General features: G+C 35.8%; 2 protein-coding genes across 4 annotated transcripts; both read left to right on the top strand.

Moving 5' to 3' along the window:
• Nucleotides 1–15935: 15935 nt before the first annotated feature.
• Nucleotides 15936–20298, top strand: LOC104098279 (nucleolar protein 56-like). The gene is made up of 8 exons (XM_009605003.4): nucleotides 15936–16275; nucleotides 17006–17220; nucleotides 17353–17510; nucleotides 17874–18061; nucleotides 18135–18387; nucleotides 18593–18741; nucleotides 18838–18972; nucleotides 19717–20298. Exons 1-8 carry the CDS (start codon nucleotides 16071–16073, stop codon nucleotides 20079–20081), a joined length of 1668 nt encoding a protein of 555 aa, XP_009603298.1. The 5' UTR covers nucleotides 15936–16070; the 3' UTR covers nucleotides 20082–20298.
• A 24510-nt stretch (nucleotides 20299–44808) lies between these two features.
• On the top strand, nucleotides 44809–54743 carry LOC104105353 (uncharacterized). Of its 3 annotated transcripts, none has more exons than XM_009613616.4 (12): nucleotides 44809–44978; nucleotides 47397–47465; nucleotides 48019–48216; nucleotides 48326–48450; nucleotides 48538–48659; nucleotides 48744–48826; nucleotides 49404–49550; nucleotides 52678–52791; nucleotides 53604–53786; nucleotides 53913–54007; nucleotides 54096–54193; nucleotides 54508–54743. In XM_009613616.4, the coding sequence occupies exons 1-12, from the start codon at nucleotides 44937–44939 to the stop codon at nucleotides 54597–54599; spliced, it is 1368 nt and encodes a 455-aa protein (XP_009611911.1). In that variant the 5' UTR covers nucleotides 44809–44936; the 3' UTR covers nucleotides 54600–54743. The 3 variants fall into 3 exon arrangements, with proteins under 3 accessions (XP_009611911.1, XP_009611910.1, XP_009611909.1); XM_009613615.4 differs by having other exon boundaries at nucleotides 44810–44978; nucleotides 47376–47465; XM_009613614.4 differs by having other exon boundaries at nucleotides 44810–44978; nucleotides 47367–47465.
• The last annotated feature ends 17346 nt before the right edge of the window (nucleotides 54744–72089 follow it).

Raw genomic sequence — 72089 nt, 5'->3', positions numbered from 1 at the left:
AATCGGATAAAAGTCACAAAATACGGACACTCATTCAACTACGAGTTCACTCGTACCAAAGTTATCCAAATTCGATATCAAAATCCGAATCAAAACTCAAAAACTTATTTGAAGAACTTTCCAACTTTTCCCCCAAATTTCTCAACCAAATTCCTTAATTAGATTATGAAATCAATTATAGATTAATGGAATATAACCATAAATGAGTTTAGAATCATTACCCCAAAGTTCTCTCTAAAAAATTCTTGAATTATCGCCTTAATCCGAGCTCTCAAAGTCCCAAAATTGAAAATGGGATAAAACCCTCGAACTTGGCCCATTTCTGCCCAACGATTTCGCACCTGGGGGCTCATAGTCGCACTTGCGAAAAAACCATCGCAGGTGCAGATTCCACTTATGGCCAGGGTTTCCACTTCTACAGACCAGGGATCGCACCTGCGATCTCGCTTCTGCAGAGAGCATTCCACTCCTGCGATCCCAAGCCTCTCCGCTTCTGCGTTCAAGCTTCCGCAGAAGCGACTCCGCTCATGCGGCCTTCATGTCGCACCTGCGACCACAGGCCAAACTCCTCCAGGCGCATCTGCGATCCTCCTCTCCGCACCTGCGGTCACCCCTCTGCACCGCATGTGCGATTACACTAGAAGCTTGAAAGCTTCAGCAACTCACACAAGTCCAATTTCGATCCGTTAAGCATATGAAACTCACCCGAGGCCCCCGGAACCTCAATCAAATATACTAACAAGTCCTAAAACACCATATGAACTTAGTCGAAACCTCAAAAAAACATCAAACAACAACTAAACCATGAATCACCCTCCAATCCAAACTTAATGAACTTTGAAACTTCAAACTTCTACAACTGATGCCGAAACCAATCAACCCACGTCCGATTGACCTCAAATTTTGCACACAAGTCATAATTGACATTTCAAACCTACTCCAACTTCTGGAATCGGAATCTGACCCCGATATCAAAAAGTCCACTTCCGGTCAAACTTCCCAAAAATTCAACTTTCGCCATTTCAAGCCTAATTCAGCTACAGACCTCCAATTCACAATCCGGACACGCTCCTAAGTTCAAAATCACCCAACGAAGGTAACGAAACTGACAAAACTCCATTCTGGAGTCGTCTTCCCATAGTTTCGACTACGGTCAAAATCCTAGAACTTAAGCTTCAGTTTTAGGGACTAAGAGTCCCTAATCACTCCGAAACCACAAACAAAACCTCATGGCTAGTCACATAAGCAGGAAAGGATATGGGGAAAGCAGTAAATATAGGATCTGGGCTATTGCTCTCAAAACAACTGGCCGGGTCATTACAAATTTTGCAATCAACCTTTTATTAAGTTGATCAACATATTCATTTCTGCTAGCTAAGATATCTTTTTAATTCTATCATGTGATTTGCACAAATTGCATTTTAATCTAATGATAAAAATATTTCTTTTATTAAATGCACTACTATTACCTTTGGGATTGATAACCAAGTGTCCAGGAAGAACTAAATCATCTTTTATTGGATGCTCTTCTTAATTCTGACACGAAACAAGAAGACACTGAATACTGGATTTGTTCTTACTTTATATTTCTTGTCAGTTGAATCTTTTTCTTTCGAGGCCAGAAGTATAACTTTAGCAAGCTAGCTTTTACAGTCTTTGCTTTTGTCGATTTTGGATCTACTGGTAGTACTTGACAGAAATCACCTCCCAAACCATTAATGTTTCACCAAAGGGTTCATTGATATCCAATATATCTCTAGAGCTCCGGATAATTATTTCGATCATTTGACACTGAGCCATAGGTGCTTCATCCCATATTATCAATTTTGCTTTCATTATAAATTTAGCATCATTGCTCTACTTTGATATATTTGTGATAGTTATTTAAGTTATTTGAAAAGGTATATAAAATAAAAAATGGGTGGTCTCACAATAAAATCGTTGTTGGTACACCACTTGCTATTATTGCTAACAGTGTCATGCCTCTTGATATGATATTTGCAAGTAAGACATGACATAGAAATATTATTTCGATTCCGTCGGAGGCATCTACAAAGACTAATCTCGTTATACCATAGTAGACTCTATATAATATAGTCTTGAAAGCTTGTTCTTGTTTAAGATTTAGCTTTGATTGTGCTTTCTCATACACTTGTATAACATTTTGATTCTTAATAATATACTAACCTTTTTACTTTGTGTTCTAATGCTTTTTTTATGGAATTAGTTTATATACCCTAAGATTTGTTTTTACTTGAATAAGAATTTTACTCATATGATAAATTTTAAAAATAATTGAATTGAATTCTCTTGCTAAATAATTAATTAAAAGATTTATTTTTTAAAATTATTTGGTTTTAACATAAAAAATAATTTATTCTATGTTGATTCAGATCTTAATATTAGTTCATCTCTTATTTTGAATATTTAATTGACTCTTACCAACCACTTTTTCTCTCTTTCTCACACATTTATATTCTTAAATATTTTCTTAGTTTTTGTTTAATAATTAGGTATTTTACAATATTACACGAAAAATTGATTAAAAAGTATTATTTGAGTAGAAAAATAGTTCAAATATAATATAAAAATATATTATCGTGGGAGTATTTTTTTCTCAATTTTAACTCTTTATGCAGTCTATTTAATATTACTTTTATTGTTTCTTCGTATTGGACATTATGTAATGGTAATGTATTGCCAATACGGAGGATTTTTATGAAATTAATTTTATTAAACCTTCCTACATATTTTTAATGAGAATCTAATAGACAAAACTTTATTAATTTTAAAATCTTAAATATTAAAAATTAGCATAGAAGATATTGTGGTCCAAAAAATAGGTTATTGTAGTTATGTCCTTTCCCTATGAGTTCTTCCGTTTAATATTTTAGGGCTATTTTGATATATTAATATTGTATTTATGATTTTATAATAATATAGGCTCTCAGTTTTCTAAATGAATTTGTACAATATAATACATTCTCAAATAAATTAGTAATAGGACATTATAATACGTTTTCAAATTAAATTAGTAATAGGAATTTTTAAGAAGTATATCCTAAAAGTAATATGATTACATGACTAAAGATATTTACTTGTTCAATTTTATATGAATTAGACATCCCGAAATTAATTATCTAATAGGATTCCTAAAGGTAATCATGTAGGATTCCTAATGTATAGTATTATATCATAAAATTAATAGGATTATAAGGCTAATATGTAGAATTTCGGATATGTCCTTTTATTATGAGTTATTATGCTTAATATTATAAGGTTATTTTGGTAAATCAATATTGTATTCATACTTTTATAATAATATAAATATAGATAAACGCATGTTTGCATTTAAGCATAGAATAAATATCAGATTGCGATCCATAAAAAACATTTGCTAGGATATAAATAATAAATTAGTAAATTACTACTTGTTTCTTAGAGGAAATTATTTACCCTCAAAATCGGATAATAATTAAATTTGTAAGCGGTTTTAAGGATATGCGGATTAATTTGATACAAAATAATAAATTGGATTAAAACGAACGAATAGAAATACAGTAAATTCAAACCAAGAGGGGAAGATGTCTTCAGTCTTAGTGAACTATTTGCCCTTGATCCGGGCTCACAATGGTCAATATTGATGAATGAAAGAAAAGCATAGAATAACGGTGAAATAATAGTATATTGCATTGGAATGCATATTACAACGTGCTTAATAAATCATCAGACCCCATTTATATAGTAGGAGAATTATACTCAAAGTATAACTCTATAAAAGGTAAAAAATATCTTTTGTTTAACTGATTGTTGGTTCTTCATCGATACGTGCCGAGATCCATGCCGTGACATCCGGCCAGTCACGAATATTACGGCGTCCTGTTGGCCGTGCTTGATTGCCCGACGACACTCTTCGAAGTCCTTCAGGTTTTAGGTCGATCTCGAATCATGACCCTGATATTATCGAGGGTCGATAGTCGGTCCCCGTACTTTGACTCGAGGATATCCTTGTTTCGATTTCGATCTTTCGCAATCATATCTCGAGCTCGTTTTACCATGTTGGAGATTGGAGTATATCATTAGCCCGATTTGTACCCGTACACAGATAGTCCCCTAGTTTCTCGAAAATTAAGCTGATGAGAAATGACACGAGTGTCCCGATTCCTTCTTCGATACACCGTGACATAAACGATAAAAAACTCGAAACATCTCGTCAGTCATGTCATAATGGTATTAAATGTATGTCAGCCGCCGGTCGGTTGTCCCTGGAGACGAAGCATCACGATACCACTATAAATAACCTTTTTTTTGTTCATTTATTACTTTACATTAAACCGTCTACCCTCGTACCCTTAGGATTGCACTAATCTCTTTCACAATCTAGCATTTTTACCTCCGATATTCGATATTCCTTTGAAATCTTTATTCAACATCCACTTTCAACTTTCTTTTTATCTCCTTCAAACTTTCCCTTATAACAATGGCAAAAACCTCAAAATTTGTTCCCTAAAAAGTTGCTTCTACCTTCCAAACGGCTGGCAGAACCAACGAAACTACTTCCGATATGGTCGACCTTGGGAGATCCGTTGCTAACATGGTCATCGATGAACCGGCTCCTGAACCTCCCTTGAAGATGTTCATTCCCGGGGGTTATTCGGTTGATGATGACTTCAAGGTCGAGAAACCCTCATCGGTGTAGGGTAGGTGTGAGGAGGCATCGGGATTTATTTGCTCGATCACCGAAGACGATATTCCCTTAGTCCGAAAGCACTGTAACTGGACCGATAAATACATAGTGGTCCCCTACTCTGAGGAGGCCATTACTACACACGTTGAAGGATACCTAAGTGTCTAGACTTATTCTTTTACGCTGGGCCCGGTGGATCCGGTCATCATAAACTTCTGCAAGAGGGACGAGGTATGTCTCGGCCAAATTCACACTTCATTATGGAGGATCGTGATCCTCCTACGATTTTTTGTAAATAAAATCGATTCGTGTACCTTCACCATCGATCATCTGCTCCGTTTATACAGTCCCCGAATTTTTCGGGGGGGTGACTGATAAAGCTTGTTTGCAGGGCCAGCAAAGCCCCATTTTCGAGTATTGACAAGGACCGAAACCGAGGCTGGTAGGGTCATTTTTTCAAGGTGCAGACCTCGAATTTGATCCCGGTCGAATCCATGCCATTCCCCCAGAAGTGGAATACATCACATAAGTAAAACGTTCCCTTGAACATTGATTTCATATTCATCTCTGTTTTTCTCATTGGTATTCGTGGTGGTGCAGTTGTTGCCCGAGTTCTAAATGTCGTTCCTAGACTCAAGGAGTGGGTCGAAGATATTGTCTCACAAATTCCCTACTCCGAGCGCTCGTGGCACAAACTCTCGAAGGGCCGCTGGGAGGCCCATTCCCATGGTAAGATTCCTTTCCTGAGTAGGTTGTGTTAGGCTTTTCCCCTCAGTATTACGTTCTTATTTCCTTTATTTCCCTTGTGCAGGCTTGCCTAATACCGTCGATCTTAGGCCCTTGGTTGGGGACGAGAACTTACCTCCCGGTTCTTCCGCTTCGGTTCAGCCCAAAGCTACAACATGGGAGAAGAAAAGAAAAAGGGCCCCGAATTCTCCAAGCTCAGAAAAAAGAAAACAAGAAGGAGACTGGTTCGTAAGCCAAAGGGAACTTCCAGCTCCCGAGTGCTTGACTCGGAACCACTCCTCCGGCTTAGAGCGAGCCAGAGGACGATGACATCTTCATGGCCCATGTGCCATCTGCCCTCGAGGAATGGGTGGCAGCTAATGGGGAAACGTCTGAGGCTAATCCCCCTCAAGTTCGTGAGGATGCTGCCGAGGTAAGAGTCGAGGACTCGCGAGATGTCGGTCCTACCCCGCCCGACATGATAGATATTTCGGGATCGCCTTCGTTCACAGAATCGATGTTCGATGAAGCCCAAATGACGAAGGAGCGGTCCCATGAAGAGGCCCATGGAACTTATGATCCTCTCTGAGGCTTCTTTGAAGGTATAGACTCATCTACCCCGGAGGATTTTACCGATTTGTGTGACTTAGAGGTACCGAAGAAACGTCCATCTTTGGAGGCTGGTGGGTTCCTCGAGCTCGAAATTAACCAACTAGTTCCCCGCTCCGAGCACGGATCCTGGTCAGAAGTAGACTGTTATTATCACCATTCCGTAGGATGCCCGTATCCTTTCCGACCCATAGGGATAGCCAGTTATATCCGGTGGTGACTGAAGAAGACTAGACCAAAATGAACGTGGTAAATGCGTCATGCCTGTTCAACAAAGCACAACATGCGTTGAACCATGTAACTCTTGATGATTCCAATATCTCTTATGATATTTGAACTAATATTTTAATAATTCTAATATCTTTTATCGTATTTGCAGACCTCGGTGCTCCACCACGAGACCTTCCTCCGGTACCGGGATGAGCTGAGCCAACTCGAGGTAGAAGTCAAAGAGCTTGCTGAGAAAAGAGGCATGTATAAACTTCTCAGCGAGCAACATGAGGGTGAAATTAAGAGCCTCCGAGCCGAGTTGAATGCGGCTCAAAAAGAACATGCCGACTTGTTGGAACATGTAAAAATCTTTGAAGTTACTGATGATGAGCTAGACACGGTGTCTAATGATCAGAATCAACAAGTCCAGCAGAAGATTGTTCGAGTCGACCAGCTCCGGGCTGAGATGGACGGAGTCAAAGCCATGGCCGAGGAGTGAAAAGGCAAGATGGACCGATTGGCTTTAGAAAAGGAGACTGCCCAAGAGCAGTTGGCCTCGGCGGAGCCCCAACTTTGGTCAGCGAAGAAAAAGGTTGAGATCCGGTCCCGAGAAATCAAAAACCTCCAGTCTCAATTGGGCTCGGGCATTGCCACCCAGGATACCTTTGTCAAGGAGCTCGAAGCATCTAAGTCAGAGGCGAAAATGACTAGTGCCGACGCTGAAGAGATAGTAGCCCAGTACAAAGCTGATGCTGAGGCAGCTCAGGAATGCCTAAAGGCCATAGTCGAATATGTGAAGAGACAATCCTGAAGGGATGCTCTCGATGTGGTTCATGCCCGTGGGTTCGATTTATCGGTCGAGCTTGAAAATTTTAAGAGTCTCGAGGCTAAGAAGCTGGTGTACCCCGAGGATGAGGAAGATTCTGAGGGTTCAGATGGATCTGAGGGCGAGGAAGATTCTGATGGCCCCGGTATGAGGCGGGCTCCGGTGAGGATCAGGCTTCTTAGGTGCCTTGTAATTTTTGCTTGTGTACTTTTGCATTTTGTTGAGGCCGTTTGGCCTTTTGTAAAAATTTGCATATATATATATATATATATATATAAAGCTTTTTCCCTTCGGCAAATTTAAAGCTTGTTTCTTTTTGATTTTTTCTTTATGATTGCAAAGATTTCGGATGCCTTAGATCGTAATAATTAGGTCTTATTCGGAGGTTCGAACAATGTTCATTTTCGATTTTATTTTGTTTAAGACTCGTGGGAGCTTGGTATGACAGGAAACTTTCCCCGAAGTGTTTACTTAGAATTTTTTATAAATTTTCCGAGGGTAGCCTCGAACCGGATTAGAAAATTTGAAGCCCTTATGTTTCTGATATGAATCTCGGACGTCTCCGAGCCATTCTAGGATGACCATAGCCTTTTAAGTTCGGGTGTTTCCCAATAGTCTTATTACCCCCAGGCTTCGTAGCCCGAACTATTCGGACTTACCCATGACGATAGTCCCCGAGTGGGGGTAATCTCTTGGATTCGGATGGAGGTGGCCCTTGGGCCCGATGTCCTTAAGGTATAAATTCAGTAGTTCTTAAGAGACAAAATATGTATCTGCATGGTAGAAACTTTCTTTTATTTTTGTGCAACATATAAGATTGTGAATGTGTACAAGTTCCATGTTGTGGATTAAGTAGTCTATGTGGGCACGGTTCTTTGGCCCTTATAACAAATCCTATCCACCAAGCCCAAACTCGTTTGAGCATGAAGTTTCATTCCTTGCTAAAATCATTACCAGAGGGTGATAGCCCCCAATATTCGAGTCCGGTCATCGAGAGGGCTCGAATACTGTTGATGTGAACCTTGACCCCGATTCATAGTCAGTCTTCAATTTTAAGTTAGCACGATCCATTGTTGCTTCGTTAAAAACCTTGTTGTAAAACCCATTTGGGACAAAACAGGTTCAAAGGAAAAAGAGTGTAACGCGTGCTTTCAGGCCTAATAGTTGCATCATTCCTTGGTCGTCACTTGCAAGTGTTAGTCTAATCCGCAATATATTTAAAGAAAGGTAATGAATGGGGTCGTACCTTAGCAGTAGTATCATTTTAAGTGGGTTATGTTTCAGTTGTTCGGTAACCGCTCACCGTTTGTCGTTTCGAGTTTGTACGATCCTTTGTCGGTGATCTCAATAATTCGATATGGGCCTTCCCAATTCGGTCCCAGATTCCCTTCGTTTGGGTACCAGGTGTTCAGTGTCACCTTTCTTAACACTAAGTCCCCGACATTGAAATGTTGAAGGTTGGCTCTCCGATTGTAATATCTTTCGATTCTTTTCTTTTGAGCGGCCAACCGGATGAGGGCGGCCTCGAGCCTTTCATCTAACAGTTCCAGGTTTGTACTCATGGCCTTGTTGTTTGACTCTTCGGTCATGTATCGGACTCGGAGACTCGGTTATCCTACTTTGACCAGTATAAGAGCTTCGGCACCGTAGACCAACGAGAACGGAGTGGCCCCGGTACTGGATTTTGAGGTCGTACGATGATCCCATAGGATTTCAGGCAAGATTTCCTTCCATTTTCCTTTGGCATCAGTCAACCTCTTTTTGAGGTTTTGGAGTATGGTTTTGTTCGTGGACTTTTCTTACCTGTTTCCATCAGGGTGATAGTGCGTTGATAGGATCCTTTTGATCTTGTGGCCCTAAAAAAACTTGCTCACTTTGCTGCCGATGAACTACTTCCCATTGTCGCACACGATCTTGCCCGGCATTCCAAATTGGCATATTATGTGGTCCCATATGAAATCAATAACCTCATTCTCCCTCACTTTTTCAAATGTCTGGGCTTCCACCAACTTAGAAAATAATCAGTCATAAATAAGATAAATTGAGCCTTACCGGGCTTCCAAGGCAGGGGACCAACGATGTCCATCCCCCATTTCATGAATGGCCAGGGCGACAAGACCGACAGCGGCTCCCCAGGCTGGTAGATCATTGAAGAATACCTCTGACACTCGTCTTATTTTCGTACGAACTCCTTTATTTCTTTTTCCATATCGATCAAGTAGTAGCCGACTCTGATTATCTTCCGAACCAATGATTCGGCACTCGAATGGTTCCGGCAGGTGCTCTCATAGACTTCCCTCAAAACGTACTCGGTGTTTCCCAACCCCAACCATATGGCAAGTGGGCCATTGAATGCTCTTCTGAATAGGGTGTTGTCTTCAGACAAGCTGAACCAGGCCGCTTTCGTATGCAAAGCTCTTGATTCTTTAGGATCCGAGGGAAGTTTTCGGTCTTCAGGTAATCTATGTACTTGTTTCTCCAGTCCCAGGTTAAGTTTGTTGAGTTTATCTGAGTGTGGCCTTCCTCCACTACCGATTTCATGAGCTGTACAACCATTCCCGAGTTGAATTCATCGTCGTCGACCGACGATCCCAAGTTAGCAAGAGCATCGACCTCGATGTTTTGATCCAGAGGTACATGTTGTAAAGTCCATTCCCTGAGTCGATATAGTGTTACTTGTAGCTTGTCCAGGTATCTTCGCATTTGTTCCTCTTTGACTTCGAATATTCCATTGACTTGATTCACCACGAGGAGTGAATCGTATTTAGCTTCGACCACCTCGGCCCCTAGGCTTTTAGCTAGTTCAAGACCTGCAATCATTGCCTCATATTCGGCCTCGTTGCCAGTCAATTTTTGCAATTCTAATAGATTGTCTAACTATATTACCCGTTGGTGGTTTCAACACGATGCCAAGTACGAACCCCTTTTTGTTCGAGGCACCATCCGTAAAGAGGGTCTGGATTCCGGAAGAGGTCCCCGAGTTCAATAGCAACTCCTTTTCGACCTCAGGAACTAGGGGTCGGCGTGAAGTCGGCCACAAAGTCGCTAAAAATTGTGATTTGATGGCAATTTGGGGTCGATATTCGATGTCGTACCCGCTGATCTCCACGACCCATTTGGCCAATCGTCCCAAGATCTCGGGCGTATGCATTATGTTTCTTAGGGACACAACACATATGGGATGGAATTGGAAATACGACTTTAGCTTCCTAGAGGCACTTAGCAAGGCGAACGCCAATTTTTCTAGGTGAGGATACCTAGTTTCGGCCTCACCTAGAGTTCTGCTAACATAATAGATAGGAAATTGCATACCTTCCTCTTCTTGGACTAGAACTCCACTTACCGCTACTTCGGATACCGCTAGGTACAGGAACAATTGTTCGCCTGCCTTCGGAGTATGAAGCAAAGGCGGGCTCGAGAGGTACCGCTTAAGTTCTTCCAGGTCATGTTGGCACTCTAGGGTCCACGAAAAGTTATTTTTCTTCTTTAATAGTGAAAAGAACCGATGGCTCTTATCGGAGGACCTCGAGATGAATCGACCCAATGCGGCTATGCCCCCGGTTAACCTTTGTACGACCTTGACACTATCCACAACGATGATGTCCTCGATGGCCTTGATCTTATCGATATTAATCTCGATTCCCCGGTTGAACACCATGAACCCAAGGAATGTTTCGGACCCTGGAGGAATGTTAAGTTCTTCCAGGGCCTGTTGGCACTCTAGGGTCCACGAAAAGTTATTCTTCTTCTTTAACAGTGAAAAGAACTGATGGCTCTTATCGGAGGACCTCGAGATGAATCGACCTAACGCGGCTATGCCCCCGGTTAACCTTTGTACGACCTTGACACTATCCACAATGGTGATGTCCTCGATGGCCTTGATCTTATCGGTATTAATCTCGATTCCCCGGTTGGGCACCATAAACCCAAGGAATGTTTCGGACCCGACTCTGAATGCGTATTTCTCCAGGTTCAGCTTCATGTTGTACTTCTTCAATATGTTGAAGATTTCCTGCAAATATTTCAAATGGTCCTCTACTCGCATGGACTTAACTAACATATCGTCAATGTAAACCTCCATCGATTTTCCTATTTGTTCTTCAAACATCCGATTTACTAAGCGTTGGTAAGTGGCACCGACATTTTTTAGTCCGAATGGTATTAAATTATAGCAGTAGGTACTGCATTTAATGATGAAGGATGTTTTTTCTTGGTCATCCAGGTCCATCCGAATTTAGTTGTACCTGGAGTAGGCATCGAGAAAACTGAGGATCTCTTGGCCGACCGTTGCATCGATCATGCGATCGATGTTTGGCAGGGGGAAAGACTAAAGAGTCCTTAGGGAATGCCTTGTTCAAGTATTTATAGTCTACACACATTCTTAATTTATCTCCATTTTTAGGGACTACTACTACATTTGCTAACCAACTCGGGTATTTAACCTCCCGGATGGACCCTATTTTAAGGAGTTTAGATATATCATCCTTGATGAATGCATGCTTAACTTCGGATTGAGGTCTCCTTTTTCTGCTTGACCGGACGGAACTTCGGATCCAGGCTTAGCTTGTGAGTTGTTATCTCTGGCGGAATCCATGTCATATCGAGATGGGACCAAGTGAAACAATTCATGTTAGCTATAAGGAATTGAATGAGTTTTTTTCTGAGCTCGGGACTTAATACCGTGCCCAGGTGGACCTTACGATCAGGCAGGCGTCCGATCAATATGACTTGTTCCAGTTCTTCGACCGACTATTGATTTATTGGCGTCGGAATCGTCGGGGACTATGAAAGACTTGGGAACTCCGTAATCGTCATCTTCATCCATCCCCTGCTTCTCCGATTCTGTCAAGGCTGGTATCGGTAATTGATGCTTGGTTTCGTCTTTTGCCATCGGGTTCAGACCCTTCAATGTCTAAAAAACGGATACCAGGACCACCTCATTGACTGCGAATATATCTTTTGCGGCCGGTTGCTCTCTGTAAACTGTTTTAATTCCTCCAGGCATTGGGAATTTCAGCACATGGTGCAGTGTCGAGGATATTGCCCTCATGTTGTGAATCCATGGTCTCCAGAACAAAACATTCTACCTCATGTCTCCTTTGATCACGCAGAGCTTCATTTCCTGAATGGTCCCGTCGACGTTCACCGGTAATGTTATCTCCCCTTTAGTGGTCTCGCATGCCATGTTGAATTAGTTTAGAACCCTAACTGCAGGCACGAATTGGTCTTGCAAACCCAATTGTTCCACGACCCTCGATCTAATGATATTGGCCGAGCTACCTGGATCAATCAACACACGCTTAACTCGAGATTTATTTATGAGTACAGATATTACCAGTGCATCGTTGTGGGGCTGCACAATGTCTTCAGCTTCCTCATCGTTGAAAGACAGTGTCTCTATTGGTACGTAATCTTGAGTCCATTTTTCTCTCGGGATGGATATTTTGGTGCGCTTTAACATAGGCCCGTGGGGAACGTCGACACCACTAATGATCATGTTAATGACGTGCTGAGGTTCCTCCTACTTGGTCTGTTTATTAGAATCTCTATTCCTGAAATGATTTTTGGCTCGATCTCTCAGGAACTCACGAAGATATCCGTTGTTGAATAACCGGGCTACCTCCTCCCTTAATTGTCGACAATCCTCTGTTCTATGGTCGTGTGTTCCATGATACTTGCATATTAAGTTGGGATCCTTTTGGGATGGATCGGACAGTAGAGGTCAAGGCAACTTGGTGTCTCTGATACGTCCGATGGCGGATACGATACCAGCAACATCGACGTTGAAGTTGTACTCTGATAACCTCGGTGCTTCCTTAGGCCCGACGGGCTTGTCAAAGCCGTTTTTGCTCATGAGTCCCCGATTATTTTGACTCTGATCGATCCTCCTTTCATTTCTCACAAGGTTTCGTCCAGTCCGTTACCCCTACGATCACCGTTGTACGGCTGATATCGATCCCTACTTGACCTTGGTTCACGATCAATGTCTCTTTTGGGTATGTCACTAGCTCGTATAGGATAACATATCCTAAAGGGGCCCCAAGTTGATCATCTTCGACTCTAATCTTTTATTGATATCGGTTATGCACATCGCCCCAAGTTACGACCAAATATTCTACCATATTTTGCTTCAACTGCTGTGAAGCCAACGAGCTTTGAGTATTGAGTCCTTGGGTGAAGGCCTGAACGGCCCAATCGTCTGCCACCGGTGGCAGGTCCATCCGTTCCATTTGAAATCTTGACACGAACTCCCTGAGCATCTCGTTATCTCTTTATTTTACCTTGAAAAGGTTCGATTTCCTGGTCTCGTCCTTGATGGCTCTGGCGTGTGCTTTTACAAAAGCATCCGCAAGTATGGCAAATGAGTCAATAGAATTGGGGGGGGGGAGGATAAGTTGTAATACTATATCATAACTCCTTTTGACAAGATCTCCCCGAATTTTTTCAGCAAGACAGATTCAATCTCATCATCTTCCAGGTCGATCCCCTTGATGGCACACGTGTATGAGGTCACATGTTCATTTGGGTCAGTTGTCCCGTTGTACTTAGAAATTTCAGGCATGCAAAACTTTTTAGGGATCGGATTCGGAGCTGCACTTGGAAGGAAGGGTTTCTGAACAAACGTTTTTGAGTCTAGGCCTTTCAATTGTCGGTGGCGCGCCAGGGATTTGGTCGACCCTGAAGTTGTAAGTCTCCACCTTCTTGTCATTCGCTTCGATTTTTGGTTCTCCCGTTTCTACCCGCCTTTTCAATTCCTCGATCATCTTTATTATCTCGGGGTTGGTCCCGGGTTCAGCTTCATTTGGCCTATCAGCGGCTGGTTCATTTCTGTGAGTGTTTTTCCGGGATGATTCGGGCTTAACTCTACTGGGAGTGCGACTTCAGTTCTGCAGTTGGGCTATCGCTGCCTGCTGGGCCTACAATATTTCGAATATCACCCGTAAGTTGATCCCATCTCCTTCACCGTCACGAGTATTTTGGGCTACCGACCAGACTCCCCTGCGGATGTTGTTCTCAGGATCAGTGGACAAATTTGTGTTGATGGCCACATGTGAGCTGGCGTCAAAAGGGTCCGCGACCGGAATTCCGTTGGGATCGGCGAGGGGCACCTCGTTACCGGGTGCTATATTGTTGTTCTCGCCATGGTGGACAGGCTCAGTATCCGTGTTTAGAGGGGCAGATTGGGAGTTCGAATTTTAAACGCGGACCTGAAATCAAAGACACTTCAAAAAACAAGTGTGAAGTAGGGTGTATTATGGAAATTTATATCAAATTGCCACTATTATCCTTATCCCCACTGTGGGTGCCAAACTGTTTACCCTCAAAATCGGATAACAATTAAATTTGTAAACGGTTTTAAGGATACACAGATTAATTTGATACAAACGATAAATTGGATTAAAACGAACGAATAGAAATACAGTAAATTCAAACCAAGCGGGGAAGATGTCTTCAGCCTTAGTGAACTATTTGCCCTTGATCCAGGTTCACAATGGTCAATATTGATGAATGAAAGAAAAGCTTAGAATAACGATGAAATAATAGTATATTGCCTTGGAATGCGTGTTACAACATGCTTAATGAATCATAAGACGGGAATTCTACTCTAAGTATAACTCTATAAAAGATAAAATCTTCTGTTTAACTGATTGCCGATTTTTTATCGATACGTGCCGAGATCCACGCCGTGATATCCGGCCGACCACAGATATTACGGCCTCATGTTGGTCATGCTTGATTTCCCGGCGACGCTCTCTGAAATCCTTCAGGTTTTAAGTCGATCTCGAATCATGGCCCCGATATTATCGAGGGTCGATGGTCGTACTCTGACTCGAGGATATCCTTGCTTCGATTCCGATTTTTTGCAATCATATCTCGAGCTTGTTTTACCCTGTTGGAGGCCGGATTGTATCATGAGCCTGGTTTTTACCGGTACACAGAAATTGTGACGTTTTTTTGTTCGTTCATCTTACTGTTTTTTGTGCATATTTTGCAATAATCTTCCAAACCATGAGCGAAAAGAGATAGGGAAAAAAATATGGGCGGAGAGAGAGAGTAAGACGATAAAGAGAGATAGATGAAGGTTACGAGAGAGAAAATATATAGTAAAATAACTTTTTGGGGTTTTAATTATACAATGCCAATTTTTTTGAGCTACCTTTGTCAAATATAATTTAAGGCTAAATATTTTATGTTATCACCCGATGTTAATTACTCTTAATTCTTTTTCTTTCATATCTTTTTTCAAATCTTTAAGGACCGTTTGTCCATAGATTTTGTCAAAATAAACTTGGGTTTTATTTGACAAACACATGTTTGGCCATAGATTTTGCTTATATTTTGGCCAAATCTCAAATCCCAAAACCAGCTCAATAGCTGGTTTTAGGCCAAAATATCACTATTATATATTTTAAAAATTGTCCCAATCTTTTGTATTTTATAAAAGAGCCCACTATTTATTATTTTATAACGATGTTGTTTCGTCTTCTTGGTCATCTGATAATGTATCATGTAGTTCATTATAAAAATGATAATTTTGTATCAAATTTATTTATGTTCAGGACTATGATTTGTGATAATATAATGAATGTTATTGATAATAGTACTGTTGAGTATTTGTGATAGTTTTTAGAACTTGTGGGTATAAGTTATGTTTTATATTTTTTTAAATTAAACTTCACCCAAAACAGATGTTTAAACACATTTTTATCTTTAAACCAAATTTCACCCAAATCAGATTTTTTCAGAATAAATCTGAAAATCTATGGTCAAATGCCATCTAAGTTAAAATGTTGTTGAGACGTGGGCTAAAAGATGACCGAAGTCAAGCAAACTCGAAATGGGCCGACAATTGATGCAGCCCTCACCATTATTTCTTTTTCTTTCTTTTTTCCTTCTCTAGTTTTTCATTACAGTCTATAAACCTCTTAAACCCTAGGCCAATCCCTTTCTCCATTCCCCATTCGGAGATAGACGAGAGAGAGAGAGAAGTGAAGGCTGAGTGGGTTGTACATGGCGTTGTACCTCTTGTACGAGTCCGCGTCCGGGTACGCTCTGTTCTTGGCACATGGGCTTGACGAAATCGGCCAGAACACTGAGGCAGTTCGAAACTCAGTTACCGATCTCAACCGCTTTGGGAAAATCTTAAAACTTGCTGCTTTTAGTCCATTTGAATCTGCTCTTGATGCCCTTAACCAATGCAATGCTGTCTCTGAAGGTCAAGACCTGTAAATGCGATTCAATTTATTTTTTGGCTGTAAAAATTTAATGTAATCCCTCTTTGGGTGTCTTGCATGTGTAGTTAGCTGTACTACTTTGCTTAAAATAGTCATCTAGTGTTTGTTTTTCAGCACAGATAAAAATTGGCTTAAATGAGTAGAAGTTAAAGCAATAACTCTAAAACTAGTTGTAGTAATATCTCGTTTCATTGTAATATCATGCCTAGAAGAGTGTATTCCTAAGCATTTTATCATAAATTGAGTAGTTTTATGCCAACTGTCAACACAACTCTCATCCTTCCTCCTTTATTGGATCTTCTGATGCGCGCTAGCATAAGATGCTGTGTGAAAAAGGGGAATTATTGTGATTAGGTTGCATCTTGAAGAAAGTAAAAGTTATCATTTTTATTTTCCACCAATACTTTAGTTGTGGTCAGGAAATAGATAATTATGTTGCTTTCATTAAGTTACAGATTCTTATCGGTTGTTTCGTTTGTATTAGATAGTTTTTCAATGCCTAGCAGCGAAAAAACTAGAAAATGATGACTTGATAGATGAACATAAATGTTTCCTACTAGCTGAGATTCTTTGGATTAGCAGTAGAATACAGGAAATGTAGGGGCAGAAATTGTGGGGTCCTGCTGTGCTAGTATTTTTATTCCCTTACCTTTGTTGATTAAGTTTATTGGCCTGACTGGGTTTTAAAAATTTGCGTGACTTGTCTCTCAGGGCAAATGACTGATGAGCTAAGGAACTTTTTGGAGCTTACTCTCCCAAAAGTTAAGGAGGGTAAGAAGCCGAAGTTCAGCCTAGGATTGGCAGAGCCTAAGCTCGGGTCACATATTCATGAAGTGACTAAGTTTCCCTGCCAAAGCAATGAGTTTGTTCTTGAACTTTTACGTGGAGTGCGCTTGCATTTTGACAAGTTCATTGAAAACCTAAAGGTTTGTATTGTAACTTGAATCTTTCTTCGGCTGTTTTCAATATTTTGCAGTTGGGCACTGTGTGTCTTACAAGTTTAAACATGCTGCGTAGACATGACTTGTTACTTATTCTTTTCTCTGTTTCTTGTGTAGTCTGGTGACCTGGAGAAAGCCCAACTTGGCCTGAGTCACAGTTACAGTAGAGCAAAGGTTAAGTTCAACGTCAATCGTGTTGACAATATGGTTACTCAGGCTATTGTCCTTCTTGATACTCTTGACAAAGATATAAATACCTTTGCAATGAGAGTCAGGTAAGTTCCCCCTTTGTGTATAGTCTTGTTTTACTTGATACTGTCATCTTCCATAATTATTTAGGTAATGCATTTAAACTTTTTTATGGGCATGATTCCGTAGTGTCCATGTGCATGTGCTACTTTCTTAGACACTTGATATATGCCTGTAACTGACTTGCTGTCTTCCCCCTTCCAGTTTATCTCGTGACTGAAATAGATTAAACCACCATCTATGCCTCTGTTCAGTATCCAAACCAATTGCAGTATAGGATATGTGCGTGTGTGCATGTGTATAATATTACTTAAAGACCATCTTCCTGCCAATTCCCATTCGTTTTGCATTTGTGTAATGTCATGGTTTTCTGTCAAATGATTATGCAGAGAATGGTACTCATGGCATTTCCCAGAGTTAGTGAAGATTATCAATGACAATTATCTATATGCTAAAGTTGCAAAATTCGTTGATGACAAATCCCAGTTGTCCGAAGACAAACTTGCCGACTTAACAGAAATAGTTGGAGATGAAGATAAAGCAAAAGAAATTGTAGAAGCTGCCAAAGCATCCATGGGTATGCTATCCTTTAGCAAGCCATAGAGAGGATGTTGATACATTTTATTTACTTCTGTCCCTCTAATTTTCAGGCCAGGATTTGTCCCCAGTTGACTTGATTAACGTCAAGTTATTTGCACAGAGAGTAATGGACCTTGTTGAATACAGGAAGAATCTTTATGATTATCTGGTCACTAAAATGCATGACATAGCACCAAATTTGGCTGCTCTGATTGGTGAAATCGTTGGTGCCCGTTTAATTTCTCATGCTGGTAGTCTCACAAATCTGGCAAAGTGCCCCTCTTCTACCCTTCAGATCCTTGGTGCTGAGAAGGCACTTTTCAGGTAATGAACACTTCTTATAAATGTTTCACGCATCTTTAACTTCTTGCATATCTGAGATTTTGCCTAGGCCCAATTTCACAAAATTATTAGGTGCACGTATGTGGCTTTATATATTTCTTGGTTACTTGGCACATTGCATGATTTACTTCTTTTTAAATCACATCCCAATTTTCACTTTCTCCCTCTTTTTTCTTTTTCCCTTCAGAGCCTTGAAAACCAAAGGGAATACACCAAAATATGGTCTCATATTTCATTCTTCCTTCATTGGCCGTGCAACTGCTCGTAACAAGGGTCGGATGGCTCGTTTTCTTGCAAACAAGTGCTCTATTGCTTCCCGTCTTGACTGTTTCTTAGGCAAGTCTCAGTAAGGGCGTACAAGTTACGATCAGTTGCTTTTTATTTCCTACGCAATTGTTATTTATCTTTAACTTGTGGTTTTTTCATGTGCAGACAAAAGCACTACTGCTTTTGGAGAGAAACTCCGCGAACAAGTTGAGGAGCGACTAGACTTTTATGACAAGGGGGTTGCACCTCGTAAAAACCTAGATGTAATGAAAGCTGCTATTGAAACGGCCGAAGACAAAGGTGTGTGTTTTTACTTTTGAGATAGGTTTGAGGTAAAATATGAAGTCTGAACGTTCTGAAAATGAAACACCACTTCTGTAGGAGTAGAGGGGTAGGACGCCCGTCCTCTTTTAGGCTATAGGAGAAATGTATGCATGTGTGTTTGTACATTCACGTGTACGTACATATACATGTACAAACTGTATGGTATGCAGTGGCGAAGCCACATGGTTACAAGGGTGGTGAACTACCCTTCGTCAAAAAATTGCACTGTATATATAGATAAAATGTTATGTTTTAGAGGTATATAACGCATATTGAACACCCTTTGTCGGGATTGTTTTTCACTTCTTACAAATTTGAATACCCTTGAGTAAATTCCTAGCTTCGCCACATGGTATGTATGTGCATGTATGTATTATAGGATATACAACTAGAGTATATTACATGGACATGTCATTCAGACTAGAGGATGTGTTTGAGCCCATATGTTATGCACTAGAATACCTAGACGGTGCACAATTTTCTTATGTTGTTGCACTGTTTCATACAAGTTCTGCTGGAGTTGTGTTGCTGAGATGCTTGTTTGATAAATGGCCCCCAAATTATTATCTGCATGAATGACTTCCAACGGAATAACATGCACATATTTCTTGGCTGGACATCACTTTAGCTCCTTTTGCTTAGCATCATCTGCTGGATCTTCATTTTTATTTCTCCAATAAGATGTATTGATCCTTGGTGCTGCTAATTTTTCTGATGCAGACATGGATGTTGATGAGGCAGCTAATGAAGCTTCGACAAAGAAAAGCAAGAAAAAGAAATCGAAAGCTGAGATAACAGAAGGTGGACAACCAATGGATGAGGATAAACCATTTGTTGATAGAAATGGTGATGCCTCTGAAGAGCCCAAATCCGAAAAGAAAAAGAAGAAGGAGAAGCGGAAATCAGAACAGGAGCCAGAGCATGAAGAGGATCAGACTGCAGGTAATGGGAACGGTATGAGTGAGGATGGAACAGCAAAGAAGAAGAAAAAGAAGAAGAGTAAGGAAGAAAATGGAGAGGAACTCCCTGCTGCAAGTGAAGGTAAAAAGAAAAAGAAGAAGTCCAAGGCCCAAGATGATGAATAAATCTGTAAGGTCTTGCCCACCTGATTTAAGCCATGGCAGGCTTCATTACTTTCACATCTCCTATTCACCTCCGCAAAATAGTATGTACGTCCCATTTTGGTTCACTCCTAGGTATTTTGTACTATTATTTTTGTAGTTTATGGTTAGCATCTTGGAACAAAATTACTGTTGCAACGTTCTGTCTTCTCTGATTGATGTGCAGTTGGTTTCATCTTTACTAGTTTGGAGTGTACCGTTGTTGCCTTGTTGGTGTGCGCTTTAGGGCTGTACACTTTTAGCCAATTCCATATCCATTGTAAGCCCCCTTTTCCAGCTCAGTCACCGTTGAAAAAGCAACATCCTCTTTATATCCTTGTTTACATTCTCTTCATCAGTGTTCTAGTGGACGAGGCACTGAAATATGCTTATGATCTGTCCAGGAGTATCTGTACATAGAAAAGAAAATTATTCCGCTTTTCTTATCATACAGTAAATATTAATCTACTTGATTGTGTAAGATAGTTAGGATGAACTGGACGCGTTATTTGGCATCAGGGGTGTACAAAAAATAAATTCAACTATGGTTTGGTTTAGTGTTGGAAAAAAAATAACATCATAATTGGTTTGATTTGGTTTTAATTAAAAAAGATCAATTCAAAATCAAATCAACCTGACATTATATATATATCTATATATATATACAAGTTTTAAAAATATTTTATACGTAAAAATATTTATTGCAATGCAATTTATGAATATTTCTTAAATTTTTCATAGTTCTCTTTCAACTTATTATTTCAAGCTTGGGCTTAGTATTTTTAAATGGTCCAATACATTATATAGCCCATAAATATTAGTAATTCAAATAAAATTCAAAGCAAAACTAATTCAATATTAATGCTAACAAAAGAAATTCAATAATTATTGGATATATTTATTTAGTTTTGCATTGGTTTAGATAATGAAAATGCATAACTTATTTTTTTATTGTTTAGCCATCCAAGTAATACTTAGTACTTATTAGTCGTACCTATTAGTCATACTTATTTTAGCATGACTTAATTTTAGATTAGGTTCATTTTTATTATGACTTATTACTTAGCTATATTTGTTTTATACGATTTTATTATCTTTATTGTTGAATATTTTAGTACAATGTCATGACTCATCTCACATTATTTTGTTGGATAACACCTTATATAGTTGTATCCTATTAGGAATAAAAAAATATTTGGAGCACAAGTTGCATATTTTATGCTATGAAGATTTTACATGAAAAATCCGAAAAACCCGAGATTGAAAAACCTAATTTTTGTTGGTTTGGTTAGATTTATAGATTTAAAAATCCACCAAAATTGGTTTGGTTAGATAATTAAAAAATTCGAGTCAACCCGACTTATATACACCCCATTTAACATGAAATATTGGCTTTACCTTGGAAATAAAGTTATTTTGTCCAGTAATTTTAGACCTTGAGGTTTAAGGAAGACTTATAATCTCCCCGCATATCTCCCAGAATAAGTACTATCTATGAAGGAAGAGCGTTTATCAGTAAAAATATTTAAAAGTGCACTCTGTTTAGTTCGTAATTCCACTTTCGACAAAAACTACCTAGTTCCCTTAAAAAGAAAAAGAATGATCTATATGCTTGTTATAAACCTACATTTTTTTGTTTTTGTTTTTTGTCTCTTACTTAGTTCGTAGTAGTATTTGTTTTTCCTACACAAAGTTAAAATAACATTTCCTTTTCCAAATGTTAAGATATGTTGTTTCACTTAGAACTGCTCAATATGTTTTTTTTTATTCGTGGTCACATGGTCTCGTCATGAAAAGAAAGAATTATGTCCAATTAATTATAGTAGCATTTTGTTAATTGGAAGGTATTGTCAAGTACCAGAAAATGAAAAAAGTTGTTGTCTTTCTGTATTGTATTTTTCATGTAGAAGACGGTTCATGATATTAGTAATACTATTATTGGAAATTATATGCTTTTACGTCAAGTTATCATAATTTTTTTTATTCCATCTATTTATCTATATAAACTGAAAAGATGAATAACCAGGAGGGGATCCAAGTGCATACTTATGAGTGCTTAAGCACCCACCAACTTCAGTAAAAACTTTATTAATTATGCAGAAATTTCTTAAAATTTTGATATATAGAATGAGTTAGCACCCATTGGTCTGGAGGAGCTTTGGCCTAAACATACTCTATCCGGTTCATAATAAGTGACCTTTTGGCCTTTGACACACTCCTTAAGCAAATATTAATTCCTAGAAAAAAAAGATTTTTACCTATCTATACTACATATGAAACTTATTCTCTCCCTAATCAAGTTTTAACTTAATTACATGGTCATATGCAATCTACCAATTATACACAAATTAGTTTTAAATGAGTATCCCTTGAATGTAGCCTTTTAATTTAATAAATCCCTTTAAACCCTCACAATACCTTTCTTACCCAGACAAACCCCAATCATAGTACTTTCTAAAGGATTTTTCTCTTTTTTCTCTTTGAAATCAACCCTCTTTCTACACCTATTCTACAAGGTTTTTTTTCCTTCTAAAGCTCATAATTTTCTCTAACAATGGCGAAGAAAGGGATTAATTTTTCCATGGCTGGAGTTTGGAGCTTTTCTAGGCTTCCTCTTTTCTTGTTGGCGTTCCGATGGCGGGCTAGCAGCAGATGAATATTAATTATTTGGCTCGATTATTCGAATTAAAATTGTCAATCAATAAATTTTGAAGGTATTTGACTCTCCACCATTGATAATCATTAAAAAGGTTCAAAGCTTTGAATTCGGATTTTCAAAAAATATTTTTTGTTTGGATTGGGTGTTATTACAAATGATTGGGAATATTCTATAGAGTTTATATCTCGATTTTGAGGGTATTTGGTGAAGATTAGATTTGATTTTGGCTGTATTTTCAGATTGAAATTCGAAGAAGAAGAAGAAGAAGAAGAAGATATATATATATATATATATATATAAAATTGTGTTAACATTGTATAATAGTTGTATGAAATTTATATGAAAACTGTATTTGGTTGTATTTTATTTATAATTGCATTTTTTTTAATGTTGTATGAAAGATGAAAATTAATTGTATATTGTATGAGTCGTTGTATGAAATTTATATTTAAGTTATAAATACTATCTTTTTACATAAAGTTGTTGATATATATCAAAATTGATTAAGCGATGAAGTATTGATTAAAATTTCAGAGAGGAAGAAAAAAAACCACATACAAAATATATACAAATCATATACAAAATATATACAAAAGACATATTGTATAAAATTTGTGTGAAAATTATATTTAAGTTGTATGATGTTGTAGTTGTATTTAATTGGGTAAGAATTATGTATGAAAGTTGTAGATAAGTTGAAAATAAGTTGATACTGTATAATTAGTTGTATGATTTTTTTTTTAGTATGTACGTTGTTGTAAATATATCAAATGTGTATTAAATTTGTACGAAATTTATTTTTAATTTATATGTTATTGTACCATACATTATTCTTTTCTTACTCGATTGTTTAAAGAAAGAAAAGTAGAGAATGAATTCCAAATTGACTCATCTGCACCGATTCATGTTTGTTTAAACCGAAAAACTTGAATATTGTAGCAGCAATAGTGACTGATAATGGTAATCCATAAGTAACTGATTTGATTGCACATGCTAAATTAACTATTAGCGTAAAGTTTTTTTAAATAAATTTTTTGGAGTTGCGCTACAATATACTTTTTCGAACTTGCTATTCTGATTCTTGATGATAGCCCTAAAGTTGAAAACGATGGAAGTTATGACCTGCCGTTGGCTTAACTTGAAAATGAAGAACTGATATTGGTTTCTATTTAGGAGGGAGGCGGCAAAAAGAGAGAAGAGTTGTACTAATTGTGGCTTAAAATAGGTAATACACAACTGGAAGGAGTCTTATTGAAAGAGAGTAGAGAGAAAATAGAAAAAAGGATGTAACTAAATCTCCTAATTTAAGGTACTAATAATATATTGTATATAATTTGTAAGTAATCCTTGTTCAGGACGGGTAATATACAAAATTAGGCCAATTTTAGTAAATAAGTTTTAAATATTGTATAGGAAGGAAAAAATCTCTTTGATTAATAAGGGAAAGATATTTTTTGTGTTTTAGTATTAATAACACATATTTTAAAAGCTCCAAAAAAATTTTATTTACACAAAGCCCCATACTCTTTCCCCCTCCTTTCTTTTCCTACCTTCCCCTTTTCCTCCCCAAAACAATCTCGAGAGATGTTAAATATCTCTTACGTCTCTCTAGATATTCAAACATCGTGAGTGATATTTTAAAATATTTTTACGAGACATCTTTAGAAATATTTGTCCTGAAACTTCACTTTATTAAATCCCAACCACTCTCTTTTTCTCGCATTAAGATTGATAATTTGGGTACCGAATGTAGCACCTATTGATAGCATGATAAGTGGTCCCAAAATTCCTGGGGAGGACATCATCAAGATCTTCTCCTTTTTCAGCAAAAAAAAAAAATGAAACTTGGGCAACCTTTCATTCCACATCCATGAGGGTCTCATCCATACTATCAACAACTCTTTCATCCCTGTTAATAGTGAGAAGGATGACAACCCCATACGGGGCCTTAATACTAGTGGTCTATTCTCTTCAAACTTAGTCTACTCATTTCTTTACTCCCAAGGGAGTACCCTCTCAGCTCAAGATACCTCCTTCACATGGATTGAGAAACTAGATGTCCCAAATAAGATCAAATCCTTCACCTGGCTCCTAGCTCACTCTAGACTGCCTACCAACAAATATCTCCATAACGTAGGGATCCATTTAAACCTTTCTTGCACTTTCTGCAATTACCCTGAGGAATCCATACATCACATATTCAATGCACCAATACAAAAGCTTTCTGGTCTAACTTTTGCCAATGTTCCCCTAATCAAGCACTAGATCAATCATTCCATCTTAACCCAACCTCTTAGAATGATATTTGGTCTAAACTTAAGAATATTACTTTCAATGACAACATCTGGTGGAAGTTCCTCATTCCCTTATGCTTTTGGAACATCTAGCTAACTAGAAACAACAATTTGTTCAACAATAAGAAGGACCACTAACCAGTCCAAAATATCATTGCCAGGGCTATGGAATACTACCATGTGGCCAGAAACAAATCGCAAAGGCAGTGGACTACCATCCGGGTTAAGTAGGAAACCCCTGACAAGGATACTTACAAACTAATTACTGACTCCTCCTCCTTTGGGAACCCAAGGACAGGGGGTATGAGAGGTGTAATCAGGAACCATTTGGACGACTTGGTTATTGGTTTCATAAAAGGCTTTCCGAACATCACTAACAACCTAGAAGAATTAAGCGCTTTATTCCAAGGCCTTAGATTAGCAGTAGAACATAACCTAACTCCCCTGACCATTAACACTGATTCAATGGAAGTTATTAAGATGTTAAATACTGGTTATTTACCTTACAATCCTATTATCTCTGAATACAGGTCTTTGATGGATCGATTGGGGAACCTAGGGAGAACCAGTAATCAGCCATAACTTCAGGGAGCAGAACCAGGTGGCCGACCTTCTAGCTAAAGAGGGAGCAAAGACGAAGCTTTTTGACAAGACATGAATTTTGATAGTTCCTCCGGTGTTTTGCTAACGATGCAATATGGTCATACATATTAAGAACCACATTTAGTAGGAAAAGTATGCGGTGTAATATTAATGACACTCTAACTAATAACTAGTAGTCGTACCCGCGCGATGCGCGATTAATATTAATTTAATTAAATTATGATCGGACTTGTTTGAAATATTAGATCGTATTAATTTAATAAATTTCAATTTCATCTTATTTGTCAATATGATATGCCCAATAATAAAATCTTTTTTGTCTGCACACTTTCTTTTTGTAATATAAGAGAAGATATATATTTTATTAATGTTAAAATATTTTTTATTTTAAATTTTATTATGTTGTTGTCAATAATATTATCTGAATTTTAATGAATAAAATCTCTATTAAATTAAAGGGACTTATATAGTCAATTAGTTATTTTTTATTATGTATTTTTCTTTATTATATTATTCAATATTTAATATAATTATATTGTTAATAGAAATTTTTATTAGCATATTACTTTGTTTAATATTTTTGTCTACTACTTTTTTTTTTGTAATATAATAGAAGATATATATTTTATTACTCTTGAAATATTGTTTTTATTTTAATTTTATTCCAATATTCTCAATAATATTGTCTGAATTTTAATGAATAAAAGCTTTATTAAATTAAAGAGACTTGTATAGTCATTGAATAACTTTTTTGTTTTATATTTGTTTTGTTATACTTATCCAATATTTAGTATTTTTACATTGGTAATAGAAATTTTTATTAGCATATTACTTTGTTTAATATTTTTGTCTACTATACTTTCTTTTTTGTAATATAATAGAAGATATATATTTTAGTACTCTTTAAATATTTTTATTTTAAATTTTATCCTTATGTTCTCAATAACATTATCTGAACTTTAATGAATAAAATCTCTATTAAATTAAAGAGACTTATATAGTCACCGAATAACTTTTTTGTTTTGTATTTTTCTTTATTATATTATCCATATTTAGTATTATTTCATTGTTAATAGAAATTTTTATTAGCATATTACTTTATTTAAATTTTTGTATGCTACTTTCTTTTAATAATATAATAGAAGATATATATTATTATAATTTATATTTTGTTCTATTATTCTCAATAATATTTTTTGAATAAATAAACTTTGTAGTTTTAAAATGAAAAACAAAAATTATTAAGGAAAACAAAGAAATTTTTAATTGGCATTATGTTTTGTAATTTTAGTTTTTTATTTTAAAATAATTTAAAAACTCCAACTTGAAATTACCCTCCAATTTGAATGGACAGTTGTTTTTGTTAATTTTCGTTATTTATTATAAAATATTTTATTTTATTATTTTGTAAATATTTAAATACAAAAATAATAACTAATAACTAATTATTAACTAAATAACTAATTATTAACTACTTAAACCATGTGGTTTTTTTCTAGGCTACCACTTGGCTTAAGGAGATGGCTTTTTCCTCTCCTTTTAATAATATATAGATTGTTCTCAATAATATTATCTGAACTTTAATAAAAAAAATGTCTATTAAATTAAAGAGACTTCTACAGTCATCGAATAACTTTTTTGTTTTGTATTTTTCTTTATTATATTATCCATATTTAGTATTATTTCATTATTAATAGAAATTTTTATTAGCATATTACTTTATTTAAATTTTTGTATGCTACTTTCTTTTAATAATATAATAGAAGATATATATTTTTATAATTTATATTTTATTCTATTATTCTCAATAATATTTTCTGAATAAATAAACTTTGTAGTTTTAAAAAGAAAAACAAAAATTATTAGGGAAAACAAAGAAAATTTGAATTGGCATTATTTTTTGTAATTTTAGTTTTTTATTTTAAAATAATTTAAAAACTCCAACTTGAAACTACCCTCCAATTTGAATGGACAGTTGTTTTTGTTAATTTTTGTTTTTTATTATTAAATATTTTATTTTATTATTTTATAAATATTTAAATACAAAAACAATAACCAATAACTAATTATTAACTAAATAACTAATTATTAACTACTTATGCCATGTGGTTTTTTTCTAGGCTACCGCTTGACTTAAGGAGAGGGTTTTTTCCTTTCCTTTTAATAATATATATATATACTTTATTTAAATTTTTGTATGCTACTTGCTTTTAATAATATAATAGAAGATATATATTTTTATAATTTATATTTTGTTCTATTATTCTCAATAATATTTTCTGAATAAATAAACTTTGTAGTTTTAAAAAGAAAAACAAAAATTATTAAGGAAAACAAAGAAATTTTGAATTGGCACTATCTTTTGTAATTTTAGTTTTTTATTTAAAATAATTTAAAAACTCCAACTTGAAACTACCATCCAATTTGAATGGACAGTTATTTTTGTTAATTTTCGTTTTTATTATAAAATATTTTATTTTATTATTTTATAAATATTTAAATACAAAAACAATAACCAATAACTAATTATTAACTAAATAACTAATTATTAACTACTTATGCTATGTGGTTTTTTTCTAGGCTACCACTTAGCTTAAGGAGAGAGCTTTTTCCTCTCCTTTTAATAATATATATATAGAAGATGTTGGCCACTTGACAACCATACAAACATGTTTGTGCTTTTATTATTATTTAATTAAGTATCTAGTTTACCAAAAAAATGACCAAAAAAATGAAGAAGTGATTTTTTTTGTTATGAAAATAATTATATTGTGGATGTTCATTTATTACTCCGCTATAGATAATTTTCCTGAAGAAGATTATCCATTTAGTACTATGTTGAAGTTTATCTACAAGCAGCTGATGCAAGCAGGTTGCAAGCAGCTCAATGAAATGATTTGCAGCAGCTTCTTATTAAACAGGCATGTTGCAAGCAGCTTCATGCAGACAACTTACAAGCAGCTAAAGAAAAGCCTTGCAGCTGCTTCCTGAAAAGCCTCGCAGCTGCTTCCTTTCTTCTATAAATAGAGGAATTTTCAGTTCATTATGTACACAAGTTTGAATAATATATCAGTTTCTCTCTATACTTGTCTTTACTTTACAGTCTTTATTTTATAACACGTTATCAGCACGAGACTCTGTCATCAAGTAAGTGAAAAAATTGTTATGTGGCTCCAAAAATTTTGGGAATTTGAAATTGGGTCCTTGTATTATGTTGAGGAAATTCTAGAGAAACTTGAATTTCAAGAAATTGAAAACGAGAGGGGACAATCGGAAAAACAGAGTGAGAACGAACAGAAGGGGTTTTGGACAAAATCGAGGATTTCTCTTCTGATTTTCGGTTTTAATTTTCTTGTATAAAAATTATCAAAAGAAAATTTTGTTTCTTCTCACTACAAAAATGGTTTAAGATTTGGATTTCTATGGTGTTGCGGAGACGGAGTTGATTTCGACTATCCGTTTCTGAGTTCGAGGTCATGGATAAAGGTTTTAGTCCCCTGGTTTATTTTCTCACTTAAATTTCGGTCAACGTTTGGTGAGGTTTCCGGTGAGGCCTCCCAGTGGAGATCTTGTCCGCGGTTCTGACGCTTGTGTTTCAAAGCTGGCGCACAATTAAACTTCAGATTCGTTTGAGTGTTCATCTCCGATGCAAGACGAATCATAAGACACATTATATCCTTGAGGTGGTGAGTTTTTCTTCTTGCCAATAGTGATGTAGATATTACTTACATCTGGAGTGGCCAAATTTGCATAATTTAATTTGAGCCTTTTGCTTATATTTTAATATCTTTATCATCGCTTGCTTGGTTATATATTACGTGTACAGTGCGTATTTTAGTATTTGCTTTCATCCTAATTATCTTAATCAAGGATTACGAAGTGGATAACATTGTTAGATCCACTTAAACTCTAGCAGAGTTTGCAAGAAATATACAACCACCATAAATGGTTATGTTTCGTATATCTCATTGTAACTAAATTTTGTTAACCACCAGAAGTGATAATTTAGGCTTTTTATGGTTACAATTAAAGATAAGCTAGAGAAATATTCTTTATATTATATGCACGCCTCGATATGCTCCTGAAGTAGTAAATATTTTAAAAGAGGTTGAAACACCATAATTTGATGTGGTTAATGCGTGTTCAGATAATTATATTCGATTTCCTGAAGGATGAGAATTTCTGATAAATATTAATCCATTCCCTGAAGTGAATGTGATAATATTAATAAAGTCATAAATATAAACGTGCTCTTGATGTAAATATATTGCAATTACCTCCAGAAGAGGTAATATGATTGAGAGAATATATGCTCAATTTTTCGTATTTCAATTTACTCCTGAAGAAGTAACACAATTGAAATTTTCTTCCGAAGCAGGAAAATATTATGAAACTGTGTCTTTCTGTGCGTAAATAAAATAATGAGTTATTCAAAGTTATTTTTGAAGCACATTTTCATTCCCTGTAGTGAATGAAGAAATACCATAACTCATCTCCGGAAGAGCTAGAATAACAGATGATATAAATATTATTTTTGTAGCATAAAGATAATTGCCACACGTACTTGTTGTACGTAAAACATCTTGGATAATTATATTAAGTATCATTCTAAAGCAAAAGCATTCTTGTAGAATGTTTTCTACTACAACCATATTGATATACTATGGTTAGTTGTTATTAACTACCCCGAAGAAAATAACAACTCATGTATATTTCCCTGAAGGATGTAATGACTATGTAGTTGCCGATTTGATATAAAATATTCATATGTTAATGGCGTTTCTCTCTGAAGGAGACACAAAGTTGGTGGTAAAAATATTGAAATTCTTGATTTCTTACATTTATAAATTTAATATTGTCTTTATATTGTTAATTTGATTATAATTTTTTCTCATGATACCAGAAGTGTCTGAGCAATATTTGATAGTATAAAATGTATCAATAACTCCTGAAGAGCTAGATGTTTGTCTAGAAGACACATGGCACCAGTAGTGTCCGAAAAATATTAGATTGTGGATAATAAACGAAGGCTCTCGGAGAGCTTATATACAAATATATCATTCTTATTATATGATTATGGTCAAAACATATGATGTAGTAAACCCGAAGTTTACTGATACAAATGGCTATCATATTGAGACTACAAATGATTGAAAGATTGAAAATCTTCATGTTTCCACAATCATATGGGGTAAATATGTATGTGAAAAGTTACCCGCCTTATTATTCAAATTTGTACTATATCATGTATCACAGTATACCAGAAGTTTACTAATGCAAAAGCAGCCATAGTAAATCAAAAATTTACTGATACAAAAGTAGCCACAGTAAATCAGAAGTTTACTGATGCAAAAGTTTATGCCATAGTAAACCAAAAGTTTACTTAGAGATAGCACATGCCATGATAAACTTTAAGTTTTCATTTGTCATTTTTAAATGAGCTATTTGAGAATTCAGATAAGCATATACTGAAGAACTAGAAGATTCTTCAAGAATTCTCTTGTGTTGGTTGTTCTCATAATAACTTGATTATACCAACTAAAGTTGGGACTAAAATCTACGAATTCTGAAATATATAAAAGGTGAATATGAGCCCATTCACCTATCATGTGAACCACTTATAGATGCATATATAAGATGGTTACATGTATGTTTATTGTCAACCTGCAGTTTAACATTTGAAATTGTCTTTCTCAATTAAGAACATAATTTTCAGATTATGAAATCAAGATAATTCATCTTGATGATGCTGGTTTATATCCAAGCTAGTTTAACATTGAATACCTCCTATTAATGGCTAAACTATTGCTTATGAGAACGAAGCCTCATGTGTTGGTCTAAGATTTTCTAAATTGCATACAGCGGCACTTGTATGCATCAGACCAACAAAATATGATAAGTCATCCCCTCACAATTGGTTTAGGATCAGAAACCAAATATTTTTACTATCTAATAACTTTTGATGTGTGGTATATGATTAATTTCTCTACCACAATGCACAAAGATATGTTTTCCAAAGAAGATTTGGGATATATGTTGGTTTTTCTAACATTTGGGGGATGGAATAAAACAGTTGAAAAATATGCTATATGAATCGAATTATCATTAATATAATCATCGCTTAAAAGATAATTCAAGTCAAATGCCAGAAGTATTTACTGATCCAAAATTAAATATCATATTTCAGCTGCAAATGCTCCTATTAAAATTAAAATCCCTGAAGGATAGAGTTTACTGTACGCATGAAGCGTGGTAGATGTCACACCCCAAACTAGTGGAGGCACGACTAGCACTCGATACTGTATTCGATCGAGTTAGCCACTAAACATACTAGCTAACTAGACTGGGGGCCCAACAGATCGGGCAGCACAACATCTGAAATACTAAGCCTGTACCGTAAGGTTATGACATGAATAATAATAAGCCATATAAACATAGGTAGACAAGCCAAAATAATAAAATACTAGCTGGCCGATGAGGCCGTGATTGAAGACATACATGCCTATATATACATGCCAAGCCTATAGGCTGGAGACTGAAAGCAGCAAAAAAAGAAACCCAGAATATTGTGTCCACAATAGCCTCTAAGAGTGTCATAAGCACTGTCGGGGATAAGGCCCCAACTATAGCCAAACTGTACAACAAAAGTAACCATCCTATGAAAGCTCCAGGAAGAGGTGGAGCTTACCAAATCACAGCTGAACCCCGAAATCCTAGCGGAGGGGTCGATCAGAGTCCCTACCTGGACCTGCACACACGAAACAAAAATGCAGTGTCCCCAGGCAACGGGACATCAGTACGAATAAAAATGTACTGGTATGTAAGGCAGAAAGTAGAATCATACATAGCTGATGTAAAAAGGTAATAAAGATACCACCTGACACTGAAACTCTGATAGCCTCCATGGCCGACATCCGACCTCATCGTAATAAAATATGCATGGTATGCCCGTGTAATCGTATGTCGTGAATACATATATATTGATGTAAATGCATGACATACCCAACCAAATGCTAGCAATGGCGGTCTCTCCCGGTAGCTAACCGGTATCATATTGCCAACCTGTGGCCATCTGTACAATATATATAGTCTTTCGGGCAAATAGGCCCCTTACCTCCGATTATAGCTCGAAGTCCATGCATAATATGTCATGTATGATATGAACTTTGAATGCACATAATAGGCCATAACAAGAACTTAGCCAACCTTGGCTCATTGGTACTCTTATTCTCATAATCTCATAATCACCTTCGTATCGCATACAAATGTCTCGTGGAACCTCATATCTTTTTTAATAAGTTTGAAAACTTAACTCGACTTTTAGAAAGATAACTTAACTCTGAATATGTTCATAAAAAGCTTAAGGTGCTTCACTTAGTCCTTATACCTGATTTCTTGATAATTAGTAAAAGAAAGTATTTCAAAAAAAATCAAATATTTTAGTAGTTTAAACATAAAAATTATATTTGAGAATTTTGAAATCGACGTGTCACTTTAGAGATTTTAAAATACACTTTAACAAGGAAGAAGGACTGATCGCAAATACTAAATGCCTTTATTTTTAAGTCACACAACCCAAAGACGAATAAGAATTCATATATATGGACATATATTTAAGAAAGCCGACAAAATGACATATATAGATGTCGAATACCCTTTTTAACCGAACGAGTGGAATATCAACCTAATAGCATCATGAAAATACTTCAGCTACGATACCAATGCCTTTCACAGAAGGTCTTTCTAGCAACAGAATAGTAAAATATCACATTTGGCGTCTTAGGAATTTCTCAAAATTCGTGCTAAAAGGAAGGACGAAGCTTAGCCTTAACATACCTCTCCAACGAACGTCCGAATGCCTGTAGTTCCTTCACGAAAGTTGTTCCTTACGTCCTAAGCTTCGAAACCACTATATATATGCAGCTTATACGCACCTATAAATAGTTCATAAATGAGTTTAAATCAGCAGATTTGCCATATGACCCTAACTTAACGAAACGCCCGTAGAACTTTGTAAAAACGATCATAAAAGAGTCCCAAGATGATTACCTTGGCAAACCAAGTATAAATCCTGAAGAACCAGCAAGAACAACAATTTTCTATCTTCCAAAAATAGCTCCAAATACAGCTAATAGAAGGGGAAAATGATTGCAAAGCATAGAGATTGCGCTTCTAGGCACGGGGGCAAACTTTAACGATAGAAATCGTTAAAAACGTACCTTAATCACTCAAGAACACCATGAAACCCTCTCTTAAGCTTTCTCACTGTTTTGGGACGAAGATGAAATGTTTTGGAGCCTTAAAATTCGGATTTTCCGACTTATACCACTTGTTTGACCCGACCCGGTTCGCGACCCGATTTCAGCCCGGACAGTCCGCGGTAAAACAGTCATAACCTTTTACTCCAATGTCGGTTTGATGTGAGATTTCTTTGGTTGAAAACTAGACTCGTAGACCTTTGATTTGGTAGGTTTTGAGTCCTATAAATCTTTATATATTGGGAGAAATTATCTGATACATTTGACCCAAAGTTTAGAAAATTTATTAGAGAAATTTACGATAACTTTTGCCGACCTTTATTTCGCAACTTGCTTGACTCCAAAACTTAACATGTGACCAGTGTGATATTATAATACCTCATAACACATTATTCTTAGCATATTATACACTCTTAGTCTTATCCCACAGGTGCAAGTTAACTTAAACCTTCCGAACGCACGGGGTGCTACCCGAGCCATTTCTTTAACCATGAACCTTTGTTTAAGGGATTCCTTTGACTTAAAGCTTTAGTTCAGTTCCTTGATATTACCACACATTTTCAGTCTTATTCTCCCAATGTGCTATACCCAATCATATATACCTAATATAACCATGCCACGTTACGTATATTACGTAAGAGAAGAGAGAAACACCTGGGGTCTCACAGTCTCCCCCCTAAGAACATTCGTCCGCGAATGGGTCAAGTCAATTCCTTGGTTTCATTTCTTGTCCGCTAATACGTTATTTACGAGACTATATTTGTTACATTTGCAAAGCATAAATCAAATTCTGAAGATTCCAACTACTAGGTTTCGTATAGCTATCTCGCAATAAAAAATTTAAATTGTACTTTCAAGTCATTTAAAATCCAATTAAGTTACTGTAAAGAAATAATTGGCAATTATTTAAATGCGACTCACCTTAAGTCGTAAATAGGTGGGGGTACTTCTTCCTCATTTCCTCCTCAGCTTCCCAGGTCATTTCCTCGATGTTGTTATTTCGCCATAACACTTTCACGGAAGCCACTTCTTTAGTTCGAAGCTTCCTTACCTGCCGATCTAAAATAACTACTGGTACCTCTGCATAAGATAAGTCTTCAACAATGTGAATATCCTCAATGGGCGTAATACGTGAAGGATCTCCAATGCACTTCCGCAACATAGATACATGAAACACAGGATGGACTGCTTCCAATTCTAAAGGCAAATCAAGCTCGTACGCCACCCTACCAATTCTCTGAATAATCTTATACGGTCCAACATACCTGGGGCTGAGCTTCCCCTTCTTTCCAAATCGCATGACGCCCTTCATAGGCGATACTTTCAGGAAAACCCAATCTTCTACATCAAACTCTAAGTCTCGTCGTCGAACATCTGCATAAGACTTTTGCCGACTTTGTGCTGTACGCAGTCGGTCTCTAATAAGTTTTACCTTTTTCATTGCTTGCTGGACTAAGTTAGGACCTAGCAACTCTGCTTCCCCGACCTCGAACCAACCGATCAGCGACCTACACTTCCACCCGTATAGTGCTTCGTAAGGAGCCATCTGAATACTAGCTTGGAAGCTGTTATTATAAGCGAACTCAATAAGAGGTAGATGATCATCCCAACTTCCTTTAAAATCTAGCATGCAGGCACGTAACATATCCTCAACTGTCTGAATAGTACGCTCTGCCTGTCCATCAGTTTGCGGATGAAAAGCGGTGCTAAGATTTACCTGCGTGCCTAGACCCTTTTGAAAAGATTTCCAAAAATATGTTATAAATTGAGCCCCTCGATCAGAGATAATAGATAATGGCACTCCGTGAAGGCGAACAATCTCTCGAATGTAAACTTGGCATAATCCTCAGCTGAATATGTCGTCCTGACTGGCAGGAAATGAGCAGATTTTGTAAGCCTATCAATAATTACCCAAATAGAATCATACCTTCGTGGAGTGCGAGGCAAACCAGTGATGAAGTCCATATTTATCATGTCCCATTTCCATAATGGAAGCTCAATACACTGAGTTAGGCCTCCAGGCCTCTGATGTTCGGCTTTAACTTGCTGGCAGTTGGGACATTGGGCTACCATTTCCGCGATATCTTTTTTCATTCCATTCCACCAATAGATTTGTCGAAGGTCCCGATACATCTTTGTTGCTCCGGGATGAACTGCATATCTAGAATAATGGGCCTCTGAAAGAATCTTGGCACGGAGCTCTCCTACTGACGGTACATATAAGCGGCCCTGGTAAGGACTCCATCTCCAGTTAGCTCAAATAAAGGTTGTCGCTGCTGTGGAATACTTTCCCTCAGTTTTATAAGCTCAGGATCCTCGTGTTGTCGCTCTTTCACTTCAGTAACAAAAGAAGATTTTGCCGTATTCTGAACGAGAATGCGTCCACCCTCTGCATCTACCAAACGCACCTGCAAACTAGCTAGCTGGCATAGATATTTGGTCATCTTGACCTTATCAGCTTCAACATGGCTTAAACTGCCCATGGACTTCCGGCTAAGGGCATCAGCAACAATATTAACTTTGCCGGGATGATATAAAATATCAACATCATAGTCCTTTAGTAATTCTAGCCATCTTCTTTGTCGTAGGTTCAGCTCCCTCTGTTTAAATAAATACTGAAGGCTCTGGTGGTCTGTGAAAACATCAATATGAACCCCATATAGATAATGCCGCCAAATCTTTAGGGCAAATACAACTACGGCTAACTCAAGATCATGCATAGGATAGTTCTGTTCATGTTTTCGCAACTGTCTGGAAGCGTACGCGATAACCTTACCATGCTGCATAAGAACACAACCTAGGCCGATTCTCGAGGCATCACAATATACAACATAACCCTCGGTGCCCTCCGGAAGAGTCAAGACAGGTGCCGTAGTAAGCCTTTTCTTTAGTTCCTGAAAACTTTGTTCACATGCCTCAGTCCACTGAAACTTAGCTCCCTTATGTGTCAGTTTCGTCAATGGTGCAGAGATAGAGGAAAATCCCTCCACAAACCTTCGGTAATACCTTGCCAAGCCTAAAAAGCTACGAACCTCTGTCAGATTCAAGGGCCTCGGCCAAGTCATCACAGCTTCAATCTTTTGGCCATCAACCTTGATACCATCGCCGGTAATAACATGACCAAGAAAAGCTACAGAAGTTAGCCAAAATTTACATTTAGAGAATTTAGCATATAACCTGTAGTCTTGGAGAGTCTGTAATACAGCTCACAAGTGGTCCGCATGCTCGGCTTCCGATCGCGAATATATCAGGATATCGTCAATAAACACAATCACAAATTCATCAAAGAATGGTTTGAATACTCGGTTCATAAGATCCATAAAGGCTGCTGGGGCATTTGTAAGCCCGAAAGACATGACAAGGAATTCAAAATGGCCATACCTCGTCCTAAATGCTATTTTTGGGATATCAATATCCCTGACTCGTAGCTGATGATAACCGGATCACAAGTCGATCTTCGAAAAGCATTTGGCACCTTGTAACTGGTCGAACAAGTCATCAATCCGTGGAAGAGAATACTTATTCTTGATAGTGACTTTATTTAGTTGCCTGTAGTCAATGCACATCCACAATGAGCCATCTTTCTTTCGAACAAAGAGCACCGGAGCACCCCATGGGGATGTACTTGGCCTAATAAAGCCTTTATCGAGCAAGTCCTTCAGTTCTTCCTTCAATTCCCTTAGCTCTGCAGGAGCCATTCTGTAGGGAGGAATGGATATAGGCTGCGCATCAGGAAGCAAATCTATAGCGAAATCGATTTCCCTTTCGGGGGGAATTCCTGGAAGCTCGTCAGGGAATACCGTCGGGAATTCATTCACAATAGGAACCGACTGAAGAGTCGCTGGCTCCTTATCTATATCCCTAACATGAACCAGATGGTATATACAACCTTTAGCAATAAACTTCCGAGCCCTAAGGTATGAAATAAACTTACCTTTGGGCGTGGCTGCATTACCTTTCCATTCAAGGACAGGCTCACCAGGAAAATGAAATCGGACCAACTTTGCACGACAATCAATATTAGCATAACAAGCTGCCAACCAATCCATACCCATAATGACATCGAAGTCTAGCATAACCAATTCAACTAAATCAACAGAGGTTGGATGGTCATTAATTAACACTGTACAATCTCGATAGACATGATTAGCTATAATAGAGTCGCCAACTAGCGTAGACACCTCAACTGGCTGTGGCAACAACTCAGATCTCATGTCAAGCTTACCAGCAATAAATGGAGTAATATATGAAAATGTAGAGTCGGGATCCATCAATGCATAAATGGCATGAGAATGTATTGTCAATATACCGGTGACAACATCTGGGGATGCCTCTGAATCATGTCGGCCTGTGAGTGCATAAAAGCGGTTCTGGCCACCACTAGAACCTGAGGTGTCTCCTCCACATCTCCCCCTACCACGACCCTGAGTAGACTGTGGACCTGGTCGAGGAGCACGGACGGAGGGCGAAGAGGCTGCTGTGAATCCTGAAGGCTGAGCTGGTGTACCTCTGCCTAACCCCGGGCACCGAATATAATGTCCTGTCTGCCCACAATGAAAACATGCACTCGAACCCTGTCTACATTGCCCAGTGTGCAGCTTACCGCACTGAGTACATGGAGGAGTAAGCTGTCTCATCTGTGCAGAACGCTCCTGTCGACGGCCCTCAGGCTGGCCTGAGCTCTGCCCCGGTCCTGACTGAATATAACGATCAAACCGCTGGCCCTGCATCTGTGGTGGGAAACTACCTGCTGACCGAGGTGGATATCGATGGAGTGGGGGCCTAAAATCAACTCGTGGCTCCCTATAAGACCCCATAGTACGAGCCCTCTTACTCTGCTCCCTATCCCTGCGAGTATCACGAATCCGACAGGAAAGGTCCTTTGTAGTCTGAGCGAAAGCCTGTATGCAGGAAATATCTACATCATCCGATAGGGATGCAAACCTACAGTCTCTAATCAGATGATCCCCCAAACCATCCACATAATGATGAACTCTAGCCCTCATGGTACGTACTATATCTGGTGCATATCTTGCCAAAGAATTAATCTTATGGCTATAATCCCTCACACTCATATCCCCCTGCTTTAGGCTAATAAACTGGTCAAGACGGGCCTCCCGAACCTCCCGTGGCAAATAATGGGCTAAAAAAGCCTCAGAGAAGTCCTCCCACTCTGCTGGCGGAGCATCAGGTCCTCTAGATCTCTCCCATGCATACCATAGGACGACTACATCACGTAGTCAAAAAGAAGCCAACTCCATAGCCTCGGTGACGGAGGCATGCATCACCCTCAATACTATATACATATGGTCTATAAAGTCCTGGGGATCCTCAGTAAAACTGGATCCTGTAAATAATGGAGGGGCCAAGTGAAGAAACTCTCGTACCGTCGAGCTTCCTATCCGATCTCTCCAGGTATCTGCTCCTGACTCTAGTTGTCGCTCATGAATAGAAACCATCCTAGTCATCAACTGAACAGCCTCCCTCATCCCCTAATCCCCAGTCTCTGATAGGGGACAATAGGTGCTGGAGGTCCTGTGTCTCTAGCTGCCTCAGGTACCAATGGAACTAGTGAGGCTGGGGGTACTGCATCTCCCTGGGCTCTAACAAGTGCTGGGGAAGCTGAAACTAGGGGTACTGGAGAAACACTGTGAGCCTCTAAGGGAAATCTATCCCTCTGACCCGGTGGGGAACGACTGGTACCTTCTCCCGGATCCATACCTATCTATCGCTGTGCCATCTCCTGAGCGTAGGTAGCCTGTTAGATAGGAAACACAAAGCACGATTTAGATTTCATATGTTCTTATAACTTCGCTCTATAGCACGATCTATTAATTGAAAGAAATGTAACCATTCCTAAATGCCTCATAGCCTCCTGATTATAAGTGTGGTGCACAACACACCCATAAGCAAAACTCTACTAGACACGGCTTGTGGACTCCCTGGGATACGACCTGCTCTGATACCAAGTTTGTCACGCCCCAAACTAGGGGAGGCACGACTGGCACTCGATACTGTATTCGATCGAGTTAGCCACTAAACATACTATCTAACTAGACTGGGGGCCCAACAGATCGGGCAGCACAACATCTGAAATACTAAGCCTGTACCGTAAGGTTATGACATGAATAACAATAAGCCATATAAACATAGGTAGACAAGCCAAAATAATAAAATACTAGCTGGCTGACGAGGCCGCGACTGAAAGCATACATGCCTATATATACATGCCAAGCCTATGGGCTGGAGACTGAAAGCAGCAAAAAAAAAACCCAGAATATTGTATCCACAATAGCCTCTAAGAGTGTCATAAGCACTGTCGGGATAAGGCCCCAACTATACCCAAACCGTACAACAAAAGTAACCATCCTATGAAAGCTCCAGGAAGAGGTGGAGCTTACCAACTCACAGCTGAACCCCGAAATCCTAGCGGAGGGGTCGATCAGAGTCCCTACCTGGACCTGCATGCACGAAACAAAAATGCAGTGTCCCCAGGCAACGGGACATCAGTACGAATAAAAATGTACTGGTATGTAAGGCAGAAAGTAGAATCATACATAGCTGATGTAAAAAGGTAATAAAGATACCACCTGACACTGAAACTCTGATTAGCTTCCATGGCCGACATCCGACCTCATAGTATTAAAATATGCATGGTATGCCCGTGTAATCGTATGTCGTGAATACATATATATTGATGTAAATGCATGACATACCCAACCAAATGCTAGCAATGGCGGTCTCTCCCGATAGCTAACCAGTATCATATTGCCAACCTGTGGCCATCTGTACAATATATATAGTCTTTCGGGCAAATAGGCCCCTTACCTCCGATTATAGCTCGAAGTCCATGCATAATATCTCATGTATGATATGAACTTTGAATGCACATAATAGGCCATAACAAGAACTTAGCCAACCTTGGCTCATTGGTACTCTTATTCTCATAATCTCATAATCACCTTCGTATCGCATACAAATGTCTCGTGGAACCTCATATCTTTTTTAATAAGTTTGAAAACTTAACTCGACTTTTAGAAAGATAACTTAACTCTGAATATGTTCATAAAAAGCTTAAGGTGCTTCACTTAGTCCTTATACCTGATTTCTTGATAATTAGTAAAAGAAAGTATTTCAAAAAAAAATCAAATGTTTTAGTAGTTTAAACATAAAAATTATATTTGAAAATTTTGAAATCGACGTGTCACTTTAGAGATTTTAAAATACACTTTAACAAGGAAGAAGGACCGATCGCAAATACTAAATGCCTTTATTTTTAAGTCACACAACCCAAAGACGAATAAGAATTCATATATATGGACATATATTTAAGAAAGCCGACAAAATGACATATATAGATGTCGAATACCCTTTTTAACCGAACGAGTGGAATATCAACCTAATAGCATCATGAAAATACTTCAGCTACGATACCAATGCCTTTCACAGAAGGTCTTTCTAGCAACAGAATAGTAAAATATCACATTTGGCGTCTTAGGAATTTCCCAAAATTCGTGCTAAAAGGAAGGACGAAGCTTAGCCTTAACATACCTCTCCAACGAATGTCCGAATGCCTGTAGTTCCTTCACGAAAGTTGTTCCTTACATCCTAAGCTTCGAAACCACTATATATATGCAGCTTATATACACATATAAGCAGTTCATAAATGAGTTTAAATCAGCAGATTTGCCATATGACCCTAACTTGACGAAACGCCCGTAGAACTTTGTAAAAACGATCATAAAAGAGTCCCAAGATGATTACCTTGGCAAACCAAGTATAAATTCTGAAGAACCAGCAAGAACAACAATTTTCTATCTTCCAAAAATAGCTCCAAACACAGCTAATAGAAGGGGGAAACGATTGCAAAGCGTAGAGATTGCGCTTCTAGGCACGGGGGCAAACTTTAACAATAGAAATCGTTAAAAATGCACATTAATCACTCAAGAACACCATGAAACCCTCTCTTAAGCTTTCTCACTGTTTTGGGATGAAGATGAAATGTTTTGGGATCTTAAAAGTCGGATTTTCCGACTTATACCACTTGTTTGACCCGACCCTGTTCGCGACCCAATTTTAGCCCGGACAGTCCGCGGTAAAACAGTCATAACTTTTTACTCCAATGTCGGTTTGATGTGAGATTTCTTTGGTTGCAAACTAGACTCGTAGACCTTCGATTTGGTTAGTTGTGAGTCCCATAACTCTTTATATATTGGGAGAAATGATCTGATACATTTGACCCAAAGTTTAGAAAATTTATTAGAGAAATTTACGATAACTTTTGCCGACCTTTATTTCGCAACTTGCTTGACTCCAAAACTTAACATGTGACCAGTGTGATATTATAATACCTCATAACATATTATTCTTAGCATATTATACACTCTTAGTCTTATCCCACAGGTGCAAGTTAACTTAAATCTTCCGAACGCACGGGGTGCTACCCGGGCCATTTCTTTAACCATGAACCTTTGTTTAAGGGATTCCTTTGACTTAAAGCTTTAGTTCAGTTCCTTGATATTACCACACATTTTCAGTCTTATTCTCCCAATGAGCTATACCCAATCATATATACTTAATATAACCATGCCACATTACGTATATTACGTAAGAGAAGAGAGAAACATCTGGGGTCTCATAGTAGACCAATCGGTTCCAAAGGTAACAATCCTTGAAAGAATATGAGCAAATGATCAAAATGATCATAATAAGGAGGAAATAAGCTCTGGAAGAGCCCACGACATAATATTTCATGAAACTCCGGAAGAAGTTCAGGTACCTGAAAATAAAGAAAGTGATGAGATCTCAACAAGTTATGTCGCTTACGAACTGATACGAAATGATCGTCGACGATATATTTGATACAATATAGTACACAATATTATAAAAGATTGTGAGGATCGGACCTGTAGTCCAGACACCTGAAGATGTCATGCCATTTAAATATGACTCATTTGATTAATTCTATATGAAGATCCCTGAAGGATTAAAATGCCTGAAGCAAATTCAAAATTTCGGAAAATGTATTCAATCAGATTACAAAGATCTTTGTATGGTTTAAAGCAATCTGGGAGCATGTGATATAATCGTCTTAGTGAATATTTGTTGAAAGAAGGTTACATAAATGATGTTATTTGTCCATATATTTTTATGGCATCAAAATTTGTTATATTTGCTGTTTATATTGGTGATATAAATTTTGTTGGAACTCCAGATGAGCTCCAAAAGGCAATTGAATATATTAAGAAAGAATTTGAGATGAAAGATCTTGAAAAGACAAAACTTTGTCTTGGTTTGCAAATTCAACATTTAACAGACAAGATCTTTATCCATCAATCTGCCTATACATAAAGGGTCTTAAAACGCTTTTACATGGACAAAGCGCACCCATTGAGTACACCAATGATTGTTCGATCACTTGAAGTGAATAAGGTCTGACCTCCAGAAGAGGATGAGGAACTCCTTGGTCCTGAAACACCCTATCTTAGTGCAATTGGTGTACTTATGTATCTTGCTAATGCTACAAGGCCTGACATAGCATTTTCTGTTAATTTACTAGCAAGATATAGCTCTTCTCCTACACGGAGACATTGGAATGGGATTAAGCATATATTGCGATATTTAAAGGGAACTCTTGATATGAGTTTGTTTTATGCTAACAAAGGTAGTGCAGATCTTGTTGGTTATGCAGATGCAGGTTATTTATCCGATCCCCATAAAGTTCAATCTCAAATTGGGTATGTGTTTACATGTGGAGGTATTGTCATATCATGGCGCTTCACAAAGCAATCTATTGCTGCTATTTCTTCAAATCATGCTGAGATAATAGTTATTCATGAAGCAAGTAGGGAGTGTATATGGTTGAGATCAATGATTCATTTTATTCGAGAAAAATAAGGGTTGGAATGTGATAAAAGACCCACAATTTTATACGAAGACAATGCTGCATGCATAACCCAATTGAAGGGAGGATTTATAAAAGGAGATAGAACGAAGCACATTTCACCAAAATTATTCTACACACACGATCTTCAGAAAAATGGTGACATTGATGTGCAATAAATTCGTTCAAGTGACAATCCGGCAGATTTATTCACTAAATCTTTACCAACTTCAACTTTTGAGAAGATAGTATACAAGATTGGAATGCGGAGACTTAAATATTTGAAACAAGGTTTTCATCAGGGGGAGTAAAATACGCGATGTACTCTTTTTTCCTTACTAAGGTTTTTTCCCACAGGGTTTTCCTTATAAGGTTTTTAATGAGGCAGCTAGCAATGCGTATTACTAAATATGTGTACTCTTTTTCCTTCACTAGGATTTTTTCCCACAGGATTTTTTTCTATTAAGGTTTTAATGAGGAACATTATCTTATAATGAACATCCAAGGGGGAGTGTTATGAAAATAATTATATTGTGGATGTTCATATATTACTCCGCTATAGATAATCTTCCTGAAAAAGATTATCCATTTAGTACTCTGTTGAAGTTTATCTACAAGCAGGTTGCAAGCAGTTCAATGAAATGATTTGGAGCAACTTCTTATTAAACAGGCATGTTGCAAGCAACTCATACAGACAACTTATAAGCAGCTAAAGAAAAGCCTTGCAGCTGCTTCCTGAAAAGCCTCACAGCTGCTTCTTTTCTTGTATAAATAAATGAGTTTTCCGTTCATTATGTACACAAGTTTGAAGTTTGAATAATATATCTGTTTCTCTCTATACTTGTCTTTACTTTACGGTCTTTATTTTATAACACTTTTATAATTGTTGAAGTTTTAATATCTACTCATAAGTTTTTAATAATTATAGTTCAACCCCAAAAATTTTAATTATCCCCTAATTACCAAAACTTGGTCAAAATCTTTTAATTTGTTCAAGACTTGGGGATCATTGTGCCCCATTCTTCTCGAGTCTGTATCACTGTCAACTCTTTGAACTGAAACAAACTTTATGTAGAAAAAATCAGGAGAATAGTTTAGAGCTCCCTCCGGAAACATCCAGAGAATCCTCAAGGCTCGACGTCAATGGCGAGGGTTCCAAGCAAGCACTCTCGCGATCAATTTCAGGTATATTCTCTCTCTCTCTCTCTCTCTCTCTCTCTCTCTCTCTCTCTGTTGCGTTATATTATTTATTTATGTATAAACTGAAAATGCCTTCTACTATTTCATACCGCTCTCTTACTCCAATAGCGGAGCTTATTAAAATGGAAATTAACTTCTTAATTCCGCGTTTTATTGATTGTTGCAGCTTTGTTCTACATGGTTTCGCTCTTGGATTTTAAGTCTGCAATTTTTTTTACTGAACTCTTGCTGAAACTAGATGTTGTTATGTGTGTGCTACTAAAAAAAAACTCAGGGAATTAATATTGTTTGTCAACTCTGTTTTTATTGGCGAGTAGAGTGTTTTATTTCTGGGATTTGTTTGGTGGAAAAATAAAAATGCACTAAGAAAAATTGTTTTTTATGACTGAGAAATCTGTCTGGGGCTAGCCCTTAGGACCAACCGCTGCATTCAAAACTTGGATAATGGGCCTGACCCTCTATCATTCTCCACTTAAATACCAGGCTTAGTTCCCATGGAGCAAGGCTCGAACCTGTGACCTGTCACAAGTTCCTCAACCTTTGCCGCTTGAACTAAGCTTGGGGAACGATGCACCAGGAAAGATTGTTTCTTAGACAAAATTCTAGAAGGATGTCACTGGCCGCAAAAGAGTAATAGACTATAGTGGTAGCAATAGTTAAGGCAAGCACGGAAGGTGGCTGAAGCGTTTACATCTGCTACTGAAAACTGGGGTTGGTTCTGTATAAGGGTATGATTGTTGCTTTTCTTTGTTAGTTTATCTAGTGTTTTGGTGGTCGAGGGTGGGGTGTGGTTAGTGGCATAAAGAAAGAGATGGTGGTGGTGGAGCCGTTATGCATTTTAGAGGTGGTTTTGCCCATGCCTCAAGCTGTGAAAGACTACACCTTATTGTGTCTTTTGGAGTATATGGAAAGAAATAAATGGACAGAAATTTAGGGGTGTGTTTATGATGATGGATGTCTTTTTTCTGAAAATGTTTTCTGGAAAATGACTTAGTTTCTGGAGAATATTTTTCCTGGAAAACGTTTTGGATGCTGATCGGAGGTGTTCTGAAAAAAAAAAAGTTTATTAAAAATTAATAATAATATTAGCAAACCGGATAGTGTTTTGAGAAAAAAGTTTAGTATTAAAGATTGATCAAAATGTGTAAGTGTTGGTTAAACATAAATTAGTGCGATGAAGTTAATAGTTGAGATAATTGGAAAGGAAAATGACTTCCACCTAATTGAGGGAAGTCATTTTTTCCATTTTGGTGGAAACCAAATACCAGAAAATAAGTCTCTTTCTGAAAATATTTTCCGTCATACCAAATTAACCTGAGATGGAGACGGGAGTCATATGATTGTGTAAAGAGTTCTCTTTTATCTAATTTGTATTTGGTGTGCAAGCATGAGACTCTTGCTTGTGTAGTCTGATTCCTTTTTGGTTAGGCTTAAGGCAGAACAGTTATGTCTAATCTTGTAAATATGACACCTGATATTGTTCGTGTATATATTGATTTATCACAAAAAAATGTCATGTCAAGTATTTATGTATGTATTGATTTATCACAAAAATATGTCATGTCAATGTTCTCAGTGATGCTGTGAAGGATAGAGCAGGTAGGATCGAATTATAATAGAAGCTGACAGAGGCAAACACATTAATTCAAATACCTTTATTATGACAATTTTATGTGAACCTTAGTAGTACCATTCCCAGTTCAGACGCGGTGAGATTTCTCTTCCTGTCTGTGACGTTATATAATGAGTGATTTCAAGTTTTACTCGTTATTCTAAATTAGAAAATGTATCTAGAAGCACTTTTATTTCCTTCTCAATTTTAGGTTGTATTTTTCAATTGACTTGATTTACCAACCAAGAGAAATTCCTTGTGAAAATGCAGCAAACTAAGCAGTGAGAAGAATTTGGGTTTTTACTCTATTCTGAAGTACCTCAAGTCATGTTTCATGTATCATGTGTACTTACTTTGTCTGTTCTGCTGGGGGTGAGCATGGTTGAAGCTAGCAAAAAGGATTTTAACTGGCAATACAGTTTATTAAACATGCTCTGGTTAGCTGACAGTCAAATTTTAGTTTTGCTCTTTCTCTTAAAGTTTTTTTTTGGTTGACACACATCCCGAACCTTTCAGTTTGATATATTGCATGCATCTCAATATCTAGACGTCTACCTCTCTGAGTTAACTAATGTTCATGTGTGTTTCAAAGGGCTTTTAATCGTCTGCTCTGCATTTGACTCTTTATCTTCCACCCACGTACTTACTAGTCTCTTACTTTTTTTCAAATGTTTCATGTGAGTGACCTGCATGTAATTTAGGGATTCATTTGCTTGATATTCTCTGGTTTGTGGTTTTACTGGCATTATTTGGCTGACCAGGACATGCAGGGGCTCTTGAATACCTTACAGGATTGGGAACTATCATTGAAGGATAAAGACAAAAAGATGAAATCGCAGGCTCGTGGCAAAGAGAAGTTGGTAATCACTTATTTCAAAACCTACCTCTTGATATGTACTGGTAACGTGCATTTTTAAATGATGCTTTAATTAATTGGAATTATGCATTGGTGATTCACTTTTCTTTGGCGTGTGACACATGTCATTTTGTCTTCCCCTATGTTCTGAGTCAATTTTCATCTGTTTGTGTGGCACTTCTAGGGGATCTTTGAGTGATATTTGTAATCTGCTTTAGAGGTGCACCTTTTGTTTGTGATTATGATTCTGAGATCTTCTGTTTTTAAATTGTTTAACTTTGTTTAGTAGATCTTTTTAGGTTTTCTGTCACTAGAATAATTGTGGACATCGCGTTGATTCAAGTGTCTGCAGCCGTTTATACCTTTCTCAGTCATTTTGGCTAAGATCAAAATATGTTTCTGCACACTCTGCCTTTGTTGTCCTTGGTTGTTGAAGAGGTTACATCATACGTACATCATCCATGAGGACTGTGGTGCTGTGGGTTGTTTGTAAATGATTTTGTCTGTGTTGACTTCTCAATCCTAAACGTTTCTCCTTTCTCCTAATTACCTTACAGAGAGAAGACTGGAGCCATACTAGTGAACTTCCTACTGGTCCTCAAGTTACTGGGACACAACGAGTTGGCAAATCTACCTCGATCTCAAGTGCTGCTGGTCCATATGATTATTCTAAAAAGTACAATCCAACTAGCCATCTATCAAGTGAAATGTTGTCAGAAGAGAGTAACATTGACGCCAATTCAGAGAAAGAGCTGGTATAATTTGATCCTTAAAATTAATTCTCCTTTTTTTGGGGGGGGGGGGGAAGGGGGGAATGAAAGCTTGGTCGTTATAGCTGGTGCTCTGCCTTTTATCTATTCCCAGGGTAATGAGTTCTTTAAGCAGAAAAAGTTCAAGGAAGCTATTATTTGCTATTCTAGAAGCATCGCACTTTCACCAACTGCAGTAGCTTATGCCAATAGAGCAATGGCCTATCTTAAGATCAAAAGGCAAGTTTAATGCACTTCATTGTTCTTTTAGTTAAAGTATAGTTAAGACTTGAAAAATGGGGAGCAGTCTTATCTCCTTGTATTTAGGTTTCAAGAGGCAGAGAACGACTGCACAGAGGCCTTGAATCTGGATGATCGCTACATTAAAGCATATTCTCGCCGTTCAACTGCTAGGAAAGAACTTGGAAAATTGAAAGAATCAATTGAAGGTATACTTTTATCTAAATTTAAGCATAAGGGGTACTGTCATATTCAGGTTTCCATATTTGTCTAATGCAACGGTAGCAGCACAGATGCTGAATTTGCCTCGAGGTTGGAACCACAAAACCAAGAAATCAAGAAGCAGTATGGAGAAGTTAAGGCTCTGTATGAGAAGGTGATCACTCTGCTTGGCCTAGATGCGATTTCTTTTTTTCCTCTTAAAAATTTGTTGCATTGTAATAATCTACAATGATTTCTTTCTTGGAGATACTTTGGTGCATGTCTCCTAGGACTGTGTGATGGTCCTAGTCCTTTGGAGGGTCTTACACTATATTTCCCTTGATGAAATGAGGAAAAGGGACTGGTGGTAAAATTGAAGTCACAGCTATACCATCCTTTTGCAATCACTTCACCTATTGAAGTATTATAATTCCAGTTTACCAGCCAAAATGTGTGCTTCATGTAGGCTTATCATGGATAATAATCTGGTTAATGGGAGATAGCGCTGTTTGTGCACATATAATGTGGGAGGAACTTGTGCAAGCTAACCGATAAAGTTCTGTTTGCATGCACTGAAGAACTATTGTTTAGTTTTCCTTGATTGCACCATGATACTTTTGTGTGGAGCATCATCTCTTGCTAGATCTCTTGTTCCCTTTCAGAGGCTGTATAATTTGTTTTTTGACATTTTATTTGTTTCTTTTATGCATTGATCACAGATTATTTAGCAATCAATTTAATCAACCTTGTAGGAGATTCTTAAAAGAGTATCAGCAGCAACAGGAGTTTCTGCACAAGGGGCTCAAAAGACTGGAAAGACAAATAAAACTGGCCCTGTGATCCAATCTGTATCAGGTAGTTCTCAAAAGGTGGCTGAAGTTCGGAAAATTCCTGCCAAGGTTGTCATTCTAAACCGTTGCATTTAATTTTCTTTTCCATTTTGACTCTAATGTTCACACCTGTGATTACTTTAACACTAAGAGGAAAAGGATTAAGATTGTTGGAATACTCTTAAGGTATTTGAATGATTATGCATATAATTAACAATTCCTGGAGGGATCAGTGGGAATTATTGGATTTTGATAGTATTATAGCATTGAAGTATCTGAATGCAAAAGCATGAACCAATTCACTGTCATCTTGTATAATTTCTTAATAAATTATTGATTTTACCAGTTATTTAATGGTATTCAAGCACTCTTTAATAAAGAGAAAATAATATTCAAGCACTTAGCATACTAAAGTTAAACTGATGTGGGGAGACGTGAAAGATTTAGAGGATCGTAAGAAACTTTTATATGATGATTGGAGTTCATGCATATTTCCAACTATCCTTGATAGAATTGTGATTGGGTTTTAAATTTGTGCATTTTTTCCTAATATAAACAATAACCTGAGATGTTTTTCTCACAGAGTGATTCATTATCAGGTTCTGAGATTGACTATAATGGATTGTTAACATGTAAAATAATCCTCTGTTTCAATCTTTTATCTTCTATCTTAGATACTGGTACTCAAGTTAGATGTCAAATTTCGTAGTAAAATAAGTAGGTCTTTGGTGGGGATATAGTCTACTCTCTGGAGAATTTGAACTTTCTCTAATATAATTTAGGTTAAGGGTGGCAAGTGGGCCGGGCCCGGTCCTAAGTGGGCTTCGCGGGCCCGGTCCCAAGTGGCCGGTCCTATGCGGTCCGGTCCTAAACGGTCCCGGGCTTCGCGGGCTTATTGCTGGAACCGGCTCGGGACCGGGACCACGAACTAACGGTCCCGGGCCTAAGCGGGCCCGACAGATTTTTTCTATTTTTAATTTTTTTTTATAGAAGTTAGAGAAAAAAAATAGTAATAAAGATATATAAGCTATATTCCATTTATATACTATATATACATCTTAAAATATATATATATATATATACTATATTATATATACATAGTATACATCTTAATATTCGATAGTATACATCTTAAAATATACTATATATACATCTTAAGATATATATATATATATATATATATATATATATATATACTATACTATACTATACTATATTATCTTAAGATATACTATATATACATGTATATCTACTATACTATATTATATATATATCTAGTATATCTAGTATACTATGTATATATAGTATATCTTAAGATGTATATATAGTATAGTATAGTATATATATATGTATATCGAATATAGCTTATATATCTTATGAGATGTATATATATTATAGACTATAGTATAGTATAAATATAAGCATATATATATATATATATATATGTATGTATATCGAATATAGCTTATATATCTTAAGTTGTATATATAGTATATTATATACTATACTATATATACATAGTATATACATCTTAAGATATATATAATATATATAGTAAGATGTATATATATTATAGTATAGTATAGTATAGTATATACTATATATACAACTTAAGATATATAAGCTATATTCGATATACATATATATATATAAGCTTATATATATACTATACTATACTATATATACATCTTAAGATATATAAGCTATATTCGATTTATATACTATATATACATCTTAAGATATATATATATATATATATATATATATATATATATACTATACTATCTTAAGATATACTATATATACATGTATATATAGTATATCTTAAGATGTATATATAGTATATACATAGTATATATATAAGCTTATATATACATGTATATCGAATATAGCTTATATATCTTATGAGATGTATATATAGTATAGTATAAATATAAGCTTATATATATATATATATATATGTATGTATATATATATCGAATATAACTTATATATCTTAAGTTGTATATATAGTATATATATACTATATTATACTATACTATACTATATTATATATACATAGTATATAAGCCATATTCGATAGTATACATCTTAAGATATACTATATGTACATGTATATCTACTATACTATATTATATATATATATCTAGTATACTATATATACTGTATTTGACAGCCCAATGGCTTTTTTTTTTTTAAAAAAAAACAAATAAATAAATTTTTTTTTTAAAAAAAATAGCCGTTCGGACCGTTTGGCCCGCTAAGGGACCGGGCCGGTCCCGGGCCTGACGGGCCCAATTCATAGTACCGGCCCACGAGACCGGACCAGGCTCGCTAAACCGGGCCAAACGGTCCTGGCCTGTTAGGCCCGTTTGGCCCCCGGGCCGGTCCCGGGCCTGGACCGGCCCACTTGCCACCCTTAATTTAGGTTGTGGGGCTCTATCCTTATGGCAGAACATTGAGAAGTTATTGAAGCATGTAGGGAGAATTTTCTCTTTTAAAAAGTAGACACCATTTTTGGACAGTCTAAAAGGACAATTAAGTTGGGACAGATGGAATATCAATTATAAGACTGTTCAATTATATCTTTTGAACTGTTCATTTGGCCTATTACTTTTTGAGATTCATCACTCCCATGACTACGTGAAATACATAGTAAACTAGTTGTCGTTGAGGGTTAACAGACCTCACGAGCTAAAGACATAGCCACATGAGCTAAATAATTTGCAACTATAGGAATTGTCCACTAAAATGATAAAAAACCTCTCTGAAACATTCTACTAAGGCCCAAAAGACCCAAAAATTTTACGAATATCATTTTGCTCTCATGTTCCTTTTAATGAATTAAGATATGGCGCTAAAATATAAATATTATGTTAAACCAAAAAAAACAGCTGAGTTGTAAAAATGAGGTTCATGTGCTAATTTGAAGATTCCTGGAATTTTCCGGCCTGTAGTGTATTTTTGCCCTATCTGAATAAGTAAGAGCGCAAGCATGTGAAAGTGACATGGTATTCTGCATCTCAATATGTGGGTTATCTCTATAATGCAATCTCAACATGAATTTGACTTCTTAAATGATGTTAAAAGTAGATTGATTATCGGGTCACTAATATATTTTATGATCTGGTGAAAATTAAGTCAAATACTGGTGTTCACCAATCCACAATGCCTTGACATTCAAATTCTGTGCCAGGAAAATAATAGAGATGTTCCTGGGACTGCTATGGAAGTTGAAGATACTCATATGCAGATTAATAGCAAAGATTCAGATGCTTCTGCCACCGTTCCTACCCTGAATCCTGCAAAGGTTTTACTCCTGGATTTAGTTGTTTCTACTATTCCTTTCTGTGCTTTTTTGTGGGTGGAACGTAGGGAGTAATTGCAAGGTTCTAGTTCATATAAGCATACATAATGTTATGTGTCAAAAGGTTTATTAAGAGTATATAGTGGTGTTTATCAAAAACTTTGTGGTCATGTCTCATAGCCTTTTTCACAGTGGTAGTCATAATCCAGGTTTCATGATGACAAAGACTAAACCAATATCATTTTTTTTTATTGAACAAGTCAAGTTATTATCAATTACGATCACCAACATAGAATTAATTTGTAGTCAGATGCTTGTTCAGTTTGTTTTCCCATGCATAAAGCTATCTCCACTTGCTAGCTTTTGCACTTTTCTGCTCTAGAAGCATCTACCACATTCAGAACATGCCATGTATATTCAGGAACCTAAGTATGCACAATCATAACACTCGTCATGGGGAATTTGTTGAAAGTATTTGGCGGGGCTATTCAAGAGTAGTTCTACTATTTTGCAAACTAACGTTAAGATCATATTAAGGTTTCATCTCGATTGTTTTTTCTGAAAGGCCCTTGAGCATTTTATGTTTTAAGTAAGCGTTTCAAGAATACATATCCCTTACTGAAGTTTCACATATGCTATAACTTTGAATGTTAGTACCTCCAAGTGTCTGAATTTATTTATGACTATCTGAAAGTATTTTAATGGTCTGTATTTCATTTACATGCAATATCATACTATTATTCTCTCTTTTCTGTTATGCTAATATTCTTATCATGCACATACCGTTGGTGTCACTTATCACTTATTTTTTGCAGAGAACTCACAAAAATAGCAAGCAAGAACTCAAGGAATCTGTCCAAGAGCTTGCTGCTCGAGCAGCTAGTCTTGCCAAGGCCGAAGCTGCAAAAAATATTGCACCACCAAATTCAGCGTATCAGTTTGAGGTTTCTTGGCGAGGACTTTCTGGTGATCGTAATCTGCAAACTCATTTATTGAAGGTCTAACTTACTGTCTTCATCTTCTTTTATTCTTTGTATTTGCTGGTCAAATCTGTGTTAAAACAGTCAGACCTCTTTTCCATTTCTCATCTGTTTCAGTAAGCTAGACCTGCTTTCTCTGTTCAGGTCACTTCACCTGCAACGTTACCCCAAATTTTTAAAAATGCCTTGTCTGCTCCGATGCTCATGGACATTGTAAGATGCGTTGCCACATTTTCCATGTAAGTATGGGATACATTTAGGTGGAATCTTCAAGTAGAGTTTGCAGATAGTTAATCTTGACATGTTTTCTCTCCTTCTATTCACCAGTGAAGATATGGATTTAGCAATTAGATACCTGGAAAATCTTACAAAGGTCCCAAGGTTCGACATGATCATCATGTGCCTTTCATCCACTGATAAAGCTGGTATATCTCTTGAGTATATAGATTTGCGTTTTTATTTCGTGTAATTACATGTTTTTACTTCGTACTAATGTAAGCAATAAAGCCCTTGCATAATAATGATCCACATCGTTCCACTACTTAGTGAAGAGATTTAAGTGTAGCAGTATGAGACACATGCTACGGAACATCATCGTGGAACATTATTTTCCTGCATAATTCCACTAATCTTCATGATTTCCTCTTTAAATCTTCTTGGGCTAGATGAGTGCACCCTGTGCATTAAATTTATGTTGCATATTACAATTTAGTTTTACTTATTTCTACATCTTAAACAGAACTTGTCAAGATATGGGATGAGGTTTTCTGTAAGGGAGCCGAGGAGCACACTGCAACCCTCAGTGCACTTCGCTTGAACTATGGCCTATAACAATGATGGAGTTCTCGCTGGTGCAGTTAATGTAAAAACTTGACAATCTCGTATTATTTCAGATCTTTGTAATTGTACAAAGCGAATGTGACTAATGTGTACGTGGTTGTAGTTTTTGTTGAAATGGGAGCTTTCTTGTTGAAATTCTGTGTCTCGGTATCTTTAAGATGTTTGAAGACTTGTGACAAGGAAAATTTGATATTTCCATCAGTGTCGCGTTGCTGTGTCCTTAGAGGACATTAAAATCATTTTGCTGGAGCTGAGATAGTTAATTTTAAAGGTGGGCTTTCGTGAAGGGGAGATTATAAGCAGGAAATTATAAGAACTCACATTTAGTGGTAGAGTAATGCATCTCCGTTTGCCTGAAAGTATTTCACTTTCAGTCGTAGCTGTAATTATGGCTTCAGAAAAAAAGAAGAAGGAAAGAAATAAAGAAAGCTACGTTGACTTGACTGTTGGGGTAATGCTTAGAGTTGTTTTAAAATTCTCAAGCAAATCTGTTGATTCATGTTGTGAGTTGTAACTGGTGGATGGCTATTTCTACGGCCTACGAGCAGGACAATTTCTAAATTTTTGGAATGACACTCATCTAGGAATAGGATAATCGATGTATATATGTTGGGTGGTCTTAGCTTCTTTGGTATAACCTAAGGACGTATCTTTTATTCTAGTGAGAATGAAGTCTATTTGGATGTGGTTACCTTAGCTTTAAATTGTAGTTAGAGTGTGAGTTTCTCTTTTCACATTAGGTGTTACTTATTCGTGGTTCAAACTGTCATTGTATTTGTACCAACCAACATGTTTATTTAGAACCTTTCTACATACTTACGCAAGCACATCATGCAATTTTGAGTTCTTAACTTGTGCTTTACAAAGACTAAAAATCACATAAATAACCTACGATTTCTGCCAAATACCTAAAATTTATGGTTTTTCATTTAAGAAGCAGCCTATGTTGATGTGACTACTGAATTCGCACATAACTCATGTCATTTCATTCAAATTGTGCAAGTTTATACTCTCTATGTACAACAATAATATACTCAATATTATCCACACTGTGAGGTATGGAGAGCGTAGTATGTACAAAATATTTTAATTAATGTGACTAAATAAGATTGATGAAGGTAAGTAGCTAGTTCGAGGCTTTTCTCTACCTAAATCCAATTGCATTTCTGTTAAATTGACTTTTTGCCCAATAAGGTGATCCTATTTGCGTTTGGATTGGTCTAGATGGTACTCTTTGTGGAAGTATACTGTAAACTAAGGAAGAAAAGGGTAGAAGTAGAAGAAGAAAAACATTGCGGATCGTTTTCTAAACTTGTATGAATATTTTGTTACCTTTTAATGTTATCTAACTAGTTATTGATACATCTATGTTAATGTGATAATATTTAATTGCTAGCAATGTATTTTCGTCTTGGGATAAACCGATAAACCATTTAATCTCCAATTTTACAAACTAATACTAGCATGTTTTGCTAAGCCTTAGGAAGCTAAAAACATTTGTTTTCATTTTTTGAGGTATTTAGCCGAAAAAGAAAATAATAGCCTTGAGCAACAGTTTGTCTGCCGTTGAAAGAAGCTTAAGCAAAAAAAAAAAAAAGTAATAGAAATTCGAGACAAAAATTCTTTATCAATAATTTTTATTTATAAAAATACCCTTGATTGATTTCAAAAGGAAATCAAACATTAGAAGGTTATTCCATTCTCCTTCTTCGTCTTGTCTTTTTCCCATTATTTCTCCAAAACTCTTTCTTTCACAAATCTCACCAATCTAAATAAAAAAATGAAAAATCTTAAATAAATAAAATATGAAAACTTAATGAGAGTCACTAACAATATATAATTAAACTAATTTCCTTTAAATAATATTAATTGTAACTTAAAACGTATATGTTTTTAAATAATATCAATATAAATTATAAACTAATTTTTAAAATAATATTAACGGTAGAGTATATGTTTTACATGTCATTTTTTTTTTTTTTGTACTTTGGCTCTTCAATTTTTTTGAAGTGTTTTTACTTGCTAATAGCAAATAAGCTAGTCCCCACACCATAATCATAATATTTAAAGTTCGGCCAAATATGCGTATTTGTAAAATTTGGCTTTGACACGTGGATAGATTGCATTGCGACACGACATTGCTTGGAAGAGGTTTTATCCCGGGAATAAAATGGTACTGGAACTCTATCCTCGCAGGAAGTGTCTATGACCCGGTAACTCCTTCCCAGGGAGACGAGAGTCATGTCTCAGTGAAATTGTTGAAATTTTGTTGCTTTCAGTTACTGTAGTAATTGTTTTAGCATAATAAGTTGCTTAATTTTAGGATTAATTTTAATTTTAAATTTCTATTAGATTGTTTAAGTTAGTTGAGATATTTTAGATTTTTTGAATTTTATGTAAAAACTTTTTGAAAAATGACACGGACCACGCACGCAAATTAATAAATATCAAATGAAGCTATGAGAGGTCTCAAAATATTGAAATTAAAGTTAGTACTCAAAACGACCGATCGGGTCGTTACAGGTTCATACCTTCATGAGCAGTCTGTAAAGCATCCCAGATTTGCTTAGCATTAGTGCATGCAAAGATTCGATTACACTCGTTAGGTCCAGTACCACATATATAGATCTTTTTGTCCTTGGCATTTTTCGGGACATCCTTGACATCCTCATCATCATATTGCTCCCTAGTTTTTGGACTAGTAACTATCCCCTTATCGTCTTTTGCCATGAGAACTTTAGGACCTTTATGGATAATATCCCAAAAGTTCTAAATCTTTGACTTCTAGAAAATCTCGCATCCTTTCCTTCTATCATTAATAATACTTCCAATTGGATAGTGGTGGCCTTGTGGTTGATTGTTCTTATTGAACACCCAGTGAATTCTTTCAAGGTGTTAGCCTTTAGTTGAAAGAATACAGCTTTGATACCTATTGTTATTTTAGGATGCACCAAGATACAAGAGGAAGAGGGATGAATAGTGTCACTCAATTTTTGTATGTTAAAGAACCTAGTTCTTTAACCTAAAAATTGTAGACACAACAGAAAGTGAAGTGTGAAAATTATATAACACAATATTTTTTTATATAGAAAATATCCTTGGTTAAGAGAGTAAAACCCATGACCTATCCTCATAGAATTTACCTCAAAACTTTACTAATTTCAAGGAGTGGTTTTAGGTTGTAACTCAATAACCAAAGGGACTATAAACTTAAATACCTTAACCCCTACAATCAACTCAATTATAGTTACCCTTTTTATACTATAGCCTAGAAAGTTAAACAAACTCTTCAGATTTGGTTGCCTATTATTATACTTCTCAATAAGCAATAGAGATTACAATTTATAACAATTGATTCAAACATAAACAACTAAAGAACTTCATCAATTTTGTCTTCAGGACCTGATTCTTCAGTTGAGTAGCTTGAATCCGTGAATTGCTATTTCCTGGAGTAAGGTTGGATGAATATTTTTTCAAGTTTACCTCTAAGACCTAAGTTAATTCGGTCACCTCTTAAAAAAAACAAATCCTAAAAGAATTTTATTTAATTTTCTTTAAAAAACTCTTTTACGCGTTTTCCTTTCCATGCAAGTATTTTCATAATTGAAATCCCTGTTTACCACAAACTTCTTCCGCCAATATTTTTCATATTTTCGGCCCACAAAATCAATTCTTCAAGGAATCTGATTTTCAACAGAAATTATTTTTTCAGATCAAACTAACTTGCACGAGGAAACAACTTCTAGCGTTTGATCAATTAGGGGTGTCAATTTGAGCCCAAACCCATTTGGCTCGCCCAACCCGCCCAATTAAGATTGGATCAATAATTGACCCGCCCATTTATTGAACTCAGTTCATCTTGACCCAACCCATCTTAGCTCATCTAAAGTTGGATTGATTTTTAGCCCAAATTGGTCCATGAGTAATTTTACTAAAATATCTTTAAAATACTTTCTTTTTTGTTTGATATGTTATATATAACCATAACAAAAGAAATTTTTTTTATTTGATAATTAACTAAGTTATAAAAAAATAACACACATTAATTAAAGCTTGATAAGAGTTGGGTGGATTGGGTTATGACCCAAATTTTAACTCATCTTAACGCAACCCATCTCAACCTAAGTAATTTTTCGATGGGTCATTGACCCGCCTATTTATTGACTAAATCCCTTTTTTACCCGTCCAAAATCCGCCCAACCCGCCCATTTGACACCCCTAAATTGAATTAACTTGGACGTTGGTCAAACCTCTCTCAGACAAGAGGGGTTGCTCTGATGGTAAGCAACCTCCACTTCCAACCAAGAGATTGTGAGTTTGAGTCACCCCAAGAGCATGGTGGGGAGTTCTTGGAGGGAAGGATGCCGAGGGTCAATTGTTGTCTTTGGAGGGTGGCAGAGGGTCGAAGTAGGGAAAGGGAAAAGAAAAGGTCTGAGAATTAAACCTGACCTGTATGATTCAAGTTAGCAGTTTATCTACCACTAGACTCGTAGGTTTAACGTGAATTTAACTTTCAAGATTTTTGCGCCTCTACTTCTATTCAAATGTAAGTTTGTTAAATAATCGAGCAATCAATTTTTGTATCGAATATCAGCTGGGTAGATAATTCAATTTAACGTACAAATATGGCAGAAAATATGGCAAGTAGAAGGAGGAGAACACTATAGTAATACATTGCCGTTAAGCAAGAGTTATATTTTGCTTTTCACACGCACAACTTATGACACCTAAAATTAAAACTAAGGAGAAAAACTAGCTAGCCCCAAAGGTTCTCTTAGAATCTTCTTCTGATATTAGAACCCTCTTAAATTCAAATGCACATGCATGTCACAATGCACTCGTTTTCACATTTTAATCTCAAAGGATGAGAACAGTAACATATTAAGGCATCGTAACATATACATCGATCATCGGCCTAGGATAAGTCTTTATATATGGAGTAATCAAACCAACTCATCTACAAAAACAAGATCCACTCCGGGTAAATGAAAGCAAGAATCATGTGAAAAGGGAAAGAAAGACAATAGACATGTAATATGTAGATCTTATTAATTCTCCTTCAATGCATACGAAGTCAGTTCCACAACCAAACATCGACACACGAACTAAATAGATGTCATTCATGTAATTCAACAAAGAAAACAAAAAAAAAAAATTTAAACGCAGTGTCTCAATGATTATTCATATCTCGGAATATTCGTCTTCAATCAAGACCGAGTTGACATGGGAGAGGTTAATACTCTTCAGCAACAACAGTGGCCTCACCTCTGTCAAGTTGGTCATAGAAAGTCTTAGCCCTTTTCTGCATATCCCAATGCCACATCTTAAAAGCACCACCTGCTGCACATGCACACACAAAACCTATCACAATTTCCTTAATCAACATTGGACCTCCCAGCTGGATGTGTTGAACTCTTCCTCCCATTTTGGGACTTATCAAAACTCTGCACCACCATTCGCAGAATATATTGTAATTAGTCGGTTACAGAAAAGAAACACGTCAATTCATCCCATTTTATAGACTAGATACTGAGGTTCAAATACTAATTTGATTCATTTAGAATAGTGGAAAGAATAGCAAGGTAATAATTAAAAAATTATTTTTAAAAAAATGGATATTGCAAATTTGCACCCCTAGCAGTAGCAATAGATCGCTTAACTATCTGTGCTATCTCTTTAAGTTCATCGCTCATCCACTTTCTTCATTGGATTTTTGTCTAATATTCATATAAAAATTATAAATAAAGTGTAAACTGTTGACCACAAGATGATGACAGTAGTTAATTATGAGGCTGATCAAAAGAGTTATTTATTCAGCCTTAATCTACTACTAATACTTTTTCTGTTTTCAACTGTTTTTAAAGCCAATTCTTCTATAAAAAAAATTCAAACAAGCACATTGTTTTCCAAACTAAACCTAGCAAAACCAAATTAGGAAAAGATACAATAATATTACAACTGAGATCCATAATATAAAAATATACAGGAGTAAAATCAACAAAAGATGCTTAATTATAAGCTATACGAGGTATATAATACAGAAATGTAGTGTTGCCATACGTGACAAAGAAAGAAAATTGAAGTGCATAAAAAAGATGGGAATGGGAAAAGTACCTTGCTCTGGAAGGGTGAATCAAAGAGAGAATAGAAATGAGAAAACAAGGAATAGAGAGAGGCAGATAAGAGAGTAACTCTCTACAGTTTCGGATCAAGTAGTTATCATTGCCACCATACTCTCCTATATAAAAGCTACAATGGGCAATTCAGTTATTATTATTCATCCTTAGATAAGGCCTAGTTTACATTAATAATAAATTTAATTTTTTTTAATAAAATTGTTTTTACTTGCGTAATTTGACTTGCTCCACCCGATTTTCATGTTACCAAGTACCAACCTATATATGCGCGGATCGTTTAAAAGGAAAAAAATGATAGTAAGTCTATATTGTAGACTAAATTTAGTGATCACATGGAAAAGAATTAAATTAAAAAATAAATATTTAAATTTCATCGGATTGTATATATGGCAATTGCCAGGGACCAGCAATTTTATGCACTCGTGCAAAGGTGAGGATAAAACTTGTCTCAAATTCAAAATAAAACCAATATAGATAATCAAGAAAAGAGCCGTCGTACATTTCCCTTTGGAATGATTGAAATTTCTTTCCTTCACAAAATAAGGACAATAAAAGCATCTGGGTCAACTTATTCAAAATCCTTCCTATCGTTCGAAGTATAATCAATCACCGCTTCTGCTCCCAGCCGGCAATTACAGTCTTTTTATTCAATGTTCCAGCTACTTTCCCTACATATCTCATTCCATCTTTTCCTGTTTCCACTGTAACATCTTTTAACCTTAGCAACTTTTTCCCCAACATAGCTTGCTGCACTCTTGATCTGTTTTAGAATGCTCTATTTTGCAATTGAAGCTACCATGTCAGGGGAAGAAGTTTTTTGTTTCACCGGTTGTACTAATCTTCTCCTTAATCTCCCATGTTTTTGGGGCAACAAAGTACGAAAGGGAAAAATATAATGTCTGCTCTGTCCGGGGGAAAAATAATTATTTGAAGTTTGAAAGAAAATATAAATCTTATATAAAATTGATAGCAAATCTGCCTGAAGGAATGGTGGTATCCTGTACCAGTATCATAATTGTCCTTGAACACAAGCCTGAATTCAATTTTTATTGCTTTCTTGAGTTTGCCAATCCATCTCGCACCAAATCACGACTAAGAATCTATGTCTTCCACTTCCCATTAAACATCTCATCATGAACTTATAATAAGCAAAAGTGATGAAGATTACACATTACCGTAATTTTTATATGCAAGTATTTAAAATGATCACCACTAAGAATCTCTGTCTTCCACTTCCCATTAAACATCTCATCATGAATTTATAATAAGCAAAAGTGATGAAATATTGCACATTACATTAGTTTTATATTGTAGCAAAAGAGGTGTCTGATAATAATTAGGCATTAAAAATTAAAATTTAATACTTTCAGAGCCGATTAAAAGCGTTATAATACTTTCGTGCGAACAATTTGAATTAGCACAAAAATTGATAATTGCCAATCAATGGTCTAAATTAAATTGTACATTGCATTGTAAAAGCTTAAACCTATTCAAAAAATTGACACACCATGACAATTAAACCTATTTTACTTACCGGTCAATGCTATATTTACGACTTGACAAAAATAAAAAAATGGTGCAACAAAATTTGGCAAACATTATACCTTTAATATGAGAATGATACTGGTATTTCCTCCGTTCCAAAGAAGAGGCCGATTAGCCAGCATTCGAGGGCCATGAAGCAGTTTACCTCTCATTGTGATAGAAAGAGATTTCTGCATAAAATATATGTAACTAAGAAATCTCGCTTATTGATTAAACTATAAATTACCAATGTTCTTTTTTTAGATATCTCATAAGTAGATTAGTGCAAAAAATATAAATGAAAACCATGTTACTGAATTACCATGACTCCACTATGTTCAGTCAAACCATATTAGAGATGCCAGAGTTCATAGTTTCCTATTTGACATGTGATACCATGACAGCCATCATACGCCCTGGGCTAAAAGCAATGAGGATCTATGTGCAAATAGGAAATGTATTTACCTGACCATGGTAAGTCAAGGGATTAAAATAAATATGACAGGTATGGAGTAAGTATTCATTAACCCAATTTAAAAGCAATGTTCCTCCTATTTGTGCTTAGCTCAAATTAGTGTTTGCCCCCCTTCCATTACACTTTATAGCAGTATCATCATATGTTCTGGGCTAAAAATCAAGTCCTGTCAATTTTGAAAGAGCAAACGGCATAACATAAAAGAAATGGGGAGAGTTAAGTTACGCTGATTAGACCTTGTATCTTCTATCTCCCCGTCAATCAATCCAAGATAGATATACATGTTGACCTTGATCATTAGACCTTGCAACTACCATGATTATTGTGAGACAAGTGGTTAGTCATTTCTTTCTGAGAAACTGTACCATCTGAGCTTCCCACGTCCATATTTATGCAGCGCGACTCCCCCGTATTTTGAGCTTCCTCTAGAGAACCCAATGCTTTGATGTCGATGTGTGTGCAAAAGCTCTCCTTTTATGAAATTAGACATCTACTTATCAAGTAAAAGACAATAAAAATCAGCAAAAATTACTTTTCTAATTTAGAAAAAAAAAGATTTGAAACTTAGGGGGTTCAACAATTTATTAATCTACATGCAGTGTATTCCAAAAAGATACAGTGTATGAAGACTAAACTAATTGGAACATATATATATATATATATATATATATATATATATATATATATAAAAGAAAAGAGCATTCTTACATTCTCATAAAAGGTCTCAATCCAAAAATAGAGGAATACATCAGCGTCAAAACAGAAGTCATGCTTCTCAACATAAGTTGTCAAGTCCACCTTCTATAATACAATTAAACATTTGTTCCTCCCAAATATTTAAAAGTCAAATTAGACTTGTTCCAAAACAATCGATAAACGTCAAAGGAAGTCACTATGAGGTTGTTGATATAGTTACCTTCTAAATATTAACATAACTTTTCTGTAATATTGAGGCTTCAGAATTAGACAGTAGTAGTTAAATCAATTAATACGGATGGATTTTTAATATATACATCTATATTTGTCAATATATATATAGAGATTCTTCTTTAATTATAACAAAAGTGTGCAAAGATATGGTTGTCATACCTGGATACCCTCAGCGGCGGAGCCAGGATTTTCATTAAGGGAAGTTAAAATTTTAAAAAATAAAGTCATCAAGAAGTGAAGAGGTGTCGTTATATAGTAATATATACATATTTTAAAAAGAATTACCTAGCTATACAATGTAATTTCTCGGCGAAGGGGTGTCGAGTGACACTCCTTTGGTCTATGTGGCTCCGCCAGTGGATACCCTTCATCATCTTCATATTCTGTGTTATTTTGTAACTGCCATGTTATGTGTAAACTTTATGAGCGTATATTGATCTAAGACAATTACTACTGCTACTTCTACTCCCCAGGTCATCTATAGGCTCTGCTAGAGAAGTTATCCCCTTATTGCACACTCCACTTGTAGTATATAGAGACATACTAAGTTGTCTATTCAGTGAAGACTTCAATGGAACACTGATGTTCTTTTCAATTTACTAAAGGGCAGCCCGGTGCACTAAGCTCTCGCTATGTGCGGGGTACGAACTGTAAACGTTAGAGGACGGGACGTCCAACTTGAATCCATAATTCAATTCTTGGTAAACACCACTCAATAGTCTCCATTATTACATCATGATGGTACAATTCGTTAAAAGAACATCCAATCAAGGATAGTATTTCGACTTATACTCCTAAGCTTACTACATAACTATAAATATATTAAATAGATTATATTGTCACTCATATCGACATAGGAGGAACTCTTTCTTCATTGTCGACAGAATAGTTTGTATTTTGGGGGGTTCAAGATGCCATATTTTCATGTCTACAAAATATATTTTATATGCATCATTAATTGTATAACTAATAATCAACTTAACCAAATATTTTAATAAGAATAAATTATGGTAAAATATAAAAATATAAAATATTTTAAAGGGGAAGACTTCAGAAATGTTCTTATGTATATAAAATATAAAATTTTGTTTAAAGGTAGAGGCAATAATATGCACAACTTTCCTAATGACCAGTGAACAGAGAACTAACAGACTATTAGAATAAGAAATAATATGCTTCTCATTATTTGCTATGAACAATTTTCTATATTATTACTTGGCACCTTTCCTCAAGCAGAATGAAGAATTTGGAAACGACTAAGACAGACATGTATAACGTGTTACTCATATATTAAAAAAATCAAACTCTGATTCCCACCTCCCCTGAACCTCAATTTTGAGATATCCCGATAAACAAATAAATTAATCGAAGAAATATATGCAATTAAAAGGAGAATATCTTCTCTACTTCTCTCACCTCTTGACTATTTCAATATCAAAGTAGAAATATGCATGTTGGTCACTGGCCCATAGATTCATGGTTACATTCACTTGGCGTTTCTAAAACACTGTACTTGACAAAGGATGTGTTTAAACATATATGTTGATGATCAAGACTTCCTTAAAGATCAGCAAAAATTGCTAGGGCATCCAGTACACGAGACCAAAGGAATTCATGATTTTGGCTATAAGTTCAAGAATAAATCAATCATCCTAAAAATTAGTCTGAGTACTTGACTATCGACTGGAAATAACCTAACACTATAAGTCCACTCCCTTCAACACTTTTCAACTTTTGAATTTGAACATAATGCTAAGAACTCGATTACCGTTGAACTTCTCCAAGCAACTTCATTTGATCAAGTCCTTTTAGAAGCTAAATTTATACAATACTTTTTCTACTCTTTTACAGTAGATGTTTCACTATAAAGACTTCATAACTTATACCTGAATTTTATATACCATCATTATCGCCAAAATTATCTTTTTACCCATTTATATACAAAGTAGATCAACGATTATTAAATTTTTTACTCTAATGATCTTATTACTTATAGCTTGCAACCAAAAAAATATATAAAAGGTATTTCAGAGATGCTAGTGTAATCAAAGAACATACTTTTGGTAACAAATTTTTTTTGCGTTGTTTCTGATTCTGTATGTAATATCCGTTTGATGTGAAAAGTGGATTTTTTTTTAAATTTTCCATGGAAAAGGATCCGAAAAGCTAGATTTAGTATGCCCTTTGAAAGACTTTGGAAGAAAGAAGAAGTGTGTTGAGGGTAGTTATTGTCGGATGAAAAAGTGAGATTGTGGGAGTTCCAAAAATGATGACCTATGTTGAGAATTGAAAACGGTTTCGACTATATAACTTTTAGATGTAGCCTCTATCGGGTTATGAATATTAAAAGCAGTTTTAGTTTGCACATTTTGTACATTAATGTTTTTTGAAATTCAAATACTAATTTTACCTAACTTAACTAATTTATCCTAAAATTGCCACATGGCATTTTCTTAATGCAACACTTGGCAAATGCTCATGGTTGACTTCTTTCTTTTTAATAATAGATAGATTTTCGGGAATGACCGACAAAAACGGGTTGAGATTTTGTATTTTTTTTCCATTTGGACTTCCTCCATTATTAATTTCTCAACACTATCATAGATTATGAGCCCGTTTGGATTAGCTGATTGTAAATAACTGATAAGCTTGAAGTGCTGAAAAATATTTTTAAGTACTGAAGTTGATTTTTTAAATAAGAATGACTAAAATATCCTTAAAAACTTTACAAAAGGTTATAAATTTAAAAGTTTCTTTGTAAAGAAAAAGATGAACAATGAATATGGAATGAAAATAAAGTTAGAAAATTTATTTTGGGAAAAATATTTTGTGAATTAGAAAATATTATTAAGAATAAATTAGTAAAAGCCTTGGTCAAACTAAAAGTACTTATAAGCTAAAAAGTCATAAGCTGGGGGTGACCAACTTATGACTTATGGCTGATTTTAGCTTATAAGCACTTGGCTTATAAGCATTTTGAGTATTTACCAAACGTGTAAATAAGCCAAAAAGTACTTATAAGCCAGTTTGATCAGCTTATAAGCTTAGCCAAACACCCTCTATATGTCCCTCTAATTTCTAAAATTTAAAGATTTATTTACGAACCTGCAATATTTTTGTCAAGCAAATATGTATACAGGAATTTTTCATTTTTTGTCAAAAAAATCTTTCAAGCAAATTTTTCCTTATCAGCAACATTAATTCAATTAAATAAAATTTTCTTGACAACATTCATTAAAGTTCCCGCACGAATGGTAAAATTAGCCTATAAAAATATGATCAGTCGATAGATTTTCCATCTATATCCAACCCTAAAGAGAATAGAAGTGAGACGCTTTCCAATGTAAAAATAGCACGGGTAAGCCAGTTTTCGGATTGGTAATAAAAAAATAGCCAGCGTTTGTAAAGTCATTAAAAAATAGTCACTGTTTTACTGAAAAATAAAATGTTTTAGCATAATATGCGGGATTATGGAGCTCCTGCATATAAACTTTCAGCATATTATATTGGAACTGCAGCATACAGAAAGTTCCAGCATAATACGATGGATTATGGAGCTCCTGCACATAAACTTCTTGTATTTTATGTTGGAACTCCAACACATTATGCCGGAAGCTCACATGTAAAATAAGTCGAACTCCAACATATTATGCTGGAATATTTACGGATTTTTAAAGGTGTTTTTGTTCAAATTTTATCTTTACATGAAAAAATGGCTAAATTTCGATTACTTTTGAAACTATAACTATTTTTCAATTACCAGTTGTAAATCTGGCTATTTTTGAATTTCTCCCCTTTCCGATCGATCACACGCTCAGTTGGGCATAGTATACAACCCACCTAAAAGTTGGGTTGGTTTGGGCTAATATGTAACCGAGAGCTGACTCATAAGAAAATAAGAAAATGATACTGTATAGCCGCTTTCAAAATAATAGTCTGAAATATATATATATATATATATATATATATATATATATATATATATATATAAATTTTATATACTTTTGCAGCAACCGGATGTAAATAGTTCAGTCACGGGCTAAAAATGATTTTTGCTTTGATATGCTAAAACTTATCGGATATTCTTTTAAAAAAACTTTTCCTTGATTTGATATGCTAGATATAGCCATAAAAAATATGTTAGTTTTATATGGCAATTAAATAAATTTAAAGAAAATACACAGAGAAATTAAAACTTGATTAGAGTGGGACAAGTTGGCCTATGACTCATTTTTTAACCTATTTTTGACCAAATTCATTTTAGCCTAAGTAATCTTTGGATGGGTTAGTGACTACCAATTTCTAGACTCTATCTAGTTTGAGTTTCCCAAATTTAGTCCACCCCATCCATTTAACACCTCGACTGCACACTACAAAACTTTCTTGACAAAAATTTAGGGGGTTCAATCCGAACTCCTGCCAGATCTACTTTTTATTTCTTTTTGACTTCTTGAAATTACTAATAGAGACAAAGTTAAAGAATAAATAATAGGTGTGGCTTCGATTCGCACTAACTTCTCTTTTCCTTTCCAGTTCTCTGATTTTCTTATATAACGAGGGAAAAAATGTCAACCTTTAGGAAATAAACATGAATGAACACATGACACTAATCTAAGGTAGTATTAAGAAGCACTCTCTTTGTTTTCGTACATATGGCACACTTTTCTTTTAGTTAGTTTTAAAAGAATGACATTTCTAAATTCGAAGCAAGTAACTTTACACTTTTTATTTTATCCTTAGTGAGTAACTTTTATAAATCACAAAAATATTATGGTATGGCTCAAACTACAAGTTTCAGAGTTTTATAGCCACACCACCATGATGTCATATTTTAAACCACAAATTTTAAAAGTTGTTTTAAACTACGCATTCGTTCAAGTTATGGGAAAATGCATAAGTACCCCCTGACTTATAGCCGAATTTTCAACTACACACCTTATATTTGCGAGGATCATATTATCCCCCTGAACTTTTTTCACACGAAATATATACCACTCTAAAGCTAAACAACCAAACTCTTGGCAAGCTGTGAACTACACGTACTGCCACATATATATTTAGTACTTTTTTATTCTTTCTTCTATTTCTTTCCTTTTTCATACGTATTTCTTATTATTCTATTATTGTTTTCATTTATTTCGTTTTTTAATTCTCTTTCTTTTTATTTTGGTCACATGCTGCATAACAGTAGAGATAAATTTTGATCCTTATTTAACAATTCAACGCTCCACTTAGTTGGGATATAACAAGTTTAGAAATATTACTTTTTGATTTTATAAGAATAAATATTTAGAATGGAATGGAATTACGATAAAAATTTGATTTCTTTAACGTGGTGTTATTCATTTTTTCTTCTTCCCTGATTTCACAATTTCATAAAATGGTGGTCGTCGGAATCTCAAAAACTCCATTTTTCCGACGCGAAAAAGATTTTCAATGACAGATTTTTTTGTCCAGATATGAGTGTGTTTTGCTATATATATCCCTGACCTATAACCGGATTTCCAACTACACACTTAAGCTTTTCGAGGGTCCTATTACCCCATGAACTATTTTAAAATAGAATAAATTTACCCTTAAAATATCACAACCACATCTATGCTATGTGGTGGAGTACATGCGCCTCAATATTTTTACACTAAAATTATTATTGTTTTCTTCATTATTTTCTAGTCTTCTCATTTCTTTCTTTATTCTTTCTCTCGCCTCCATTATCAACAACCCCAAAAATCACCATTATCATACTTGCATCACTAGACACTATCTCTTTACCACTTCCAAAAGAAAATTTTAACTTTCACCATTTTATTTTTACCTACCATCGCATCCACCACCTCCATTTTTCGCCATAACCATAGAACTTTATTACATTAATACAAACATAATTCTAACTAACGCCGATCAATTAGAGTACAACATAAAAGAAAGACAAAATCTTTAATCCCCGAGAACTTCTCAGATGATAATACAAAAATAAAAAATTAAAATAGATGTCGTCATCGGAGACAAAATCGTTTTCAGTGGTTTGATATTCTCAAGTTCTGGAGTTCTGTGAAACTATCATTATTTTCATATTTTAATTCAATAGTTGATAATTTTTACTGGGTCTTTGCTTTTGCTACAAAAGAGGGATATACAGGTAAAAATAAAAGTGGGGGAAGATGAAAATTGTGAGCTGGACTCCATTTTTTCCGGCGAGGAGTTCGTCTGAGTTCTTGTGGGAATCCTTACGGCAACTGAAAAAAATTAAATGGGTAAGAGATTGTTTTATTAATAAAATATAACTAATTGTAAAGTATCCAATGGTAAAATGACACATATAGATATTAATAAATTTTAAGGCAGTTTTATGCTCTCACACGCCTCCAAGAAAGTGAACACACTTTCTGTGCCACGACATCTCTTAAGGGGATATTTAGTCCAATTTAAAATAGTTCATGGGGATAATAGGACCCCCGCAAAGTTTAAGTGTATAGTTGAAAATCTGGATATAGGTTAAAGGGATACTTATGATTTTCCATATACATTATCTATATATATTATTTTCTTGAAAGTGTAATTTATGTGAGGGGGAAGAGAAAAAGAAAGAAAGAAAGAATAAAAGCTGAAAAATGGTGGTCTAAATTTCAAGGACTCCATTTTTTTCGATGCGAAAAAAATTTCCGGTAACAGATCGAAAAATGGTGAGCTCCTAGAAAACTTTCTGGCAATCAACAATCAACAACCAAATTCTTCTTTCTCATTCTCTTTTTTATGTAAATTTAAATTATTAAAAAAAAAAGGACTTTCCGACACCATTTCACCACTGAAGCAGTGCAAGGCCGAAGGCCCCGATCGGAAAACGGTGAGCACAGAGAGAATATTTTTCGCAACCAACAATCAAAATTCTTCTTCTTTTTCAGTCTTTTCTTGTACACTTGATTAAATAAAACCCTTATTCAAATTCTGCTTCAACAAATAAAACTTTAGAAATAAAATCTGAACTCAATCTGCCCGGAGAATATGGAGAATATCGGAGCTAATTTTTGGTCAAATCTATAAGTAACGAAACTGGAGGGAAGAAAAGGAAAAGAAAAGGAAAAACAAGAGAAAATAAAATAAAATAATATTTTATATTTAAAAATTCAACATTCTCTCTCTTTCTTACTCTCCCAAAGAGGGTGACATACATTTTCTTCTGTCACATCAGTACTAAGGGTATACTAATTCCATTTAAAAAAAGTTCAGGGAGGTAATAGGACCCCACTAAGATAAAGCATGTAGTTGAAAATTCGGCTATAGATCAGGGGTACTTATGCATCAAATAGTCAAAGATAAATGACTTTTCGATACAAAAGAAACAAAATATTTTCAATAATCCAGTGATGTTTAAGCAATGAACTCCTAAGTCCATTTATACTTAAATTAACGACTGAATATAGAATTTTACATGTAAAGTAGATCAAACTTGTGAAAAAGAACGGGATATACTTTAAATGGAAACTACCAGCTATGTTCATTTATAAGTAGTTTATTACTAAAATTGGTCAATTCATTAAATATTACTAATATTAGCCAAATGTTACCAATATTAGCCAATTAGCTATTTATAGCCGAAAATGGTCAAACTTTTGCTTTCTTTTAAGTGGGTGTTATTAGAATATATTGAGTACATCTTAAGGAGTTTGAGTCTCAATTTTGGGATAATTTGGCAGAGTTTTTGAGTTGGTTTGAATTAAAAATTCGAAGTAGAAGATGAAACATGAAAAATATGATGTGTATCACACTGTGTATCATTTGTGTATCATATATATATCAAATATATATCACATGTATATCCATATATACCTGTGTGTGTAAAACATGCGTGATACATGTATTGTAGAACAATTTTTGAACTCGATTTTAACTACTAATTTTGATACCAAATCAGTCCACCAATCTTCCTCAAAATTTATTTATTGTATTTTCAATGAATTTCAATCATACCCGTTGAAAAAGATCCTTTTTTGCTTAGATTTTTGGAATCTTGTATATATATATTTTTTTTTATTTCATCATCTTGTTTGCTACCTCATCCATAAAATTTTCTTTCCGTCTTTTATCTAATGTTGCTGATTGCGCTTAAAAATATGGAAGGAGGTCTTTGCGTATGATTCTTGGAGAGAAAGAACCTTATTTATTTAAGTTTTTAATTTTTATATGTGCTTAGCTAGTTTGGTAAGTCTATGATTAATGGCTAGAGGGTGGTAAGTTAGACCTCATTTAGGACATTTAGGTAAGATTCCCAACTTTAAACTCTGATTATTTTGAGCTATACATTAGCACTCTATGTATTTTGCTGAAAGGCCTAGATTAGGTTGACACCGGGTAGTCATTTTAAACATGTTATTTAAAATATATCCACGGTTTATAATGTATTTAAAGATTAGTCAA

The sequence above is a fragment of the Nicotiana tomentosiformis genome, chromosome 12 (genome assembly GCF_000390325.3).
Source record: "Nicotiana tomentosiformis chromosome 12, ASM39032v3, whole genome shotgun sequence".
NCBI lineage: Eukaryota > Viridiplantae > Streptophyta > Magnoliopsida > Solanales > Solanaceae > Nicotiana > Nicotiana tomentosiformis.
This window is presented reverse-complemented; position numbering and strand designations above follow the sequence as displayed.

Excerpts from the sequence above, each read along its gene's own strand:
- LOC104098279 (XM_009605003.4), top strand. The coding sequence starts at position 16,071 with ATGGCGTTGTACCTCTTGTACGAGTCCGCGTCCGGGTACGCTCTGTTC. Across the intron at positions 18,388-18,592 it reads GCTGAGAAGGCACTTTTCAG|AGCCTTGAAAACCAAAGGGA; the intron begins GTAATGAACACT and ends TTTTCCCTTCAG. Across the intron at positions 18,742-18,837 it reads CCGTCTTGACTGTTTCTTAG|ACAAAAGCACTACTGCTTTT; the intron begins GCAAGTCTCAGT and ends TTTCATGTGCAG.
- LOC104105353 (XM_009613614.4), top strand. The coding sequence starts at position 44,937 with ATGGCGAGGGTTCCAAGCAAGCACTCTCGCGATCAATTTCAG. Across the intron at positions 48,827-49,403 it reads TTAAGGCTCTGTATGAGAAG|GAGATTCTTAAAAGAGTATC; the intron begins GTGATCACTCTG and ends TCAACCTTGTAG. Across the intron at positions 49,551-52,677 it reads TTCGGAAAATTCCTGCCAAG|GAAAATAATAGAGATGTTCC; the intron begins GTTGTCATTCTA and ends ATTCTGTGCCAG.